The sequence below is a fragment of the Podarcis raffonei genome, chromosome 10, assembly GCF_027172205.1.
Source record: "Podarcis raffonei isolate rPodRaf1 chromosome 10, rPodRaf1.pri, whole genome shotgun sequence".
NCBI lineage: Eukaryota > Metazoa > Chordata > Lepidosauria > Squamata > Lacertidae > Podarcis > Podarcis raffonei.
This window is the reverse complement of record NC_070611.1, coordinates 45,937,352-46,008,574: the sequence shown is the minus strand read 5'-3', so window position 1 is coordinate 46,008,574 and position 71,223 is coordinate 45,937,352. Positions and strand designations below refer to the sequence as shown.

Genomic DNA, 71,223 nt, shown 5'->3' with positions numbered 1-71,223 from the left:
TTCTGCAAGTTGCTACCATGTGATGTCCAGATGCTTTCAAAGTGGTAAACACAAGAGGAGTCCCATGTCTTTATGCTGTTAAAGAGGATGCATCCTTAACTATGGATGAACTGTAAGTGCCAGTGTGATTCTATTCACAAGCTCAGATTGTGGGATGTTAAGCAGCAGGGAAAGTACCAGCAAAGGATATTCTTGCTGGCCTCCAGCCCACAATGAGCCAGCCGCATTCAACCACCCTCCAGCACAGGATTCTGGGAAGCATCAAATGATAATTCATCCTGAATCTATATGCTCAACGCAGATTCCTACATGTGCCAGTGGGTGGGTGTGATCAGCTCAGCCCATATTCTCAAAACAGTCTTCCACACAGATTGCAGATTACAATTCTGAAACTGAATCAGGGACAATCTTGCATTCTTGAAATTACATAGAGAAGATCCAGTACATTTACATTTCCTTTGCAATTAAAATTTTCTGGGAGGAAAAGAGTCTCAAAGACAAAAAAAAAAAACAACCCGAAGAATTTTTTGGTGGTGGTTGTGGTGGTGATGATCCTGGAGGTTTATTCTTGTCGTCCAATAAAAACCCAATAGTTGAAAACAGTGGAAAGGGAGGGATGATAAATCCGTTCGGAAAACGGTGAAATGACACAGCAGAGGGGGGCGTTACGGGGAAAAGCAGAAGCCTGACTGGTGGCTGGTGGAGAAAAAGGATACCTTCGGTGGCTCTTCTAGGGAAATTATTTGGGGGCTGGGGAGACGGAACATTCGCTGTTTTACGAGCGAATAGCAAAGGGGCGGGAGGGCCACGCCAGAGTCACGTAGCCCGAAGGAGAGGCCCGGTCGTGGGAAGGGGGCGCTGCGAAGGAGAACGGCGTGGGGCGACGGAGGGGGGGGCTGCGTGGTTCGTGTGGGACAGGAGAAGGAGGGCGCGGTTCTCCCGCCAGCCTCCGCCGTGGGGCAGAGGAGGAGCGTGAGGCGAGCCAAGGCCAGGCTCTCCCAGCAACCGGGGCAGCCCCGCTTCGTGCTTCCCAGAGGGGCGGTTCCCTGCCCCATACATGGAGGGACATTCCCCCCCTCAGCGGGCGGGGCGAGGAGCTGCCGGCACGCTCCCTCCCGAAGCCTCCCTAGCACTCACCTGGTCACGACTCCATCCCAGCTGCCCGCACTTGGCCGCCTTCCCCTTCCGCAGCCTCCCACAGAAAACTTCCCCGAGCGCGCAAAAAAAAGAGCCCCGGCCCTCACCGCCGCCGGCTCAGCTCCTCTCAGCCGCGGAAGCTCCCGCCCACCAGAACGCAGAGCTACGGGACGAGCAGGCGGCGCGGCCAATCCGAAGGCGCGGAGACGACTGAATGACGCCAGCGCCCGTCAACGGGTGTCGAGTAACTCCGGGTGCTAACGGGCGAGAGGCGGGGTGGGGAAAGGGGCAGGCGGGGCAGAGAAAGGTGACTGAAGAAGGAAGCAGCCAATTAGAGGATAGGAATTATGTCATCGGCAGAAGGTGAGGCTGGCGTGCTCGAGCGCCGCGGAGGAGCCGCGAGGAAGGAGGGGGAGGAGCCCTTAAAGGGACAGTGCGCCAGCCTGGGCACGTAGCGGGCTGCTACTCCTTTGCAGAGGCTTAAAATATCTGCCCCCCCACCCCACATAGGCCCGCCTGTCTCTGACCGTTAATAAATAAATCTTTCACAGGAGCATCGGAAGCACGTTGCTGAAAAGACAGAACTAAAGCATTCCCACGCACATTTACTTAGGAAGGAGCCCCTATTAAACTCAGGGGACTTCCTTCCAAATAAACATGCAAATCGTATATTTAAAAACGATTTAACTTGCCAGTAAAAGGTTTGGAGAAAAAAACATACTGGGAGCATTTTTAAAAACATTCTATCAAGCATGCGAAATTTCTGAAACTTCAACCGCTGCTCAGTAGTAGGGCAGGTGCTTCGCAGGTAAAAAGCCACAGGTTCCATCCCTGCCTGACACCTCCAGACAGGGCTGGGGCAAACTCGATCCAGGAATGCCAAAAGGACTGAACAAGGTGGGGCCAAACTGACTTGATGTAAGACTGCTTCCCATGTTGAGGAGGAATCTAGCAAAAGGAACAGTTTCTACAGCTGCAAAGAAAATGTTTTTTGTGTGTTTTAAGTGCAATATACAATGTGACACTAGATGGAAATGGTGAGCCTTATGAAAAATTCAATATATTTTTAAAAACATTTTTTTAAAAAAGGCATTTTCAGAACGGATTTTATATGTATCTATGACCAGATTAATTTTCCACCAGCTAAAGAGACAGTTCAGTGGCGTAGCGTGGGTTGTCAGCACCCGGGGCAAGGCAAGTAATTTGCGCCCCCTAACCCGTGGATTTGCACCCCCTAACCCTAACCCCCAGATGTTGTGCCCAGTGCGGCCGGCCCCCCCTGCACCCCCCATGCTACGCCACTGAGACAGTTTGCTTTTTGTGGGTTATGTATTTCCCAACTCCTAGAAGAAACTACCTAATTTGGCTTTGGGGTTTTTTACCTAGTAGTACATCACCTAAAACTGATCTTCAGCTTTGCTAATATAAAAAATATCTATGTTGTTGTTTACTTCTGCTCTGACCTGGAACTTAAGGCAGATCTGAGTAACTACAGGACTTTCATCCCCCCTGTTGCACTTACAAAATCCAACTGGACTGATGACTTAAAACATTTGAATTTTATTTCAATGCTGAGATAACATCCCTTACCATACCTTATGGTAGCATGCTTACTTAAGGGGTGCAGATCAGGTTAGGTTAGGAGGAGCAGTTGGTGGCTCTTGCCACCTCCAATATCTGCTGCCTACATCAGATGTAGGGGCAGACCTAGCTAGAAACATTAAGCCAATATGTTCTTGCTTCACCTTCTTCCTACCTCTCACTGTATGTAACATCCAGCCTGATGTTCAGAAAAACTCAAAAGCTTGCTCACTATTTTGTGGCACCTTGATTAGTCCAAATAAATGTAATGCATAACTGTAGATTGTCAAAGGCAGATTGTTCACAACCACAGCCCCTCTGTTCCCCAATACTAATACTATTTCGACTATCTAGCATCAGAGATTACTAAAGAAAATCAGGGTCAATTCAGGACAGCATATTGCTAAAAATATAAGCATTCATGTTACGGGGCTGTAGAAATAGAGGTGCTGCCTGCTGTTTTCTCTCTGTTTGTAGTTCCAAAACAAATTATACTTCAAGGAATACGGTTCTCCAAGTGGTCTTCTTCCTGCTTTTCCAAATGGCTGAGGCCCCTTGTACACTATAAAGAAATTTCACAGTGGAATTAAGGACATCTTTAGAAGAGGGTCGATTAGTTTTGATGCTTTCCCTAAGTGTCACATGCTTGATCTGTCTCCCACATTTTGTAATTATTAAGGCATTTTGTTTAAGCTTTAGATACATACACCACATATTGTTGATCAATGGTACTAGAATGCTTCAGTGATATTCTGCTATTCTATATGTATATTATTTGGTTCCCTAGTTTCCTCCTGTGTAGACCAGATACTTTCTCCATGCTTTATTTGCTTCTCCCGGTCTTAGGAAGTCTTCAACATTTTCTCTTTTTTTTGACTCACAAATGCTACATAAAGCACAGATTAACACCCTTGTGCTCTATTTTTACTAATCCAAAATAACCACAATACTGCAATACTGTAATGTTTTATCAATCACTTCCTAGTGCATAAGATTCCTTTTAATTCCACAATCATTTGAAAGAATGGAAAAGTTCCCCACTTAACAATACTTAAACACCTTTCTGTTTAAGGCCAACAAAGGTTAAACAGTGTAAGGAATAACATGGTTTTCATTAAATTATTCTAACTATGCAGCCTAAGACCTACTTTGAACGCCTCCATTTAAAAATACCTAAGTCTGCACATAGCATAATGTATTTACTGGCATCCTATGACCTCTAGTGGCTGTGCCATATAATAGCATTTCTATGTTAATCTACTGTATACAGATCACTGGAACAAGTTACAGCAGTGGGAAATTGTTTTTAGATATGACTATAATTAACACCATTTGAATATTAAACTCTTTCAGTTTTATTGTGCCAGAATCTGGTGTGTGTTTACAATAGACTACAAACATAACAAAAATTTCCAATTGCATTTAAAGCAGAACGAATCTAGTGGCATAACTAGTTTATTGTAACACAGCTAATCTTATTGGAATTGACACTAATTTAAAAAGCGAGTTTCTGATCTTACTAATAAATATACTAGTTTTCAGAAGCTTTAAAGCTCAATTAAAAACTCATTCTTGCCTCCCATGTGGTGCTGCCCATGGTCCCAACACAATTAGCATCTGTGCATCTATTCTCGTACCTGGAGAGCACCTTGGAAACAACCAACTCTGCTAGATGCAGAGCTGAAATGTGAAAGATACTCTTCACACAACTTTTGCCTTATTGAAATCAATTACTAAGTGCCATTATGCAGCTGAAAAACTGGGTGTCTGAAACCACTGCAACTCTATTAGCCAGTTATAGATAGATCGTCTCTGTCAGTACCCACTGAGATGCGGAGGATGAACAATTGATTTCTCAAAAATGTTGCAGTAAGTTAAATTGTAAGAAATAAAGACCAAGTCTGTGACCTGACAGTTATCACTTAAACTTTTCATGCCTTTGTTCAATTATGAATGGTCAACTTGAAGCTGACAAGGACTCGAAATCAACACAAAGCATAATAGGGTTATAAATAACAGGAAATATGTTTGTGGAAAGTTATGGCAGACAAGGGGATAATGCAAAAAAAGACCTATTACTCTTTAAGTGTTTTTGCTGGTAACAGCTAGGCTAGGGTTTCAAAACAGGAAAGTACGCAATAAGATTTCTCTGGACTCATGGTACCTCATGGTATGGAATGTCGCTCAGCTGGAAAAACTGGTGAACCAAGTCCACACACACAAAAGGACAAATGGACTCATGTAATGTAGCAAAGTTTTATTACTTACCTCAGCTGGAAGATCCAGAGAAATGGTCTGCACAGATGCAGGGACAGATTTGGAAAGATGAGCTTGGTTGATGCAAGATATGTAATGAATCTGTAGTTAATAGCTTTCTGATGTGTGTTATGTAGGCCACAAGTTGGCTGAAATAAGTGGCCCAAATCTGAATTGAGCGGCTACCTACTTTTTAATATAAATTTGTTTAAATAAAATAAAATGAAAGATAGATGAAAGTACTAGGGTAGGATTAGGGAACATAATCTGTTTGAGGAGAAAGGGATTAAATAGCAAAAGGTATTTACCCCCCTGAATTGCATTGCCACATCTTTAGATCACTTCTGCCAAGCAAAACACCCACACAGTTTGAAGTTCTCACAGTTCAACCCAACATAATCAAAGACAAAAGGGTGTCATCATAAGTAGAAAGCTGGGATGAAGAAAGCATGTGCAGATCAAACCATACCAAATAATGCAATCAATTGAGCCACATCACAGGCTAAATGAAACACACATATATGTTCAGTACATTATTACAAAATAAAGCATTTACATATAGCATCTGTCCCATTTTATTGCTGAAGAATACAGAGACAGAGTGAGGTAACTGACTCTCACACACAAAAATTGGTCTGCCCATCGCAGGCATTCATAAACTCTACCAATCTGGGCATGTGTTTATAGCACAAGGTAATGGCTTTGGCTGGCTAGTTAAGTAGAGTGATTTCGAATATCCAAATAAGTTGTTCTGTGCCATAGAACAAATGGTTGGGCCCTTCACTCGCTCCACTTACTTAGCTGGTAAATAGGAGAACAATAACCAGATGTGAAAGGTTGGAAGTGGCTGACAGAGACACATGTCTTGCCTGGTGCTGAGCCTAAGCTGGACTTCAGGGCTTCTCTGGAAACATAAAGAGGTAGCAGACTCTATGGGTTTTTTTTAATGCTGTGAGCTCCCTCATTCTCAGATTGTATACTGGGAAAGTGTTTGGAACTCCTGGGATCTCTCACTGCTCAGAGACTGGGGTAGCACGCAACACAGGTGTAAGAAGTGGGATTTGGGTTTATTAGAGGAGGAACTTGAGTGAGGTGTGCTTGAGTTAGGAGAAATGGAGGAATAGCAGAACTCCAAAACAGATGAAGCTGATGTTCCAGCAGTAGACCCAACGGTCCGAAAAGGAATCGCAGCTGCTGCTGGCAGAAATACCAAAAAGCACTACTGCGTACTTTCCAGTTTTGCACTGCTTTGAATGCAAGAAAAGACTGCCAAATTACAAGCTACAATAATATGGCTGGCACTTGGTTTTTGTTTTCTCCAACTTTCTCCTTCAAAATTCAGTTGCAGTTTTAATTCTGTGTCATATTTACACTTAAAGCCAATTTCAGCCTAACAGTATACCATTGTTTGTCATGGAATAATAAAGCATTGGCTCATGTGTTCCATTAACCTCTTCAGCAGCTTTCACTTTACATCTGAACTTTAAATTGTAGTGAAACTATGGTCTGTTAAAACAAGTCAACTTCAATATTCTGTGGCGTGAAGTTAGCTTATTTCAAACAAACAACTATTGAGATTGTTTATTGGGGTGGTTTGTTGGCTTCAGATGAAACCAGTTGCAGTTAGCAAAAAATGGAAGTAAATGTTGCTGCTCTCCTCGTGGCTCCAGCTACAAGAGAGGGAGGGGGAAAGTGTGAAAGCCCAAGGCTGAACATTACCTGTTCCTGTGTTATCATGAAGCTTGAACCAGCTCACATAGTAATAATAATACTGAGTTGAAGCTGTCATATCCAAGATGGCCTTTCTGGTGGGTTGGAGGTAAGAAAGGGATACTCCACTCTATTCAATACTGACAGAAACTAGGTTTTAGCCGATGATTCAGATTTTCAGAATCTCAGGTAAAGCATTTTTGAGACTCATGAAAACAGAGTACTAGAATATGAATAAGATGGTTTTGCAGTCTTCAGATTACTACTTGTATAAACTCCCAATTTTCCATTTCAGATCGAATATGTCACAGTGCAGAAGAGAATATAAGGAACTTTTCAATTTCTTAAACTTAAGGAATATGAATCTGATAAGACCAGTTCTAGCAGGAATCTGATAGACTTTCATCACTGGTGTATACTGAGCATGTGGAAGAACTGCCCCATGGGCCAGAATTGGCCTGCAAGGACTTTCTGTTTGCCCTGAAAGACACCTGCCATATTTTGCACTGGTGAAAGAAGTGGCTCCACTGCTAAACAAAACGAACAATGCAGATGTGGGGTGATAATAGTAATGGCAGTAGAGAGTCTCACGGAGTCCTCCATTCCCAATTTTGTGAGTGTTCAGGAATCTCTGAGTACTTCAAGGGTACTCAGAGAACAACTGAGCAGCACTGGTTAACACCTGAAACAAAGTTCCTCTCACAACTTGAAAAATATAATCTTGGGAAGTGAGCCATTTGCATAGGCCACTGAACACTCCTAATGCCCCATTGGGAAATGTGAGAGGCAATTAGGAAGGTGATCTTCTAGTGATTCTCCTGGTGAAGTGCAAATGTGACCCTCTGACCAAAAAGGTTACCAATTCTTGATATATATTAATAATTTTTACCACATTGGATGAGACATTGGGATACTAAACAAAGTTGAGCTTAAAGCAATCTATTTGCATAGACCTTAGTCTACTGTAGGCAGAAGACTCTACAGGACAGTTCTTTTAGGTCAACTGTGCAAATTAAAAGAAAGCTTATACTAAAAGAATAGTTATTTAATGAAGTCTTTTAATGGGCCAATAATCAATGAGGTTATACAATATCAAACCCGTGAAAAACACTGACAGCAAATGGAGAATGAATTATACACACTGAGTAACTAAAGCTATCCAATGAGTTTAGTAGTCTTCTTTTTCTCAACAGTGAAATTTTATTTTCCAGTTTGCTTCCTAATCAAAATAGCTGCAGAGAAAGATGGTCAAGCCACCATACAGTGACCGACAGTGCAGAGTTCCAGATTACTCTTCAAGCTTCCCCTTCAGGTACATTCTGAAGCTTTGAGAGCAAGAACACAGCGGAAGAGTCCTGTAGCCTTTGAGAGGAAGCTTCCATGGCACCCAGTTGTGTACCAGCTTGTGTCTTTCTTTCCCCGAGCTTAATGTGTTGTGGAGGCCCAGACTTCAGTTCCTAAGTGAACGTTTTAATCCCATGACTGTGAAAGTAGCAGCAGTAATTTTTTCATAGACCAGGAACATCAGTGCAGCAGTGAGGACTGTTTGAAGCAACTTTGCTTCAAGGCCTTTGTAGAGACCTACTAATCCAAAGCGCCTATCAAGAAAACAGATTTAGCATATGGTAAGAAAGTACTTTACAAATGTAGGGAAAATGGCATACAATGCCAGGACATCATAAAGTATGTCTGTTCTTGCCTCCACCACCAACTATTAAAACTACCTAGGATTGAAACGTTCTTCCTCCAAGTGCTACTGCTCCTCTTTTCAAAAAGAGTGCAGGCGGGGGGAGCATGATTTACAGGAGAAAAGTGTCCGACAGAAGAATGCTTAACCCTTCTCTCATCTGCTGCTTTCCCCCAAATCTCAAACAACTGGTAAGTGAAAAGCCCGTTTATTTTTTTAAATTGTTTATGTACTATCTGTTCTCAAAGCTTCTAGGGTGTTTTATATACCAGTATAATACAATTTATATACCAATCTAATACAGTATCAGGTGAGCCTTTCTGTTGAAGGAATTCCACCAACAGGGGGCCACCAATGAGAAGCTCTATCTGTACCTCAGATGGTGGGGGTGCCTGGAAAATAGTCTCCAAAATGACCTCTGCTCCAGAGGGGTGGGTGAACCTCCCAAACAAATTTAGCGGGAGCCCTGTTGTACAACTAGAAATCACTCTGCTCGTACAAGGATTTTCCTAGCACTACAATGAATACCTATAATTTCATCATAAGGCTGCTCCAAGTTACATTGTAGTATTATCATTATAAGCTGCCTAACATGCCTGTTGAGTGCAAATGCAGAGTAGGGGAAAATAGATAAATTAAGTGGTAAACTTAGCAGTGACTATTATATTTGGAAAATAATGACCCGGCTTGCTTAATATTTCCATCACACTAGATCAAAAAGTCTTCATAAAGAGGATTATTGATCTCGTATGACCCTTTTAGTGCTTTAAAGGTCAACTTTTTATTAAATAAAAATTATACAGCTATTTAGGGCAGATTATCAGGATGTTGATACAGTAGAGGACAATATTAAGATATATATATGGATAAAATAAAGACAAAGCTTACTTTATTCTCTGTCGAAGAAGGTAGATAACATTCTTAAGGCTGCCTAGTCTCCTGTTTTCTGGGTTCAGGTGGTGACGTCCAAACTGAAAAGGAGACAAAATGAATCAATGAGCAACTTTTCCTGCTTTATTTTCTCCTAATTTCTATTTACAATGCCTGATCTCCAATCAGTGATCCAGCCCTGTATTCAAATCGTTCTCCCATATCCAATTGTTCAGTGCTAAATAATATGTTTCTTGCTCAGGTCAGAGCAGCTTGCAGTCTCCCCTCACCCCAAAATATGTTAAATATTGACCAAACAAAGCCATACACATCAAAATTATGCATTTTCATTATGGCTGGAGTGGTAGCAGTGGTAGAATAAAGATGTCCTCTCTAAGCAAAAGAATATGGGGTTGTCAGACTCTTCCCACATACAATGTCTATGCAGAGAGCCAACTGGGAAATCTAGCCTAAGTGCTAAGTAGTTATGTATTCTAAGAAGTAGGAAAAGTTGCCCAGAGCATCCAATATGGAGAGCATATGTTATGCAGTTAGAACACAAGATGCTAAAACAGTTACAGTTGTACCTCGGGTTAAGTACTTAATTCGTTCCAGAGGTCCGTACTTAACCTGAAACTGTTCTTAACCTGAAGCACCACTTTAACTAATGGGGCCTCCTGCTGCTGCTGCGCCGCTGGAGCACGATTTCTGTTCTCATTCTGAAGCAAAGTTCTTAACCTGAAGCAGTATTTCTGGGTTAGCGGAGTCTGTAACCTGAAGCGTGTGTAACCTGAAGCGTATGTAACCCGAGGTACCACTGTACTCATTTCCCCCGAAAGAAATATGCTTTTGTTTACAATCAGAAGTGTAACCTCACATTTGCCGCAGTTTCTTGCCCATTCAGTTAGAGTGATTATGACTCAAGGAGCTTTCTAGACTTAGTTAAGAGAAGGTGTGCTCTTCAACCACAGCAATAAATTAAGAAGGAATAGATGTTTGTCAATTTGAGTTCTGGAACACTGGCCAAAGGCAACTGTATAAAGAAACAGTAAAATGAAAGTGATCTGGTGCGATGGATACCCACCCGTAAAATGGACTGTACTGTCTGCATAGGGTAAGTGAGCGTAGTAGCGATCGCTTTGGCTATTGCTCCAATAACAAATGCATCTAGCGAAGAAAGCTGTAAGTGTAAATAAAGAAAAGGTTATATGGCTGCAGAAAGAAATCTAGCAATATATGAATTTAACAAAGTGAATAAAGGAAAAGGTTTCATAGGACCAACGTCTAAAGTCAGAGTTCAACTAAATTATTTGCAGGCCTTGGAATCTCACCTGTAGTTGCCTCTTCAGAATCTTCCTCTTAAGCCCTTCATAGAACATGAACTGTATGGCAGGATTGAATACCAGGAGCAGCGAAGGAAAAGTACCATTCCACAAAGCTGAGACTCCTTCATCTCTTATTATCTGATGAAAGGCATCTAATGGGAAGGATAAAGAAGAAGCGGGAATCTTTTAAGAATATTTAAGATACAGGGATCTTAAATATTCAACAACAGTTTGCGCGCAGAGGAAGAAACAAATTGCATATTTTGCCTATCAACTTGTAATCCAGGGATGAGGAATATTTTTCTTTTCTTTTCTATTGGTCTCATTGATGTATTGGTCTCATTGAGGACCAAGATCTGACTATGACAAGGTCCTTCTGGGCTTCCCAAAAACCTACCTATCTCCCTTCCTCTGGGCTTTTCCTTTCTTCCCCCACAGACCCTGCCAAAGCTTCATTTCTTCAAAGCTATGTCATTTCACATATTCTGCTCATCCTCTTAATCCATCCCAGGCCCCAAGATGTTGCTCTAATATATTCTCACACAGTTATGGGGACTAAGTGAAATGATAAGATACTGCAGTGAGCATTTTTATCACATGCAGCAATCACTTAGTTCACCCAGAACATGTTTTGTAATGGAACGTGTTTTGTAATGTAATTATGGCAACCATACCTTCAAAAACTCTGAACACAACAACAGGCAATCCAGGAGTCCTGATTCCAATACTGATTGGCAGTTTTCCCACCAATAAAACACCACCAAGAAACCTCCCTCCCATTTCTAAGCTGTTTTGCAATTTAAACTATCAGGGCTGTATCCTGATTGTCCAGTTAGCACAAGGACTTCTGCCTGTGCTAAAGGAAAGTTCACTCCTCCTCTCCCCACACTCCTCCCCAAATCTTCTCCAGCGATTTGGGGAAAACCCCAGGACTTATTTGGGGGCCTTAGACTGCATACACAGAGAAGATGAAGTCATTGTGCTACTGGGATCACATTGTTGGAAACCAACCCCATTTCATTAAAAAAAAAGTTGGGGACAGATGACTATTAAATGTATTAATATTTATGTGGCACTTTCATTTTTAAAGGGGGAGAGACTGGATTGAACATAGGAGAACAGAAAAGAGTGATGGCTGAGTCAGTGTTGGATATGCTGGCACACATGTAATACACTATAAACTTTCTTACTGTTATATGTCTTTCCTGATTATCTAATAGCTCACTGTTTTAAAAGGGGTTGATTCTATAAACTGAACAGCAAAAGAGCTGCCTATAGCATCCATTTTGTAAATGAAAGCCTTCAGTCCACAAATCTACTAAAAAGTACCAATGCAAACTAACAGAAACGACAACAAATGCCTACCTGCAATGCCTTTGTAGTTAGTCGGCACAATGTCTTCATTTCTGAATTTGGCCCCCTGGAGTTTCAGACGTGTATTCACTACCCAGAGTGGAGTAGTCAACAATACATTCACAATACCTAAGACAACACAAACAAAAAGTTGAATAAAAAGAGCCCTAACATTTTAAAAAGCAGGTTTAATCTTCATGTACAAAAATGATCCAATGTACAAAATAATTAAGATATATAGAAAAATACAATGCCCCCCCCCAAAAAAACCCCAGAAGACACACATTCTGAAATCTTATACTGAGGATTTTGCTCTAATCTTTGCACCATACTAATAGCTGGCAGAATGCCTTGTGAGGATACACACAAATTGCTTAAGCAAGCAGGAAAAGCAAGTTTATTTTCATAACAGGTACACACCTTAGTGCTCACAAATAACTTCCCTGGATTGACGCAAGCTTCCCACACTCGTCTAGGTCATGGAATCATGTACTTCTTAATGAAGATCAGAAATGCCAAATTATTTTTTAAAAGTAATGCTTCAAGAGGCTGTGTGTCAGGTTTAGATTTTACTTATGTTTTTCTATCCACTACAAGTTACATGCGTTTGAGTAATATAAATTATAATAATAAGGTAGCATAGGTAGCATAAAAAGTGCATGCAGGGAATGTAATAAACTGGTTCAACCCCTTAAAATCTTAGCAGATTTGTAGCACAACTGATAGGATTCTATTACCTGCAACCACCCCAAGAATCAAGTCTTTTCCTGTGGTTGAATGATGTCCTTTGACCCAAACAGCTTTTAAACTGTTAAATGTATAGAAATAGACGAAGTTGGAACAACAAAGGCTGGAGATGACAGGAAACCACCCTCGATATGGTGCCAGGCTAAGGAACAAGCAATAAAAGCAAAAAGTAACTATCATGCAATCACCAAATAAGCAAGAAATAAAGCAACAGCATCTGCAGCCTAATCCAGAACCTGGAATAGTGTTTGCCTACAAAATAAAATAAGTATTTATAAGCAGGTACAACAAAGTATATTTTAACAATCAGAATCCTACACAAACTTACTTGGGAATAATTCTAAGGGAATTCAATGCTACTTACTTCTGAATAAATGTGCAAATAACTAGAGACTGATGGACAGGATGGGAAGAAACAACAGTACCAGTGTCCCAAGGTTTCCTAGCAGAAATAGTTCCTTGTCATATTATGCATGCTTCTTAAACTGACAGTTACTACAACTGTTCCTTATAATAATTAAGATTATTCAGTTCACACTGAGGGCCTTAAAGATGCCTGCATGTGTCCAGAAGCATCAGGCTGGTTGGGGGAACTGGTTCTGACAGGTGTTTCAGCCCTTTCCAAAGGATGGAACGGTATTGCAGCGGTATTTCCTACGACGGGAATAGCTGATCCCTTGTTTTTACAGTGTTTTGAATTACAATACAAATATGACATCAACTTGCTTGTACTGTACTTTCTAAGTAATTCCCATTTTTCAACCAGTCATTTTTAGGTCACAAAAGGACAAGGATTGGAATCCCTCCTCCCACTTCCAAATTACAATCTGTGGCACCAAGTTTCTAATTAGTATTTGAAAGGACTGGTTTTCAAAAGCATGCCCTTGGTTTCTACACATTTTATGTGCAACAAGAGTTACAGAGGCTATAGAAAGGCCTGCTATTAATCACTGGACTCTCCCCTTTCTAATGAAGGAGTTTGCCTTAAGATGACCCCAAAACACTTAAGCCTTTGTGACTAAAAAAGATTGCACTCTGGTTTTTTAAAGCTTTGTTGCAAAGGAGCTCATACATTTTAGTGTGAAACTCAATACCCCTCAAATATTGGGCAAATTAAGAAACTACAATATGTGAAGTAGAGGGACAAAGATGTGATGAATGCTCAACATTTGTGAATATTCACATACTGCTTGTTACAAGGTTCTATACTTACATGCCCTCTTCTTTTATTATCTCCAAGAGAACTTTGTGGGTTCTTTTAGATTTGCATTTTTCATCAACTAGAAGACAATAAGACATTGTACACAAAGGGTAAACATAACATATATTTGAATAGTAGGGCAATACATTGATTAGTGCAAGCAGAACATCACAAAATAGTGTGCAAACTTTTGAGTTCCTCAGAACTTTGTATCAGCTGATTGGCACTGAAAGTGCATCTTCAAAGGAGGTTGTTGCAATAATAATCCACAATCCACTGACTGGCAATTACAGTAACCTCCTTGGAACTTTGACAGTGATGTCACCTGACATCATTATGCTCCCAGCCACCCATCAAAAGATGGCATGTATGGGGTGGGGAAGATCCAACTGTTCATCATTGGGTTAGATAGTCAATAGAGTACATGCGAGAGGGGCAAAAAAAGTTGGTTGTTGGTGAAGTCAAGGAGGATGCATCTGGTCAGTCTCAAGACGCTTTGAAGGTGCAGTCTGAAACCTGAAGAACCTATCAGAGCTTCATCTGACTATCTGGTTTCGCGTCCTACACATCATTTCAAGACTGACCAGACATAGATTCTATAAGCCAACTTCGTTAGCTCCCTCCACTCTACTTTTACTATCTAGCCTGCTTAAAAGTTTTGAAGAAAGATTCCACACTATTATTGTTGACCTAATGAAGGCATTGTCCGAATATGGATTTTGACATTTTCTTATGGGCCCAGATGAATATCTTTGTTTCTTAGATTACTTAGTACATCTTTGCTTACCTTGAAGTCTTAGTCTAGCTGTATCCAGGGGGAAAAACACAGTCATTGCTGTCATACTACCCTAAAAAGTTTAAAAATAAAGTTAACTTTACTGTACCACATGGTTGTTGTTTTTTACAAATCTGTAATAAAGCTAGAACAATGATTAACAAATATCTGAGCAAAAAAGCCTTGAAGTATTTCTGTATTTGAATGAACTTCTTGTTAAAAACGCAGGTTTTTGCAAGATAAACAGCTGAAGTCTTTAAAAATTGACAAGGAAAAGAAAATTCCATTTGATAACTATGAGTTTTACTTTCACTTTGAATTACAGTTCTCATCATCCCTGACCACTGGTCATGCTGGCCTGGAGTTGAATGGAGCCCAAAACATCTGGAGGGCACAGCCAGCTTTCCCCTGCACTTGGTTCTGAAAGTAGCCTTAATGCAGGCAAGTGGGACACATTTGTAAATGTGTTTTCTTTATTTGTTTAGGTTAGGCTCCATATGCATGTTATGGCACTCCCAAGTTATATTCTTCAAAAATTCAGATCCTTCTCATGTGGAAAGGACTTAGGGGCAGCCCCACCCCCAACTAAACAACACCAATTTGCATTTAACACATATCAAAGCAGCAGCTGTTTGGAGCAGAAAGTACCTTAATTTCTTTATGAATTATCAAGACTTCTCAGACATGGTTAGGGAAGGGCTTGAAATTTGTGATTAAAATGTTGCTCTGAAAGCCTCGTCAGTGGGCAAATAAAACAGCTCAACTTCACTCCAATTGCTGCTCCACCTTTACAAGTCTGAACAATGTATCAGTGGGATGTGTAGATGAAGACTAGTAATGATTGACTGCACCTTCAACAAGTTACACAAACTAATTGATCCTCTCAGTACTAAGGCTGCAGGCATCAATGTAAAAGTATTAAGCTGTATATTGAGGACAAGTCGTCCCACAAAGTTTATTATTTACAAATGTATCCTAACCCAGTGATAACAGAATGTTATGGACAAAGTACAGGGGGGAAATCTGCACAGTTCGAAGAACTACAGTATCTGGTTTTCAATAAGGACTCTGGTGTCTGCTAGAATCCCGAGGATCACATTTCTCAAAGAATGTATAGCCTTTGTGGCTGTGAAGATAATTTCAAGACAAGTAGCAATTTCTGCGAGAGACTTTTTAATCGGTTAAGTAGGAAGCAGCATGCGGGAATAAATTGCCAGTTCTCACCATGGAAAGATGTAAGAAATGGGGTCCCCCATCATGGGCGTAGCCTGGATTTATTGGGGGGCAGGTTTTACGTTGGGGACAGGATTCAAAATTAGCAGGGTGCCAGGTGCATTTTGCGCCTAAAGAGTCTCCATTTGTGAGCACCTCAAAAAGTCTAGGTGCCATTTTTTGTGCCTGGCTTACACTCAAGGATTACTGAAATGTATGTGTTTTGAAGCCACGAAGTGTATGTTGAGGATAGACAATATGTTAAGGCGTTTAACAAGAATAGAGTGTTTTGAAAACTGAAATTTGGTACCAATATTTTTATTGTAAACACAAAATTAAACATGTATTAACAATTTCTGTTAAAAATGTGATATTAACAATGTGTCACTAATGTGAACTGTGTATTAGTTCATGCTTATCAAAATAATAAATAAAAAGTGTGGCCAACCCCCTCCCCCAAAATGGTGACTAGACATTCTGTTTTGGTGCCCTTAACCCAGGTCCCAAGAGCCATTTGGCTCCTAGCTTTTCTATCCCAGTTTCTAACACTGGTTGGGGAGCAGATCCAAGTTATCTGTGATGGAATTGGTCGGTTAAGTATTCTTATTTATTTACTTGATTGCGGGGCCAGCTGTCCCCCTGCCATGCCCATGTCCCTCTTGTATCTGTATTGGGATCATTGCTTTGTAAGTTGTTTATGAATCTGTGATTTTTGTATCTCACCCATTCTCCCAAAAAAGAGCACAGGACAGCAAACATAAAACAGTATGCCTACAAACTAGATAGAGCCTGCTGCTGAGTGAGCCAACAATGCTGACCAAGGAGCTATCAGGCTGGGAATGGGGGGGATATTCACATCTACCCCCAGCTTAGGCTCTAAGCACCATTCACTGAGAAGGTGACCTTGCATTGAGAGATGTGAGGAGTGCAACCCTGCTCCCTTTTATTGGGCTTGGTGGCTTGCAACACCATTAATGACAGTATTCTTTTGAAGTGGCTCAAGAAGGTGGGGGCTGGGGCACTGTACTTCAGTGATCCTGCCTCTATCTCCAGGCTATTTGCAGAAAGCAGTTGTGGGGGAATACGGTAACTTATGGAAGCTTTCTTGTGGTGTGCCCCAGGATCGCATCTTTTCCCCCATTCTATTTAACATTTATATGAACTGTCTTCAATAGTTTTGGAGTGACGTGTTACCCATATGCAGATGACACCCAGTTCTATCTCCTTGTTAACTTTGAATCAGTAGAGGTGGCCAAGGTACTAGATGGGTGTTTGGGGGCAGTGATGGGCTGAATGTGGGCCAACAAATCAAAACTGACTCCAGAAAAAACAGAGGTATTATGTGTTCCAATTCTTAAGTCCAGGAGGTGAAAAGATGACCTGCTTTTGACAGGGTTGCACTCCTATGGGAGGAGGTTTGTAACCTGGGGGTACTCCTGGATTGTCACTTCAGACCCAGGTGGCTAGGTGTGTCTACTTCCAGCTCCATCTTGTTTGCCAGCTATGGTCCCTTTTGAACAGAGATCACTTGGTCACGGCACTCCATACTCTGGTAACTTCCGCATGTTATTACTGGAATGCACTCTATGTGGGGCAGTTTTTGGCAAATGTTAAAGGCACACCTTTTTACCTTGGGCTTTGTTAGTAGAGGTGTATATTTTCAGGACCCAACCTATTATTGCAACAATATGGATAGATACAAAACACAGACTATGAAATAATATGTAGCTGGAAATGTGGACAATAAGACCCTTGGAAGGGATGGGGGGAAGTCGTGAGATTCAGAAAATTCTCATTTTATGGATATGTATCTGTAACGAATTTTCATTTGTTTTATCTGTTTTTAATTTTGAATTTTAAATTGTTGTAACCTGCCCTGATCTTGTATGAGAGATCTGTGCAGTTGACCTGAGTCAGGTTTGCCAGCTGCATCCAGCCTCAAAATTACTAGTATCAAAGAAAATATTTACCATTTAGACAGTTGTGGAACAAAAAGCTGAAAAAGCAGGGAAGATAGAAAAAAAGGATAATCCTGGCATCCCAATACAGCACAGAGTGATTGGGTATAAGCAACCTATTTCTAGGTAAAGGTAAAGGTACCCCTGCCCGTACGGGCCAGTCTTGCCAGACTCTGGGGTTGCGCACCCATCTCGCTTAAGAGGCCGGGGGCCAGCGCTGTCCGAAGACACTTCCGGGTCACGTGGCCAGCGTGACAAGCTGCATCTGGCGAGCTAGCGCAGCACACGGAAACGCTGTTTACCTTCCCACTAGTAAGCGGTCCCTATTTATCTACTTGCACCCGGGGGTGCTTTCGAACTGCTAGGTTGGCAAGCGCTGGGACCGAGCAACGGGAGCGCACCCCGCCGCGGGGATTCGAACCGCCGACCTGACGATCGGCAAGTCCTAGGCGCTGAGGCTTTACCCACAGCGCCACCCGTGTCCCAACCTATTTCTAGGTTACTACAAATATTGATCCTGTAGCTGAGACTGAAACATAAAAGACAATTCCCCAACCCATTTACACTTTCTGAACTACTGTCCCTCTTTGATTTTGCTTCTGCAGCTCAACAGTAAGTTTGGACATATGATTGTCCCCAGACAGTAATCCCAGGCAGAAAACCCTGGCAGGCGAGTATAGGCAATCTAAGTGATAGCTTAACAACAGAAAGTGCACCCGATAGGACAGTTCACCTGTAGCATCCTATTCCAGGGACGAATAGAATTACCCCATAACCACACCGTAACAGTAACGATCATAGCAATACACACACCCCAAAAACCGTGAGGTAGACGAATACAGAAGCGGTAAAACCCTCCCCATTCTCATTTAGCAGGGCACCACCGACGAAGACTATACATAACTGGGGGCACGCAAAATCATACAGTGGCCGTTTGTATTCACTCGGAGCGGCATGGACTAGTTGAGAGGCACCCACTAGGGCAGAAATTGGTGCGAGTGGGGGGGGGGATCTCTGTCCCGAATACTCATCCCAAGGCGACCAGGTGCAGTTTAGCACCTAGCCTAGTATTGCGCGAGAGGCGAGTGAGCCCAGCAGCCCCCGGAGCCCAGCCCTGGAGCCCCCACTAACGCACCACCTCCGCTGCAGTAGTCAAACTCACCACAGCCCCCGCCACAGCGTGGACCAAGCTCTCGTAAGAGAACACCACGGCCATGGTTGAACCTCCGGCGCCGCGGGAGCCAAGGAAGTGCTGGCCAAGGAAGAGCGGGCGTCTCCGTCACCGCCCCGCTCCATGACACTCGGCGTCACGTGGCTCCAGCGCCGCCGCGACGTTTCTGCCAGCTCCGCACCTATCAGGCGGCGGTTCGTAATACCTCGGCGCAGGTGGGAGGGCTCGCCCGGCAGAAGGAGCGCTATTCGCCGGCTGCCGCCCCCCCCCAAAAGGAAGAAATGGGCGTGTCCTCCTTACTCCCGGCTCAGGCGCGCGGGTTTCGGCTGACGGGGTTTACGGCTGTTTCGGTTGGCTGAAAAGGGTTCTTCCGTCAACGGCTAGCGCGCAATGAGGGGGCGGGGAATGAGTGAGGGGGACAAAGCAGCTTGAAGCAGGCTGGTTTGTGGAGGGACAGGCGCAGCCGCGTCAAAAGGGTGTACAGTGGTACCTCGGGTTACATACGCTTCAGGTTACAGACTCCGCTAACCCAGAAATAGTGCTTCAGGTTAAGAACTTTGCTTCAGGATGAGAACAGAAATTGTGCACCGGAGGCACGGCAGCAGCAGGAGGCCCCATTAGCTAAAGTGGTGCTTCGGGTTAAGAACAGTTTCAGGTTAAGTACGGACCTCCGGAACGAAGTAAGTACTTAACCTGAGGTACCACTGTACAGCGAGGGCGAGGGCAGGCCGAGAGACTTGCCCGGCAAGTCCTGTCAGGCCCGCAGGAGAGAGTGAGCACCCGCAGAAAAGAAGCCTTGGCAGGGAAAGGCAAAAACCGAGGGCGTCGCAGTTTGGCCTTTATCTATTTTAAACTTCTGAGAGATGGCCTTGGGTGTGGCTGCTCGGCCGCTTCGATTGGCACACCTACAAGTGCCACACAATACCCGATCTGCATTTGTAGGAACAAGTGGGGAAAGTTGCGCTCAAGCGGCCCATGCTTTCGGGCTTCCCATGAGCCGCTTATGTGAAAACTGGACGTTGGACCAGGTGGGCCTTTGGGCTCATTCAGCAGGCTCTTGTATTCTGATTTGCCTTAGATTTCCCCTCATCGACAACAGGATTCTAGACTGCTTCTAGACTAGCGAGATTGTAACTGCTGAGATAACTTAAAAGAAGCTGCAGAAAGAGAAGAATCTTTATTTGCATCAGCCACTAGCCATAGCACTAAAGGGATAACTCACGCCCTGGCCAGCACTTCTTTAATCTCCTACCTTTGGGCAGGAGATACAGACGTATAGTCAGCTGCACCAACAGGTTAAAGAACAGTTTTTATCCGTGGGCTGTTGGGCTGCTGAATGTGAAAAAATAATGGTGTAATTGACTTCCGACAAGCACACAGAGCACGAACAAGACTGAGTGTATGGTGGGGGGGCTCGTTTGATTTCACTGCACACAGGTAGTGTGGTGACAATAAAGGATTATTATTATTATTATTATTATTATTATTATTATTATTACTGAAGATAGAGGTAAAAACTTAACTATAGAAAATACATTTTGGGGGGTTTACATCTTATTCTAATTGCCTCCGCTAAAAACCTTGCAGTTTTTGCTGTCACCTGATCATCTTGATCTGCTAAAAGAAAAGACACAGTAGCAATGGTTGAGCAACCCAGCATGGACAATAATAGAGGGGTAATAACCCCTCCAACTTAAAACCTGGAATAGCTTCCCATGAATTTGTTTTAAGGCATATATAAGCACCACTTATGCAATAATTAACAAAAAAGATTATTCAAAACCAGTCTTTATTGTTTTTAAAGGCAACTAGAAGTATTTTCAGAACTAATTCTTAAGCAAAAATGGATTCATATTTTTTCATTCAATGAGATTATTATTGTATGAAGAAGAAAAAAACTTTCTGGAGTTTATTTTTAGAAGTGGGTTCCTAAATCTGTTCAGATTTAAACAAACAGAAAGCATACATCACTTATGGGTTCAGACAAAATTACAAGAGCACAGAACAGGAAACATTCAAAAGCCCTAGAAGAGACCAAGACGTAATTATAACAAGGTTTCCAACATTAAGAGCGGGAATCAAAATTTTAGTAGAGAGAAAATAACAGATTTAATTGTATTAGTTATCAATGAACATTTCAGCAAAGTGTCCAATGAATACACATGCTGTAATTATACTGAATATTTGCCATTCCAACAAAGGTCTTCCTTCTCTTCCTTTCAACTCAAGCTCCACAAGTATCAATGTGATAGTATGACAAACAACCCCCCACCCTATAAAAATCAGTATTTGATACTCTGAACTAGGATATATGGAAATAGGGAAGTACTCAGCTGCAAAAGATATGTAAGTTCATTAGAGCTTCCATGAAATGAGAATCCAGAACTTTACCAATCTTAAGATCTATGCTGTATATATTCATTCTGAATTATTTAAAAAATGAATACAACCAATTTGTTTTCCTCCTACAATATTAGGAAATTAAACCAAGAATAATGTTCAATAGTTACAGAAAGGCTCCTACCTTTTGAAGTTATTCAGCTGACTAATGTTAATAAAAACATTTGCCCCCTACACAACTTGACAGAGACAATTAACAAGTTAATTGGCTCAACATTGATTGTATAAGTAGTCCAGCCTCAACAGCATTTGTACCAACATATTAAAAGCCTAACCCACTGCTGCAGGGATCTGATCTGTGAAGAATCTGTTTGCAACTATTTAAGTCACCCTTGTGAATATATAAAAAAGAATATTAATTGTGTATTATTTCTTCCAGTTAAAATAAAAAATACTGATCCTCACTTATGTTAGAACTTAAGAATTGTTACAAGCTCTCACAAAGGAGTTCAGTTACTGGGAAGCAGAAACCCACACTATTACTTTAAAAAAAACAAAAACCTGCCCCTCCGAAAATAGCCCCCCACCCACCCAACACATTTTGGTACAATCTACTGGAAGATTACAATTAATAAAAATTTAAAAGAAACTGCACTACTGTTGAGTAAGACAAACTCCTGGGCAAAGGTGCTGAGAGGGGGAAATGTATTTTTTTGAAATAAAACCTGAATACAATCAAAGTGACTGCCATTTCTGAAGCATGGAGGGAGGAGGAAAAGGGATTCTACCCAGAGCACCCTAATTCTCTTCTGAGAATTATAGGTACAATGGTTTGTGTTATTGCAACATCCCCCACCTCTTGCAATGGAAGGGGATTTTAGGGTTGATTTCCAAATTTGGCTGATAGTTTGCCAATGAGATTCATGACTTTGGGGTTATTCTGGTACTTTGACATGTTTGCTGGGTTCTGTGCAACATCCTGGAAAGCTGCCATGACTTCTGGATCCTGTAAAACAAAAAGGGGGGAAATGGCTTGTACTGTTGTATGAAATTAAGTGGGTTTTCATATCCATGTTAAGGCCACATTACAATATAAAATCAACTATATGCTAGTTGTTGTTGGCATCCATCTGTCTTGAGAGACAATGGAGTGCATCTCTGGAGCTGAAGTCAAACCTCTGTGTTAGCAGCACTGAAGTGACCTCACCGGGATGCAAACCTCGGCAAGTATATATGGAGGTGCTGGGCTGTCCAGATGACAAGACCCCCATCAGCCTTGAGAACAATTATATAATTATATATAATTGTTTTAAAAATATATAAAATTAATATAAAAATATATAAAAACAATTATATAAAAATTAATATAAAATATATATAAACAATTATATAAAAATTGTATTGATAGGCTGTTTAGCCACATCAAGTGGTATTTCTTGCAGTTAAGATTCCTCTTGTTAAGAGGTGTCATTTGTTACAAAGGCCACATGTTACCCTGAGGGCATTTTTAAAGCAGAATAAAAATGACTGAAAATAAATAAATGTTGGAATAATCAACTATTTGGGGGAAGGTCCTTAGAGAACAAGCACAACTCATATGAAGAATCAGGGCTCCATAAATCTCTCAATCATCATTGTTTTACTTGTTCTATGTTCTCACCTGCATGGCTGCAAGAACTTCAGGGTCACTGAGAATTTCATTGAGACCAGGCATGCCCCCCATTCCAGGCATGCCACCAGGCATACCGCCAGGCATGCCACCAGGAAAATTACCTGAAAATGTAAAGCATAGACTTGGAGCAGGGATCAACAATCTTTCTGGACCAGAGGAGGGCACATTTTGAGAAAGTGTTATGGATGCTAGTCACAAAATGGCTACCATAGGGTGTGTGGCATAATGCAAAATGGTTGTCATGAGAGGTGTGGCATAACAAAAAAAATAGAGTGAGTACAGTCATTGCTGCTTTCTCCCCAAACCCCTGGACAATCTCATGCTTACCATGGGAAGTCAGCTATGTCCTGCTAGATCTGATTGCACACTATACTGAATACCCATGCACAAACCAGTGATGTTGCTGTCTAGTAATGGGGAGCATTCCGCAGTTCAAGGAAAAATATCCAAAGTGGTCACACACACACTTTTATGCATGTGCATGCACAGAGCACCCAAATAGACCACATATACACATAAATCTCTCTCATACACACATATGCCATGTACTCCCACTCAAACACAACTCTCTCTCCCTCTCTCTCTGTCCAAGTGCACCCATTTTTCTTTCTGAGACCACACATTCGTACTTCCTGCCCTCCCACCCTTACAGACTGCACCACATACATACCTCTGCTTCCTTCTCTGTCACACATACCTCTTCTCCATCTCCAAAGTGTATCTTAATCACACACACAAATGGAGCCCCTACATGGGGTGAACAAGCAACACGTGCCTGCTGCCAGTTCCACATAGCTGGTGGGCAACAAGCAAACAGGATGGGCCATCCCTGCCACTTCCTAACCCGCCGCTCAAACATCCTGCCAAACCAACCAGAATGCAAGGAAGCAGCCTTTCCAGCTGAAGCAACTGCTCTGCCATTAAAAATCCTCTACAGCCCGCCTCCCCCCCGCCCCAATATCAAGGGAAACCAACCCAGCTCTCACAGGCAGCATGATGCCTGCAGGTGCCAATGAAGGCCTTTGGGGGCTCCGTGGCACCTGTGGGTACAAACCCTGCAGCAAAGCATACCCTGCTTTCACATGTGTGTTACATCCTTACATATTACCATTCTTTGGAAGCCTCCTATAGCCAGGAGAGCAAGGGAACTAAAACTTTTCTTGAACAAAGGTCAAGACTTTATCCTGTGTTCCAATACCCACTCCTATACCCACTTAATCTTCCGGGTCCAAATATGGTTGCTTTCAGCTGGAGGTTACCTGTGAAATAGTTATGCTACCTCAAGGCTTTGTCTTATCATAAACAGAGGAATGTATTATCATGGCCTCTTTAGCAAATTGTATGTGAAGGATTACTGCAGCACAGCAAGTTGTACATACTCTATACGATCTTACCAATAAAGCAAAACACAAGAGAGGAGGCTGTATGGGCAAGCAATTCTGCAGTGTACATGATTTCTAAGATTTGCTATTAGCAAGTTTGTTTATCTACCACCCTTCATTAGATTTGGTTCCAGGGCGGTTCATAAAATTAAAGGATTAAGAAACAATCAACCACATAAAAAACAACCCGCAGTTTAAACACAGCAAGCAGTTAAGACCGTAAAATGCCTAAAATAGAAAAAGAATAAAAAGAGGTTCTCTGGTCCCTAAAAGCAGTGAGGTGAGCCTTTCTGGGGATGTGCCTACACAGATGGCTGCCATGTGCTTACAGATGGCATGCCATGTCCAGAAAGGCTTTCTCTTTTCTTTCAGAAAGGAGTGAGAGTGTGGGGGGGCAGGATGATATGGGTGAGGCTCTTCAGGCCTCAGTAACATCTCCCTCTTTTCCAGCCCCCAAGTCACTTTCATGGTCTCCTAGGCCACTACAGTGAGTGTTTGTTCCTATGAGTAGTTATGTGTTCCCTTCACATACAGATATTCCCTTCCAACAGCCAAACAACTTTCCCTCTTGCTTAGAAAAACCAAACTTACATAAGTAAAACTTTTCTTTTGCCCCAGTAGCAAGTTAAACAAAATGCTATGACCCAGATCCATTAAGTTACCATCTCTCTGTTGCTATTCATGCTTTGAAATGAACACATACCTGGGAAACCACCTGGGAAGCCACTAAACGGAGGTCCTCCCGTTTGTCGTCGAGCCTCTTCCTCCTGCAATCAATAAATCATGAGAAAACTTCACATGCTCTCCAACTAATCAAGCTTAGATATAGAAAGCTGAGAAGGCTATTACAACTGGATCCAAAGCCTACTATATAGACCCTACATGCTCTTAGGTTCTGCACTACTGCTTCACTCCAGGATAATGCTGAATTTCTAGGCCCCTGGAAGAGTGAGTTTTGAAAAGAAAATAGTTGTGATATTTATTTTAATGCTCAAGTTTGTTGCTGCTCCCTCAGTGTCTATAGCACTGGGCTTCAAACTACAGGTAACTCACATCTTACGCAGCAGGGGTTATGTTCTTGGCAATTGCACATATAAGCAGCGCAAAGCCATAACAACCCCTAGAAAACTGTAAAAATAAATAAATCACTGCACTCATCAGTGGGTGACAAATAAGGCTCTTAAGTCTTCCTCCTCTTCCTTGCTAAATGATGCTTTAGGGGATGATATGAGGAAATGGGGGGTTGCCAGATAGCCAGAAGAAGTGCTCGGCTGCGGTTCAGATCTAGGGGTGGATTGCATGAGCACAATTGCCACTATTGTCTCTTGAATGCATCAAACATTTCCTTGCATGGTCTCAGTGTCTGTAATCCCACAGATGATCTTGAGGCTGAGTTCCATGAGGGGGTCAAACTCTGCAATCAGATCATTTGTGTGCTTTATGACTTGGAAGAGTTGAGAAAATTTCTGCAGGTTCCAACTTGCTCTCCATCCTCATCCTCACATTCTAAACTTGATCTGACCAGTTTCTCTCTAGCTATTCAGCAGTCAATACCTGTTGGCCCTCAATTAGTTCTTCTACTTCTTCCTGGATGAGGCCAACAAAGCCACCACCACCTACTTGCCTAGCCATCTGCACAATGCCCTCCACCTCAGTGACCGTGCTTGAAAATCTCTTGAAATCATGCACACATTCCTTCCACAAGTTCCACCAGCATGCATTCACTGTTTCAGGCTTGACTGCATCCACAATGGGTGACGCAATGGGTAACGCTGAAGGACATCCAGCATACCGTGGAGTCAAGAGCTGGATCAGCATCCATTGCATTGATAATCCAGGTGATGAGCTTCGTGTGAGTAGTCTTGGAGCAGTGGATCACACCTTGATGCAGAGGCTAGATGAGGGATGTCCTATGCAGGGGGGGGGGGCGGGCTACCTTGCTGTGTGTGAAGCAGAGTCCTTCAATGCCCAGCATTGTCCATAAGCATTATCACTTTAAACCACAGTTGTTTCTCTCTGAGGAACTGTCTCACCTCTGGAAAGAAGCAGTTATGGAGGCAGTCTAGAAATGATGATGTCACCCAGGCCTTTTCATTGGATTACCAAAATACCAAAATTACCAAAATACAGGAAGTAGATTCTTCTCCTTGCCTTTTGCACAGGGGTTTTGAGACATGTACAGCAAGCACGGCTTTATTAAGCGTCCAGCTGAATAGCTACAGAGCAGCACAGCTACTCTATCCTTTCCAGCTTTGAAGCCAGGGGTTTGCTTTTCAGCTTTGGCAATGCAAGTCTGCTCAGGTATTTTCTTCCAGAGAAGTCCTGTCTCATCTAAAGTGAAGACTTGCTCTGGAAGACAGGACTTGTCCAGCAGCTACTTTGATTGTGCAGGGTATGTTTTCACATTCTCTTTGTCTGCAGATGAAGCCTGCCTTATTGCCTGGACATTCTTCAGGTTGAAACAGATCTTAAAGCTCTTAAGGCAACCTGAGTTGGCTTTAAATTCCTTGCTGATTCCCAACTGTAGTGGAAAGTTTACTGTGGCCACAGAGGCTGAGAGATTTGTGGCACGAGAAGCTGCCACCCATAGCAACATGTTTCTGGTTCTTGTCTTCCAGCCACAAGTTCAGTGCCTTCTTTGTCTTCACCAAAGCCATGTCTTGCACTTGGCTGGTCACCTTTGCAGCCAGGAATGCACTTACTGCCACTCCTCCATGGACCTCATTTTCATGCATCTTGATGGCATGGATGCTGTACTCATTCCGGCCATATTTGTGTGCCACAGCACACACAGACATGCCAGCTCTCAAGCAGCTCAGCACAGCCAACTTCTTTTCCAGTGTGGGAACCATCCTTCACTTATTCTTTCGTTTCTCAGCAGCTGATGATAATGAGGATGCCTTGTGTTTTGCGGCCATTCTGCAGCTCTAACCACCTCATCCACAATCCTCCAAGTCTCCTCCAATGTCTCTCCAAGCCCCTCCACAAGTCCTTCAGACCTCTTCCAACCACCTCTTCCAAACTCCTGTGATGTCTCTCCAACCTCCTTCAATCTCCCTCTCCAACTGCTTCTTCCACACTCCAACCTCCCCCAATGTCTCTCCAAACTTCTCCACAAGTCTCTTTGGTCTCCACCAATCAGCCACTCTAACTCTCTGCTACCTCCTCTGCCTTCTCTTCACACTCTGCAGACTCTTCAACCACACTCAAACACTTTCACAAAGACTACCGGGATCTTTTGCAGTTTCTTCCTGCTCAGCCACCCCTTTTCCACCCCGTGCATCACATTTTCATGGTATTTTTAAAAAAAAATTAAAAAGAAAATTGGTGATGTGCATAAAGCCGTGATCATGTTAAGTACGTATAATAATGTAAGATGTGAGTTACCTGTACAAAAACTAGTTATCATTTTGAAGTTCTCTGCAACGAAATACAGACTCAGTTAAAGACAGACATTCTAAAATATAGGTTAGCATTTGAAACTGTAGAAGTGCCCCTTTTTTAGCCTATTTCCATGCACATTTTTGGGAGTTATGCTGGGTTATTTTCCTGTTGTACATGCTTTATTAAGCTCTCACCCTTTGAGCTCTCTCATGTTCCTCTCGAGCTTTCTTTACTCTTTCCATCCTTTCCCTGATTTCTTTTTCTTCACGCTTTCGTTCATATTTTCTTCTGTGTTCCGCAATCTTCTGAGCCTGAAGCACAGAGGGTGGGTATTGGTCATATGAATCCAGAGCATCTTTAAAATACCATCTTAGCACTTTACCTACCTCAACTAGTTTTAATTGTTTTGGTACTCTGCCAATTCTTTTCTAGTACTGAAAATTAGATATTTAAGACACATACCTTCTCTTCAACAGGCAACTTAAGATTCAATATGTTGCTGGGTCCCACAGGATATGAAGTCAGTATTTCACAAGAGGGCAAAACTTGCAGCCTGAAGTTGCTGATGGTATGAGTGAACATAGTGAAAACAATTATCCAGGCTTTGAAAGTCTGGAAACCTATCTAGGAGTTTATACTACAACTCATGTGTAAAAATATTTTGAGAGGATTGCTTATAGTGTTCTGGCCAAGCCAAGCTAAAGGATGCAGACTGCCACTTAAAAAGTCTTAATCAATAATGGAGTGTCTTAACATTTTTCAGCCTCAGGGCCACAATGGGTTAGGATCCTCTCCTAACCCAGCATTGTGGTGGAGAGAATTGACCAACCTTCCTCTTTCTGCAGTGCTTGACCCCTTAGCAATAGAACCATGTTAACTGGTGAACAGGCACTCCTGTGGATGGAGGAGATAAGTCAATTTTCCCGAGGGGTGGTAGGTCACCAGAAATGGCTTGGCAGGCCAAGGCTAGCCTGCAAATTTGCCACCCTTGATCTAGACAACATAGCATATTTAGAAGCCAGAAATGCTAAAACCAATGTTCAAAATGTAAAATACCAGGGAGTATACTACACACTTGGCATACAAAACTTTAGGCTCTAGGGATATCACATTTTGGGTCAGTGGTATCAACTAGGCTTCTCAAAACATGATGTATTGAAAAAAACATGCCTTCAGTTGTCATCAGTATTTGGCAGCAAAAGCTCCTAGTATCCATAACACTGCTACTTAAAGAAGCCATTACACTATTTTTCATAGGTTTCAGCTTCCAGATGCTTCTCCAGATATTATAAAGGACACCTTTCTGCATCTTTTATCAAAAACTTTAAAGAGACTTTCAGTAGTAGGCTCCCAACTAGGTCAAGTCTCAACTATAGCCTAGTCAGCAGAGAATGAGACTCTTAATCTCAGGATCATGGGTTCAAGCCTGACTTTGGGCAAATGAGTCCTGCATTGAAGGCAGTTGGACTAGATGACCCTCGTGCTTCTAACTCTACAATTCTAGGATTCTAAGTCTGCCCTGGCTCAGCAGTGCTAGAAACTGGGATAGAAAAGCTAGGAGCCAAATTTTGGCAACACAGTTTAGTTATTATTTTGATACACATGAACTAATACACAAATCACATAAGTGACACATTGTTAATATCACATTTTAACAGAAATTGTTAATACATGTTTCATTTGGTGCTTACAACAAAAATATTGGTACACCACACCCTACTCTTTACTGTTAAACTCCTTATTAACATTTTGGCTATCCCTGACATATACTTCGAGGCTTCAAAGCATATACATTTCAGAAATCCTTGAGTATCATCCAGGCACAAAAAATGGCACCCAGATCTTTTGAGCTTTTTGCAAATGGAGAATCTTTGGGCGTGAAATGCGCCTGGCACCCTGCTAATTTCAATCCCTGTGGCTGAGACTAGCCTATCTTACTTGGTCCTCTGTCTTGTGAAATTATACTGTTTCAATTAGTTGCTCATGTTTTTATTATTATTCTCTGTGCTGCAGTTTCAATGAGTGGGAGGAGGGAACTGCCCTAAGGCGTCTTCACAGGAGTTGGTCCTGCCCACCTAGCAACAACAGGCATTTCCTAAACATCCCCACTCCTCTTCATGTGGCAAACAATAAAGCAGTAGACATGGAGACTGTAACAATAAGTATGGACAGAGCAGAGGCATTTCCTACAACCCTGAAATGCCTTCTCTTCTTTTCATGCATAAAAGCCATGGAGAAGGGGAGACGTATGCCATTCTTTAGGAGTTGTCAATGAAGTAAAGAGTATGTGGAAGGCTTAGGCTTGTTGAATCAAATTTTCATTCTATCTGTGGGAAATAATACAGTGGAGAGAGCAGCTCCAGATACACATTGGCAGGGAGAGGAAGCAGAAGCCAGGCTTTCACATCAAAGCTTCAGAAATGTTAAATTATACACATGATTATGAGATATCAAAATTTATGACCTACTTGATGGGTCTTCCTTTTGTACAAGGTTAAGATTTATCCCTTGCTAATGTCAATCCTAAACTTACAATAGGAAGGGCAAACATTTGGCCCTATGGACACTGCTGAACTAAGACTTCCTTCACCCCTGGCAAGAATGGCCAATGGTCAGGAAGATGGGAGTTTAGTTCAAGATCTGGAGGGCCAAAGGTCTCCACATATGATCTACAGAATGCCAGACCAGATGAAACAGTACAGTTAAATAATTATTCAGAAATATTATTTGAATATATAGGCCAGCTTGCAAAAACAAGGAGTGATTCTCTAGAGACAAGGCTGAAGCTAAGAATTTTTTGAACTGTTTGTAATCACAGCTGACAGCACTCCCATGCGGCAATGCTGCAAATCAGTAAAAAAAATAATATTGCGTTCTAGCCCATGCACTGATCTTGGATGAGCCACATTTTATGCAGCAGATGTATCTACAGTTTTCCCACTGTTCCTTTCCCACAAATATTGGGAACACATGCCCATATCATACACACACATTTCCCCTTCAGATGTTATAGGAGCTTACTCAGAGACATGCAGTGGACACATGGCAAACTTGTCTACTTCCAGCAATCGTCTGGAAGGTAGAGGATGGGACCACAGCATCCTTAGTTTTGAACTATGAGGCCATGCATAATTCCAACAGACACCAATTTCTGAAATAAGTTCTGCCTAACACCACAGAAGACAAACCATGAACAAGGCAATAAATTATTGATGTCCCAAGGTACAGCCTGAAGGCACATGAGGCCACCACTCTGTTCAAGCTAAGGAGCTCTGGGGAATCACATATACACTGTGTTCAGGTCCACAAAAAAAGAAAGCCAGGATAGAAAATGTAAGAAAATAAATATGTATTCCTGTTGTCACTCACTCTGGGCTGCACTTCCTTCAGCATGGCACTAGCATCTTCATCATAATCCAGTTTACAGGCTAATGCCAGGTCATGTGCAGACTCCTCCCAGTGACCCAACAGCCTGGCAATGACAAGATTCAAGACATTTTAAAATCAGATTTAACCCATGGCATAAAATAGGGGTGGGCATCCTTTAGCGCAACAACTTCTGAAGACCACAACTCCCACCATCCCTGAACACTGATCATGCTGGCTGGGGATTTTGGGGGTTTTGAGTCCAAAAACATCCAGAGGGCCGCATGTTCGTCATTCTTGGGCTACAAGAAAACCCATAGATATGCACAGCTTGAAAACCACACAGAAACTTTCTATTTCATTATTATGGTACAGTCATACCTCGGGTTAAAGTCGCTTTGGGTTAAATCTTTTCAGGTTGCGTCCCGTGGCAACCTGGAGGTAACGGAATGGGTTACTTCCGGGTTTCGCTGCTCGCACATGTGCAGACGCTCAAAATGACGTCACACGCATGTGCAGAAGCGGCGAATCACGACCCGCGCAGACGCAGGTTGTGTTCTGCTCAGGATGTGAATGGGGCTCCGGAACGGATCCCGTTCGCATCCAGAGGTACCACCGTACTTGTATTTTTGCAAATCCAAACTGTCCCTTAATTCCAAGTTTTACATTGAAGAAGCAAAGGAGAATCTACCATGGTAGCAGAACAGTACAAATATGTGCATTTATATATGGTTAAGATTATCTTACCTACCCTTCACAATAAGGTCTTGGGGCAGATTGCAACAATTTACAATTATAAAAACAGACACAAGTTGAATTAATAAAAAATACCAGCTACGCAACTGGATTATGTTTATGCTATACAGCAAACCAGACCGGAAAGTTTGTATCTTCATTAATCAGAGGAGTACAATGTAAAGAGAGGTTAGTTTCTTTACCTGTGGGCTTTCCCTCGCCATTTGTAAGGCTGTGCTGAATCAGGGTTAATCTGAATAGCTCTATCACAATCTCTGATGGCAGCATTTGGCTTCTGCATTTTCACAAAGACACTGTCGACAACAAGGAAATCAAATATGTTTAAGGAACTATCAGCTGCACATTTTTGGGTACTCAGAATGGAGTTCTGCTACAAGTTACATGACAGTAATGCCTAATCATATTTTTTCCCTTCCACCGTTCCAAAAACTGCAAGCTGCTTCAGTAATTTGGATACATCCTCTTCTAACACGTATGTTGAGCTTTTAATGCTAATTTTAAAAAATTCAATAATAATGTGGTTTAATGGCTTATACACTTTTCTTTTTCTAAGATTGGTATTAATGGCATCAATCACCTATTGCTTCAATTTTTATCTGACAGTGACTTCTATGAAGCAACATTAAGCAGGATCTCAACCTCCAATTTAATTTAGCTAAGTCCTTTAATAAATACACATACTTACTCTGTCTTACTCGGACAAAAATCAAAATTAGGAATATGACATCTAAATTATGTCCAAGTGTGCTAAGAAAAATAAAAATGCTTGCTTTTTCATAAAGTCATTATGTAATCTGATTTTATGTATACAGGTATGGTAGCATTAAGGACAAGGGAAAGAGAAGAGGTATATGGGAAGGAGAACATGGAACAGGGTCATTAGAAGAAAAGACAACCATGAGCACATAGCAATTTAGAAAACTGACATTTACACTTATTAGTCTACAGACCGTCTGGTAAATATTTCCACAACCACCAACAGGACTTTTCAGGTGAATAACAGCACCTCAAAATGTCAGAGACTGTATGTTGGCTTGCAAAGGAGCTTATCAAAATAGATTTAACAAAGAGGCACAAGAGGCTTAACAGTTCTTTTGCAGCCAGGTCAAGGCATATTGTCACATTTTGTACAATATGTACATTTTACTAACAATTCATTTAGCAAGAGAATTCTGGAGTTAATTAGTCTAGACTAAGCTGTATTTGAGGGACGCGGGTGGCGCTATGGGTAAAACCTCAGCGCCTAGGGCTTGCCGATCGTATGGTCGGCGGTTCGAATCCCCGCGGCGGGGTGAGCTCCCGTCGTTCGGTCCCAGCTCCTGCCAACCTAGCAGTTCGAAAGCACCCTCAAGTGCAAGTAGATAAATAGGTACCGCTTTATAGCAGGAAGGTAAACGGCGTTTCTGTGTGCGGCTCTGGTGCCGGTTCGCCAGAGCAGCTTCGTCACGCTCGCCACATGACCCAGAAGTGTCTGCGGACAGCGCTGGCTCCCGGCCTCTAGAGTGAGATGAGTGCACAACCCTTGAGTCTGTCAAGACTGGCCCGTGCGGGCAGGGGTACCTTTACCTTTACCTTTAAGCTGTATTTGGGTATATGTAGTTTGGCATCCTCTAATGCACTCGTTTTTAAATTTAAAGTCTCACCTGGCTCGTTTGGCATACAAGATAGCCAGTTGTGGATTCAACTTGATGGCTTCTGTGAACAAATCAATGGCTTTCTGAAGTTCACCTGGAAATATAAATAAAGCTTCAATTGTACCCCCAAAGAAAACATCTACATTATATACTTGTCTTAATTGGGAGTACTGGACATATGGAATAAAGGAAATGGTACATAGGGCCATCAGTCTTGTCTCATTGGCAAGTTGCAAACATCCTCTTTTGGGACAAGGCACTCAAGTGGTTTGCAGCTGTGCAACCCCAGGTATTCGTAGGATTTTCTAGACAAATTTAACTTGGTTCCAAGTCCTGTTTTGTTGTAGAAACTGCATTGGCCACCCTATGTGATAACCAGTGCCAAGAGAAGAGGAATACGACCCTTTTGATATCCCTAGTTCTCTCAGCATCTTTTGATACCATCAACGGTGGTATCTCCATGGAATGACTATGTGAAATGTATATGGATTGCATTTAGGCAACGGAGCCCAACAACATGCGCTTCCTCCCTTGCCTCTTGGGGGTGGGGAGAGAAAAATAGTGTGTGAGAGTGAGGCAGACACACACACATACACACACCTTGGTAGGATCTGCATGGGAGGGGAGCCTGATGAGTGAGAGGCAATTTGCCTGGCCCTTCAGTTTTTTTTACCTGCAGGTCAGTGGCCCATAACATAAAGAAGATTTCTCTTTAACCTTGCTTTAATGCCTTTTACAGCTTGAAACACTGGTCCCTTAAGGACTACTTCTTCTCTGTCAAACCTACATGGGAGCTGAGATCTTCCCATGCAGGTTGACAGAGAAGCCTTTCTCAGAGTTTCACCACCATGAGCAATCAAGTGGTAGGCAATGCTTCTGACATCCTGGTTACTGAATTCCTCTCCCCAGAAAGCTTGTCTAGTCAGCAGGGGTCAGCAAACTTTTTCAGCAGGGGGCCGGTCCACCATCCCTCAGACCTTATGTGGGGCCAGACTATATTTTGAGGGGGGGTGAACGAATTCCTATGCCCCACAAATAACCCAGAGATGCATTTTAAATAAAAGCACACATTCCACTCCTGTAAAAATACCAGGCAGGCCGCACAAATAACCCAGAGATGCATTTTAAATAAAAGGACACTGATTCCCGGACCATCCGCGGGCAGAATTAAGAAGGCAATTTGAGCGGGATCCGGCCCCCGGGCCTTAGTTTGCCTACCCATAGTCTAGTGGCTATAACATCATATTTTAGGTGTCAAGACAAGATGTTTAGTCTCAAGCATTTTAAATAAAATTATTCTTTTTCTGGATCAGATGGGAAATGAAATTACAGTGGTACCTCAGGTTACATACGCTTCAGGTTACAGACTCCGCTAACCCAGAAATAGTACCTTGGGTTAAGAACTCTGCTTCAGAATAAGAACAGAAATCGTGCTCCAGCGGCACAGCGGCAGGTCCCATTAGCTAAAGTGGTGCTTCAGGTTAAGAACGGTTTCAGGTTAAGAACGGACCTCAGAACAAATTAAGTACTTAACCCGAGGTACCACTGTATTTTAAAGACAGTCATTCACTGCACTGTCTGAATCGAAGTTATGGTGAATTTGGAACATACTTTTGTTTGAATTATGTACTTATTGAAAAGAACAACTTCTGATTACTGTTCTCTTAACACTGTGGGAATTAAGAAACTCCACAATCCACCCTATAAAATAGAAGTATACTAGATTACATATTTTGTTTACCTCTAAAAAGCTTGTCAGGCAATTAATTTTCCTTATAAAGAACTCACCTTCACCTAGTGCATTAATAGCTTCCATCTTTTTTTCATTCGCCTGGTCCATCATCTCTTCCGTTACCTAAAGGAGAGAGAAACAAAGTGACTCAAATTCACACAAAGTATTTGGAAAGCATTCTTAATTCTAGAAATTTCAAAAGGTCTAGATCAGGGGTAGGCAACCTAAGGCCCATGGGCCAGATGCGGCCCAATCGCCTTCTCAATCCGGCCTGCGGACAGTCCGGGAATCAGCGTGTTTTTACATGAGTAGAATGTGTGCTTTTATTTAAAATGCATCTCTGGGTTTTTTGTGGGGCACAGGAATTCGTTCATTTCCCCCCTCCAAAATATAGTCTGGCCCACCACATGGTCTGAGGGACGGTGGACCAGCCCACAGCTGAAAAAAGTTGCTGACCCCTGGTCTAGAGTATCAATATACGACTCAACCGAATCTCAGCAGAGGGATATGTGTTTCAAAACTACATAAAGGCATTAAGAAAAATATCTATCAACAATAAATTTCATCTTTTTAAAAAGCTCCACAGACTATGAAGGAGAGTTGAAGTTGTCTTAACTTTTTATTTATTTTTCCATCCTTTAGATCAGTGACTTTTTAGTTATGGCAGAACACATCTGGTGCACAGTCTGCTGGTCTGATCCAGCTCAGCAAGCTTTTCCTGCTAGCCCACTAGCTCCCTGTCTCCATTTCGCAAGCAACAGGACTGCTTTATTTCTTCTGCCTGGCGTATTGCACATGTATGTGATACAGAAGTGTATGTGCAGACATGAGATGGCCAGATCCATCTTTCTTTTGGCCACAACAATCTTTCTAAGATATCAGTTATTTTTCTTAACATTAAAAGAATAATTTGAAATCCACATTCTGCATTGGTTTCCTATATATTAGTACAGATTGCATCATGATGGATTTGTTTAGATAGCTCTTAAATATTGTAAAGCAATTTACATGCTGTGCAATCCAGAAATGTTGATTGGTTGATGGAAAAAGCTACATGAGGTTTTACAAAGAGAGACAGTTCCAATCTCAATTAAGCTTATTACCTCAAGACTTTCATCTCCCATTTCTTGAGGTTCATCACTGTCTGGTTCAATCACTCCTTCATTATCAATTTCTGCAAACAAAACCACCACTAATTAGAAGAATCCTAGTTATTCCGCATAAGACGCTAAATAGGAAAAATGAAGCCAATACATTGCATCTACAACATGAAAACCATGCAATATAGTACTGAATAACTCACCCACATCACTCTCTTCACTCTCAGGTTCTGATGGCTTTGGCGGTTCCTCGGGCTTCTTTTCTTCTGCTTTCGCCTAATGAAAAGGATATCAAATTACTGGCATGCTCATTTAAAGCTTTGCTTAGGGTGGTATTGTAGGATGTTCAGACAATTCTAGAATAAATTATTTTCAGGGACTGAATTGGAGAACTGTTGCACTGTTTTTCTAGCTGGAAAGTTTAAAATTTAAAAGGTGAATATCTCAAAAATGTAATTATGATATTTTGGTTATTTTATTTCTGCTTGCTACAGACTGCTGGAAAATCCAGACTTTCTACTGTTTTACAATTCATCTGGGAAGATCTGGAGACATATAAGTAACACTGAAACATAGGGCAAGGGGCCCCATCAGAAAAGCAGCATATCTGACCAATGAAGTATTTGTTAGCAGAGTTTGATTATCACCGACAGCAATCAGCACCACTACTGTCAGTTGTCAGGATTCAAAGAACTATGCAACTAACTACACACCCAAGGGAACTTTAGACTTCTGCTTTCCAAAGAGCAGAAGCCTTTGCCACATGACAAACCACTTCGGAAGGCATAAAGACTTTTAAAAAGCCGACAAACATAATGGGGTGACCTCCTGTTCGGGGGATAGTGGAGGGAGGATAAAATGCATCATCTCTAGCTACCTCCCAAAAAAGTAACGTGTATGACATGTGCAAACTCTCCTGCTCTTACCTTTGCTCCATGTTAGCTGACCCACGACTAGGGCTGGGCGATATCTGGTTTTCAACATTATAATATATCAGCAGCTAAATATCGTGATATACTGATTTATCACAGTGTCTGAAATGTATCTCAGCTGCTGACAGAGATTTATATAGTGCTTTTGTCCATAAATTGTTCAATTTATCTTCTTCAATGTTCATATCCCTGTTTAATTCCCAGATTTTGTTGCAGGTAAAATTGGTTCTCAACAAGGGTTTCGTATAAAAGGGAAATTAATCATTATACTATATCTTCCCAAATGATTTTTCTGCATAGGCTAATGGCCCTTTATGTACTCAAAAATGATTATCATGGAATCAACAAAGGATGTAGTATCCAACATGCATCTTTAGGTATGCACAAAGAAAGCCTGAGTAATTACTAATGATCTTGTTGACACATGAAGGAGAGAGACACACTTGTGTCCAGGGCAGATGTCTATCAGCTCCATCTGGTAAGCCAGCCTAGACCCTACCTGCCTGCATTATGTCTTGCCAGAGCGGTGCATGCTCTGGTTATCTCCCACTTGAACTACAGGCAACTCCCCATTTGTGATTTATAAGAGAGCATCAATACTATTGCACAAAGTTGAGATGCAGGTCAATTTTTTTAGATCAAATTGCACCCTACATTAGGAATTGTATGTACAAACATAAAAGCCATAATCCTAACAAGCGCCTCTCTCTTACCTCATGTGTTCCTTCCGCAGCTCCTTCTGCAGCTCCTTCCTGAGAAGTGTTGCATGGAGCTGGTGGTATTTTACCTCCCATACTTTTCAAAAAAAGAAAAAGATTGGTGAGATACAGAGTTTGACAACATTTGGTTTAAGATAAATGAAAAGTATAAACCACTAAGTAACAGTTATCAATGAATATTTATTCATGACTAAAGAATAACTGAACAGAAATTCTATTACCTTAAAATTAGTCCCATTTGCTTTTCTGAATTGCTACTCAGGAATGCTTCAGCACAATTTTATGTTATTAGGGTAGAACAACTGAAACCCCTTTAAGCATAGCAATGTCAATTAACTAGCATTTGCTGCCTTCTAATCCAGGAAATTTGGAAAGAAAGAAAAAGCTGTGGAAGGTTAAGCATTTCTAGATTTAACCTGTACTTCCACATGCCGCAGTATGATTCCACAACACTAAGGAAATTACCCTGAACAAAACACTCCATTTTTACCCATACTTTCAAGTCAGAACTGTGATATGTACAAAGGTTACAAGCAATAACACTAGAAAAAATATATCTGTAAAGAGGTGGAATGTAGATTATCCCCAGCAACTTTCCTAGAGCAAGGGGTGCAGGTGCTCAGCTTGTTCTACACTGTTCTGTACCTCTGATTCCCAAAGCATGTGCTTTGCACCACAACTGATTTCCCTAAAACTGGTTGATCCAACACATGACTTGAGGGCTACAAGGAGCCTTTGAGACTTTTTCTGAGGGCCCACAACATCATCTTGGTACCCCCCCCCCCGCACTGCTTTCCCAAAACTGGGTAAACAAGGTGTGAGGCTTTGGGAAGGAGGCGTCAGGGCTGGGAAGGGCTCAAATTCTGGGCTCCCCCCACAGCACAACAATGCAGGGTGTGGCCTGCGGGTTCCGTGTCAAGTACTCTTGCAGCCCACTTGGTCTGAAAGGTTGGACCTCCCTGCCCTAGAATGTACATCAAAAGGTGGTGTGGAAATCACACTTCCTGTTTCAATAAATTAATGGTGAGCTTTCCAGAAACATTTACAGTATCTGTGAAACACTTCTGAGATGAAAGGAGCATCTCTGACACACTCCTCAAGGAATAATATGAAATGTTAAATCTAACTGAAATAAAATTAAGCCAGAAGAGTAACCACCAAATAAGAACTACTAATATTCTCTGGCCACCCTATTTGTTTTACAGTTTCACTGCTCACTTTGTTAGGAAGACTTTACCATTCAAAAACTAACTGATACTTTTATAACCCAATCGTTGTATGAGTTAGGCATACCTGAGTCCACTGATTACAATGCATGCAAAGCCTCCTAATGCTACAAGACTGTGTTATTAAACAACTATTTGATTCAAAATAAAAAGCATTTCACACACAAAGAGATTTCAAATGAACAAGCTCTACCACTCCAGCAGAAAACCTGAAATCTTACTACCTAATAGATAGAGCTACAGGTTACCTTAGAGTAAACACAGCCATGTTTGTTTCTACACTCCTCCAAAGCATAGCTCTTTCAGCCACAACTCTTTCTACACCCCTCCCTCCACAGAATGAAGTGCAAGCTTTTGCACTGTCATGGGACAATACTTTAAGTTCTGCAGAAGCCAAAGCTAGACTGCTTTTCTTCACAGAATCATCAACATTATTACTTGAGGGGGTTTTCCTGGGCTATGAAACAGGACTCCATAATGGTTTTTAATTCATTTAGCTAGAATGTGGTTGGCTGCATAAATGGCGCTCTTGGCAATGTAACACTGATTGCTTTCAAGCAGGATCTGAAATCATGGAGGGGATATTAGAGAACCATCTGGAAAATTTTAACAGCCAATTTTACTATTGTACAGATTTCAATAAGTAATCCAGTTAAATGTTTTTAACCATGCTTACAACAATATGAAAGCAGCTCTATCTACCTTAGTTTTACATAAATTGAATACTAAATCTAAAAACAGTTACATATTGCTATGAGTTGGTGGGGAGAAAGTAGGCTCTATGTGAGATCCTTCTAATCTAACCCCTGGATCTAGCAAGTGTTAAAATATAAGCCAGGCTAGCTTCCTGTGTTGAGGTGAAAGTCTGGGTGATGAGGCATTAAGAGAAGGGGTTCTGTGTGAGAAGGCAAACGGCTGGGGGGGGTCCCCTCCCCCAGCTCTGTTAGTTAAAAGGACAAAGCTGGAGTTTAGAGCTGAGTTGCAATGATGTGACCTAGAAGTAAAGCTGCAAGCTGGTGAGAGAGTCAGAGCAAGGTTTGATTTCTGTTTGAATCCCCTCCATTGTAGGTTCAGGTTGCATATATGTGTAAACAAACCATATATCATAAAAACATATAAAAAAATTGTCCGGTAGCACCTTAGAGACCAACTATGTTTGTTCTTGGTATAAGCTTTTGTGTGCATGCACACTTCTTCAGATGCATGCACATGAAAGCTTACACCAAGAACAAACTTAGTTGGTCTCGTAAGGTGCTACCAGACAATTTTTTTATTTTTTTTTATATGTTTCGACTGTCAGACCAACACAGCTACCTACCTGAATCATATATCATAAATACACTAAAGTATCAGCTGTGCTTCACTCCAGAAGGAAACAAAACCCTGGGTAAGCTCTTGGAACCCCTGGAATCTCGCCCTGCTCCAAGACTGGAGTGGCATGCAACAATATATTTGCACAATCCAAGGTGCATTGTGGCTTGTGTTACACACACTTCCACAAAAAGTCGTTTGATAAATACAGTCGGTATTTTTTAAAGATGAAATAACACTCCTAAGCAACTCAGTTTCAGGCTACTCCAAAATGCATGCTTTTTTCAACAAAGAAGGAACTTCCAGGTGGAAAGAAAAGCATAGGCAAAAATGTGCTTGGCGTGTAGATTATGATGTTTGTTTTTCACTAAATGTGCTCTGGTGCAGTAACTGGGGACAATATTCCAGCATCAAAATACATATAAGATAGATAAAGAAAGTGCAACACCTGAGTAATTATCATAATGATCTGAAAGCTTTCTCTTATCCTTTCCTCAGGCACGAAACAACGTTTTCTGTGCAGCAGAAATGTTCGTACACCGATGGGATTAAAGAGCACATGTTAATTGTAACAGCCTGAAACCCTTTCCTTGCCGAGAAGGGGGGGGGGGAGTGGAGTAACTGGACGCGAGAAGAACAGGTTTCCAATGACACGGCTAGGCCTTCCGTCCAGAAATCCGGCCATCCGTCCCTCAAACAGCCTCGGATTCCAGGGAAAGGACTGAAGACTCAAACCAAAGCAGGCACCTTTCGCAAGGCAAATAAATTATTCCGAAGAATTCCCCACCTTCCCAGCCCCATACAAGTCCCTGCAACTCCTACAGCTCCGCGCTTTTCAAGCCCGACCTCTCTCTTATGATCGAGGCCTGATCCAGGGTTCGCCGCCCACCAGACACCCCCTCCCGCCAAAAACAAAAACCCAGCAGCAGCCCCCCCACAAGCCTTAACGTCCGAAAACGGAGCACACTTTCATCACCTGAAAACGGGGGTGATGGGGAGAGAGAGGGGAAGAAACGGGGATACGGAGGACCCCACTCTACCCCCACCTCCACCTTCTCCAGCGCCGCCCCATGAGGGGCTTCCCCCCCCCCCCGACTTACCCCTCCACCCAGTCGCGGAAGAAGCGCAGGTCGTCGCTGTGCAGGATGGCCGGGTTCTCCTTGCAGAGTTTGACGAAGGCCCGCAGCTCGCTCACCTTCCGCAGGTCCATGGCTCGCCCGCTTCCCTCCCGCGCTGCTACTGCGGTGGTTGCTGCCGCCGCTTGAGCTTCCCTCCAAGCGGAGTAACGAAAGTTCCCAGCCTCCCTCTTCCCTCTCGCTCGGGGGCCCCGCTGCCTGTCACGCGCAATTCAGTTCGGCGCCACGCGCACGCGCTCCCCGCCCCTCCTGCCCCGCCCCCCTGTCAGCTTTCCCTCGCTCGCTCGAGGCTGCCGCTCCCGCTTGCGCTGGCCGCCTTCCCCCTTTGCCCACGCCCGAGAGGCTCCTCCCCCTGTGCCCTCGCGACCCACCCGCCGTGGCCCTTCGAGCGACGCTCGCGCGGGGCGGACCGGAATTTTCCAGAAATGAAACCCGAGTCGTCCAAGACGTTTGCCTCTTTCCGTTGTCCCCGCCCGCCCCCGCCATTCCCACTTGCATAGCAACACCGAGTTATTTCACTCGCCAGATGGCAATAACTGAACCTAAACGGGCTCTCTGCGCGCGAGTATGGGTCTCCCCGTGTTTGTTTTTACAAGCAGGCGTTTTACTTAGTCGCCTAAATAAAAAATTTCCTAGTGAGCACCCGGAAGGAAGGAAGTGGGATGCAATCTCCGGTCGAAATGGGCGTAATGACGCCATCAAGCTTCGACTCAAAGCAGAGGAGGTCCTCTCAACTTGCCTGTGGTCTATTTGAGCTTAGTTTAGGCTGGCATGCTAGTGAGTGGGGACTTGGGAAAGAGAGGAAGAGGGACGCCGGTTTCCCCTCAGAGATCGCCCTGTAGTGGTGGGTGCTGTCCTTGCAGGTTCAGCCATGGTGTTGTTCCTAGCACAGAGACTTATGCAGCCTGTAAGGGGCATGTGCAGCTTTTCAGGTCAGAGACTTTCTTTCCTTCTAAAGATGAGCTTCCTTCGTTCTGGGGAGGGTGGAAGTTTCTTATGCTAGGCACTCGGTTCCCACTGTGTGTGCACTTTAGTTTCCATTATGGACAACGGAAACCAGTTTATGTAACTGGGTTATTAATCCAGTTAAAATACATTTCTATGATGAGACACAAAATCTTCAGAAGGTCATATTGGGTTAATCGGAATACTTCATATAAAGACAAAAGACAAAGGTTCTCGGGTGTTTAGGGTCGCTAAAACTACATCAACTTCTGAATTCAGAAATGAGGTGGTAAAAAGAGCATGGTTTTCAGACAATGCAGTTCATTAAAATCTCAAGATAGGACCAAAATATTATGTAGTAGAAATTCTCATTTAATTTGAAATTCGTTACCTTAATTCATTTCTGGCCATGAATTAGCTGAGTTATATACTCATTTAAGTCTCATTGTTCTTAGCTGGAGAAATGTGTTTTAACTCTTCCACACAGAGATTAGTGGACTTGTGTTTTGAAGTATGGCTGGATTTTAGTTCTATGTCTTTTGTGTAGTTTGTGAAACTACCTGGTATAGTTTCTCTTATACTTGCATTTGTTCAAAGCTCTTTATTTTGGCCCTTCTATTTGTACATTTCTGATATATTTGTGCAATTCTATAAAAGCAAATAAAAATATCCATTGTTTCAAAGTCTTTTGTTTATCTTACTAATTTTGAATTGTTGAACTGGAAAAAAAATAATAAGGTTAAGCTTCCTTGTCAACCTTTGAAACAATCTGTTACACGTTACAGATTAAAAGGACATACATTAAAGGTTTTTAACTGAGAAACTGAATGCTAAAGGTAACCTAGTTCTTTTATATTTTTCATATTATACTGTATGTCACCTTCCAAAATGTGTACAAAATGAAGATTTATATGATAGGAAAACCTTTATGATCACACTGAGTTTTAAAGAAACTCAAAGGAAAATTAAATTTATTTTTAAAAACTTGTTATGCTTGAATTGCTAGTTTATGGTGTAAAATAGAGAATCCAAACTCTCTGGGTAGCTGGATTCTATGCAATACAAGATACACTTAACTTTATTGACATCAGCAGGCTTAGGCATGCCCAACTCTGCATAAGATCAGGCTGCAATCCTCTACAAACACTTACGGAAGAATTAAGTTCCATTGAATTCAGTGGGACCTCTGAGAATGCAATGACTGGATTGGGTGTTAAGTTTGTAGTCCTGAGCACCCTTTCTAGGAAGAAAGTTCTACAGAGCTCAGTAGTATTTGCACCTGGGGATGCTGCTGCAAAATGCAAGCGGTGAGGGAGGTTGTATTCCTCTGCATGTTTACCTGATGGTAGACCCTTTAAATTCTGTTGGATTTATTTCTATATGAAAATGTGGGCAGCTTATTCATACAGTACTTATATTGGAATATGTCCTATTGAGTTTCTCATGCAAAGTATAAAGCTGAAAAGTTGCATTCCTGAGCAGATTTATGAGGGGTAATAATTGGGTAATTCCTTCTAGTAGACAGTCATCACTCTAGTTTCCATTTACTTCAGTGAGTATATAGTCCAATCTTATGCATATTTACTTGGAAGCACCTATTGTGTGCAACTGGGCTTGCTCCTAAGGAAGTGTGTATAGGAGACCCTGAACCTATGCTGAGACTGGGTTCCACAGCTGCAACCCTATGCAGAGTTTGGCACCCCCAACCCAACTTAATTCAATGGTTTTTATGCACAGGATTTCAACCTCAGCTACTACTGATTTTCTCTAGATTGTATTCTTGGTCTGTAATGACGTCTATTAGCAATTTTTATGTACCCACCTAGTTGCCCACTCTTGTGAATGTTAGCAGTTTATTCAAATGTAGTATTTTGGCACTTGAATGAAATACTTTGATACCCTCCCCCCTCAAATAAGTCTGATTCTCAATATTTTCAGTATATTCCAAGTGCATATGAATAAAATCTATATTGATAAGAGTGCATTAATAATTGGACAGGTGGTAAAATGTTTTTGTGTCATGTGGTACTCCCTACTCAGTTCCAAGGAAGAGAAACATAAGCATTACAAGGTCTACCAGGGCAGAGGAGAGTTAGGACAGTGTCCTTACAAAACAAATACTGCTAAAAATACTGTGTTGCGCAGGAAGAGATAAAAGGAATACCAGAATGGAACTTGCAATACAGTCACATTCTTACACACACACACACACACACACACACACACACACTTTAATCTCATTGTATAGTTTTGGAAGGATGGTTAGTTAATAGAAACATCACTACAATATTTTAGTTATATTGTAGAACAGGTGTGGGGAACCTGTGCCCTCCCCAGAAGTCATTGGATTGCAGCTCCCAGCATCCTTGATCATGGACCATACAGACTTGGGCTGATGGTAGCTGGAGAGTGTTTGGATAACCACAGGTTTTCTACCCCTCTAGTAGAAGAGTATCAGTTAACCTTACCCTGGTAAATGGAGGGTAAGCGCCACAGCTAAGGTATTTGCAACCTTTGTGATGGAAATAAATACTGAGGACAGACCAAAAAAATCTTAAAACTGATGTCCTTTCTGAAAGTTAAAGAGAATTTGTGCAATTCTGTTCTGTCACATTTGTAAGTAAATTGAAGATTTAAATCTTTTTGAATCTGCCATCCATAGCTACTTTTTGGAGTTGTACTTGTGAATTCAGTGGGGCTTACATTTATAGGTTTGCACTGCAGGTTATTCCATGTGGATTTGCCTTAGAAGAAAGGTGAAAAGAACAGTGCTTAAGAATGGCAAGTGTGTGACTTGACTGTATTACACCTAGAAAGGTCTTTCAGCTTGACACAATGCAGCTGTTTTCTTTTAGACTGCAAGTTTTGTTTCTTTCGGAATTTGTCCATCCAGCCTGTTGAGCAAAGGAAGATTCCAAACCGGTACCTAGGTCAACCTAGCCCTTTCACACATCCACATCTTCTGAAACCAGGTAAGGATCATTTCAGTACAGTCCTAAGCATATTTACTCAGAGGTAAGAAACACTGTATTCAGTGGGACTTACTCCCTGCCATGTTTGCATAGGATAGCAGCCACGGACACTAGTTTCTAAGCTGTGTCATTATATTCTTTTTATTTTTCATGAAGAGGAGGAAAATTGTACATCCTTAGTGGAATTCACCTTCAGAAAGTATTTCCTAAAATTCCAAAGAGGTATCATCCCTGTGTATGCATTTCTCAATCAGTTCAGACTCATTGCTTAAAATAATAGAGCATCCCAATATGAGATAAAACTGAGATAAATACAGCAAAAGTTTTAAGTATAGAACAATGAAATGGGGGAATGGAAAGTGTACATTTCTGTGAGCAAAGGCAACATGTAAACCAAGCAGGTATGGCAAACAAATATTTCCATGAGAGCAGCAGCAGGGAAAAAATTACACATACAGTGGTACCTCGGGTTACAGTCGCTTCAGGTTACAGACTCCGCTAACCCAGAAATAGTACCTCGGGTTAAGAACTTTGCTTCAGGATGAGAACAGAAATCATGCTCCGGTGGCGTGGCGGCAGGAGGAGGCCCCATTAGCTAAAGTGGTGCTTCAGGTTAAGAACAGTTTCAGGTTAAGAACGGATCTCCGGAATGAATTAAGTTCTTAACCCAAGGTACTACTGTAGTTCTTATGATTGACAGAACTTACCTCCTTCCCTAAGAACTTTTCTTAACACCAGTTCCATATTTTCCTACCTTCAGAGTTGCAGCAGGTGGGCAGAATGTCAGGTCCTTATCATAGCACTGAAAATCTGGAATACCTTCCCATGTCAGTCTGGGCCCATATTTATGGGTCTTCAAGTGGACAGGGAAGACAGTTTTGTTTCCAATAGGCCTTTAGGTCATTTTACTGATGTGCTTCTGACAGAAGAGTGGAATAAAAAAGTTTGTAAATAAAAAAAAAAACTCTGTCTGCTTGATTGGCATTTGTAAATTAGGCCTGGGACTGTCATTTAATTGTACAGTCATACCTTGGAAGTCAAACAGAATCCGTTCTGGAAGTCCATTCGACTTCCAGAACGTTCAAAAACCAAAGTGCGGCTTCAGAAGCTGTGGGAGCCCCAACGGACGTTTGGCTTCCAAAAATCATTCAAAAACTGGAACACTCACTTCCAGGTTTCGATCATTGGGGAGCCGATTTGTTCGGGAGCCAAGGCGTTCAAGATCCAAGGTACGACTGTATAGCTAGCAATCAATGTTCCAGAAAAGGAATCATTCACCCACACTTGAAACTCATGGTTATTCAACCATGCTTTCTTCCAAAAGTGACAATCCTTTTCCTTTATCTCAAACACCTTTATTTTCCATTTGTATTCTGTGATTTGCCTCTCTCTCCAAACATGTATCCTGTTGTCATTCATGTTTAAGTCCCACTGAGTTCAATCAAATTAGTATCGGAATGCACTGTGTGGTTATTTGTGTATTATTTTATACCCTGCCTTTCTACTTGTAAGTTAAAATTACATTACTATGGGCTGGTTCACATGTCATTTTAAGTATGGTTTAAAGCTGAACATATTCTTGCATGTGACTAAAATAACATCCAGTTTATTCTCTTCTCCACTCTTGCTGCTGCTGCTACACTGCCAGAATCTAAGCTATGCTTTGGCTTTGCATTGTGTCTGAACCCAAGCTCATGCTGTGTATGGAAAGAGACAAACCATAAACCCAGGTTCAGATATGATGTGAAGCCAAAGCATGGCTTAGCTCCAAGTAGCATGGCAGTGGCCATGGTGAGGAAGGAGCGAAGCGTCCACAGTTATGGTCCCATATTTAGCACGTTGCAAGTATACTAAAGCTTAATTGTGGTTTCAAGTGGTCTGCAAACTGGGACAAAATATTACTGGATTACTATAAAACTGAACCCTTATTCTTCCATTCCATTATAAGAGGCCCCAATGGAACATGTAGTCCAGCAATATGCTTCCCACAGCAACTGTCCAAATGTTTCCAGGAAGCCTCCAAACACAACATGAAGAAAACAACCCTTCCCTACTGTTTTCCTACAGGAACTGGAATTCACTGGCATGTTGTCTCTGAGTGTACTATTCAGTTTGCACTGTACTTTCTTCATTATGGGTTTGATCCAGTGGAGGCACCTGTTAGTGGAAGTGGGAGGCATAATTTTCACCAGTTCTACCTCTTGCCTGCACCACCTCCCATGCTATTCCGGAGGGTCCTTCAGCAGAGGTGCAAAGGCTGGAACGAGCAGAGGTTGCCTCCACCCCCTTTCATTAGCAGGTGTTGGGAGTGACGTTTCTAGGAGTAGAATGCCACTCATGGGATCATTAGAGGCAACCCAGACTATTGTAAAGGAAAAAATTCTGAATGCAAGGTAGCCATATGAAACAGGTAGCATAAACATTTAGGCAAAGACCCTTTCTCAACCTGTGGGTCCCCAGATGTTGTTGAACTACAACTCCCATCACCCCTAGCTAGCAAGGCCAGAGCTCAGGGATGATGGGAGTTGTAGTCCAACAACGTCTGGGAACTCACAGGTTGAGAACCTCATATAACTGCTTGCAGCATTAGCCGCCTATCAATTTCACTGCGACTTCCTTCCATGTAAGCTTGCTTAGGGATTGTAGCCTAAGGGTGCAGTTCTCACATAAAACGTCCCACTTAACTTCATTAACATGTACGAGTGCAGGATTGTAGTCATAGATTATGCCAAGAGTGTACCTCATTTGCAATCAGCAGCTCTTGTTTCTTCAGTCCAGTTGTGTTAAAAAGACTCTGTACTTTGCATTCTTTGCAGATAAAATGTGGTTGACAGATTAAATCTGCAGTTCCGAGAGAGAGAATTTTTCCTTGGAGCTATTAGGTACATAGCTTATAATACTAAAAATAGTACAATGATTGTTCACTGTTAGAAACTTGATAATTTTTGGAGAAATTTTCGCTGGGCAATCTAATATCTCTTCTGACTTCACCTGAAAGGTTGCAGCCAGCACTACCATTGCCTGTTCAATATCCAGAAGCTGAAAAAGTGTAGTATGTCAATTGGGTTAAAGTGTACCTATTTTCTTCCTCCATCATCACCTATTCTCCAATCTAAAAATTAATATCCTTATGTTAGTTTGTGGAATGCCTTGAGAATTAATGTTAGTTAATTTCAAATGGAGCTTTTTTTTCTTACACATGACTGTGAAATACGCTGAGAATGTTTACACATTGGAGCAGGGCAGGGGTAGCCAACCTGTAGCCCTCCAGATGTTGCTGGACTGTAATTCTCATCACCCCAGCCATTGGTTATTCTGGCTGATGCTGATGGGAGCTGGAGTCCAGCAAGTTTCCCACCTTGGAGTAGGGAAAAGAATAGTGATGAGGAGAAAAGGGGGTGTGAGGTGGAAAGGAGAGTCAATTGAGAGGAGCAATGACATGCTAGAGGAGGAGAATTTGCTGCTTAGCAGCATAGCGCAGAAAATTAACGGCATGAAGAGGTGTTTTTGAAACAAGAATAGCTATTTTGATTTCTGTTCACAGGAGAAGTAACACCGGGGTTGTCGCAAGTGGAGTATGCTCTCCGTAGGCACAAGTTGATGGCTCAGATACACAGCGAGGTGCCAGGCATGGACCACACAGTGATTCTGCTATCCAATCCTACCTACTACATGAGCAATGATATTCCATACACCTTCCACCAGGACACTAACTTCCTGTATTTGTGCGGGTTCCAGGAGCCTGACAGCATCTTGGTGCTACAGACTGTGCCTGGCAAACCTTTGCCATCCCACAAAGCTCTATTGTTTGTCCCACGGCGGGATCCAAGTAGGGAGCTATGGGATGGACCACGGTCTGGCACAGATGGGGCAGTGGCTCTCACGGGCGTGGATGAAGCATATACCATAGAAGAGTTTAGGCACCTGGTGGCTAAATTGAAAGGTAAGAAGAAGAAGAAACATATAGGAGATGTGGATTGGTAGGAGTTTCGGCAGGGTGTACAAAGCCTTTGGGCAGGTTGCTCACAGGTGGAGAGCATAGTGGAAACATGCAAAGGAATTTTGTGCTCCCAGCTACCTGGTTGTAATTCCCCCCCACCCCTTTAAAAATATTTGAGAAAAATTACATAATTAACATTTTAGATTCTCCTGCGGTTGTTGGGTGGCCTGTGGCTCAGGGATCTTTACTAATAGAGTAGAAAAATCACAGAAGTCTTCAGTACCGTGGCAAACATTTGCATTGTCCCTTCAGGATCCCTTTATTTGAATAATGACTATTAGGGAAGAATAATGTGTCTACTTGACAGGCTTGCTTCTTTCTGACATAAATCATCCAAAGGCCTGGTTTTCCATAAGATTAGATGACATATTTACATTGAGGGAAGTGGATATCCTATTTACACAGACAATTTTCTGCTGTGAAATATCTATAATTGTATCCTGCATTTTAGATCCTACATTGAGCCGGGGTGTGTGTGTGTGTGTGTGTGTGTGTGTGTGTGTGTGTGAGATGACCTCCAAGGTACCTTCCAACTCTATGATTTTCTCAGCTTATAGTTAGCTGGAAGCCTCATACCCAGCATTGCTCAGGAATTATAAGTATTAAAATCAGTGCAGGTTTGAAAGGTTCAGTCTGCTACCTTGATTCAAAATTGTATTCAAACAGAGATGAAAACCTGCTGTTTGATCCCAGGAACCATCATGTAAAGCTTGGTGAAGGTACCTTAAGTGATGTCCTCAGATGCATGGAGAACAGGCAAACTTTCCAAAATATATAGTCGTACAATTTTGTTTCTAAGTGGATGGTGCATTAGAATAAAAAGAATAGTTTCAGCAATAGTTCTTGCTAATTCCTTTCAGGCAGATTTTCAAAGTACTGATTTCCCCTAAGATATATATGGCTAATTAAACTAACATGTGTTTATATTCTGTTTCACAGATGAATCTAGCATGGTTTGGTATGATTTTGCTAAACCTGTGCATCCACAACTCCATTCTGATTACTTGCTACACCTGGCAGAAGTCAAAGCTAGAAGCAAGAATCGTATCCGAGCAATCAGGCACTTAGTGCAAAACCTACGACTGGTTAAATCTGCTGCAGAGATTGAGAGAATGAAGATTGCTGGCAAGGTGACATCACAGGTACGGGACAAGGCAGTTGTGCCTAACAGGATGTTAACAGAAAATCTGGCATGGTGCAGAAACACTTTTCAAAGGGGAGATGGGATGTGGACATACTTGGGTTGCTTCTGGCTGGATGGTTCTGGGGACTGTTCTTTTATAAGTGGGTAATCCCAAGGAAAATACAGTGTGGTGTAGTGGTTAAGAGCGGTAGTCTCGTAATCTGGGGAACTGGGTTCGCGTCTCCGCTCTTCCACATTCAGCTGCTGGGTGACCTTGGGCAAGTCACACTTCTGTGAAGTCTCTCAACCTCACTCACCTCACAGAGTGTTTGTTGTGGGGGAGGAAGGGAAAGGAGAATGTTAGCCACTTTGAGACTCCTTAAAGGGAGTGAAAGGCGGGATATCAAATCCAAACTACTCTTCTTCTTCTTCTTCTTCTTCTTCTTCTTCTTCTTCTTCTTCTTCTTCTTCAATTTTATGGGAAGGCATTTGTATACCAAGTTTTCCAATACGGCAAGACCTTTATTGGCTAACACAACAATTAATTTCATACAAAGTAATTCAACAAAACACCAATCAGGTGGGAACCAAATGTACTTGATCTTCTTCGTTATTCCTGTACTTAGTTTCACAATCTGAGCCAATTCCATCTTGGGTTGTGTATCTAGTGACATCCTGTGGTTGGTCTTAGAATGCAGTGTTTTGAAATAAACTTTGAGGGGCATTTTTAAGAAGCAGAACTGGCCTTTACAAATCCATAATAATCCATTATGGAAATGATTTCTGATGTTGTGGGATAAGATCAATTTCAAATTAAATTTGAAAACATGCTGTTTGACTATAGATTTTTATAACGATATATTTAATGATAGTAATTCCTGGTTCGCCTTTTCCAAATAGGAATATTGCTAAGAATAAAAAAGAGCCTTTCGGGATCAGACCAAAAGCCCATCTATTCTAGCACCCTATTCTCACAGTTGCCAGTCAGGTGCCTATAGGACGCATTCAAACAGGACATCAATGCAACAGTCCTCCCACTTTTGTTTACCTAGCAACTAGTATTCAGAGGCATGGCACCTCAAACACTGCAGGTGGTACACAGCCAGCACAGCTATCAGCAATTGGTCGTGTTATTCTCCATGAATTCTTTCAACCCCTTTTAAAGCTATCCAAATTGGTGTTCATAATTATGTATTGTAGTGGTAGATTCCATTTCTCTGTCCAGACTCTTCCAACAATCAGATTTCTTCTCTAGAACAGTGTTTACCAGCCTATGGGCTGGGACCCACAAGTGGGTACCAAAGCCTGTGAAAGTGGATCAGGGGCTTTATAAGTAAATCCAACACGATTATTGCTCTTAATCTTACAACTTTTTGTTTTGTTGGCATATACTGTGTTGCTGTGTTGACGCTTGTTACCATAAATATTCATGTTGCTTTAGATAAGCTTTGCAACTTTATTTACTCATTAAGGGCATTATTTTATTGCATTGTAAAAGAAAACAATGGTTTGGTGTCAAGTGACTGAGGATACAGGCTTAATTTGGGCATCACATTAAGCCATGATTATGTAAGATTAATGAAGGTTAAGCATGAATTTTCAAGTAAAGAATCACTACTTTAGATTAGAAAGCAAATCAGTATCAGAAACCATGGCTTGTGCTAACTGTGGCTTGGTTTGAATTGAATTGAGTAGTTATGGCTCTGCTTCCAGAGGCTGCTGTACCATAAAGGCAGAAGTGACTGGTCTGGACAGATTGCCTTGAGATCTTGGCGCATGCAATGTGTTTTTCTCCCATGTTTGGCTACCTTGTTTAACTGGGTGTTAGATGTGGAGGACATACCTGACTAATGGTGGTTTTCCCAAAGCCAAGAAGAGATCCCAAGCATTTGGAATCTTGCCACCATATTTCCCTCCTCACCAGGATTAGAATGTATTTACAGCAGTCCTGACAGATATACATCCAGACCCAGGTGAGCTTTATACCATGGAGGCAAGCTAACAACTGTGTGAGAAACTGAAAGATGCTGTACATAATTGACCCGGCTTTGTTTCAGACTTTCATGAACAAACCTCTGTCAGCTTTTGAGGGTAATGACAGAAACAGGGGTATGGTTTTGAAAATTTTTACAATCCTAATACAGTGGTACCTCGGGTTACATAGGCTTCAGGTTACAGACTCCGCTAACCCAGAAATAGTGCTTCAGGTTAAGAACTTTGCTTCAGGACGAGAACAGAAATCGTGCTCCGGCGGCGCAGCAGCAGCAGGAGGCCCCATTAGCTAAAGTGGTGCTACAGGTTAAGAACAGTTTCAGGTTAAGAACGGACCTCCAGAACGAATTAAGTACTTAACCCGAGGTACCACTGTACAAATATCTCCCTCTTTTGTGGTGCAAAAGCTAGCATGGGAAATGGGTGTGGGGATTTGGGGTCAGGTCATTGTCATAAAATGTGGCATGTGAAGTCTCTTACCCGCATCAGTCTCTGCTGATATTTAGGACAACTTTCTTAAGCTCATACATTGGTGGTTTTATGTACCAGTTCAAGTGGCCATATTCAGAGAAGTGGTAATGCTCCATGTTGGCTGTGAAATGCTGTGAAAGAGGCATTTGACAGCCTCTTTCACAGCAGTAAAAGCCTTCTGGGAATAGCTGTAGAGATGAATGTCATCACAGGCCATAGATCGGTTTTGGGTCCTAAGTTATGCTTATTCTATATTTCACTTTTTGACAGGCGTTTGTTGAGACAATGTTTGCAAGCAAATCTCCAGTGGATGAAGCATTTCTGTATGCTAAGGTATGTGCTTTGTAGTATCCGAGAAAGCATCATAATTCTTCATGCAGTTGGGATTGATTGATTGATTGAATTCAGGGTGGTTCACAAGATAAAAATACAGGATAAAAGCACAGATAAATAGAAGAAAAACAAAACAATAACATCCCCCCTCTTAGTATTGCATTGACCTCTTAGGCAGAAGTTCTATGCACACATACTTCATAGGGGACACTGCTGGTGCTGTGGTCTAAACCACTGAGCCTCTTGGGCTTGCCAATCAGAAGGTTGGTGGTTCAAATCTGTGCGACGGGGTGAGCTCCTGTTACTCTATCCCAGCTTCTGCCAACCTAGCAGTTCGAAAGCATGCCAGTATGAGTAGATAAATAGTTACCACTGTGGCGGGAAGGTAAGCGGCATTTCTGTGCACTCTGGTTTCCATCTTGGTGTTCTGTTGTGCCAAAAGCAGTTTAGTCATGCTTGGCCACATGACCCAGAAAGCTGTCTGCGGACAAATTTATGCTCCCTCGGCCTGAAACAAAAAGAGCGCCTCACCCCTTTGACTGGACTTAACTGTCCAGGGGTCCTTTACCTTTACCCTACCTTATACTTCAGAATAAGTCCTATTGGCCTCACTAGGACTTGCTTCTGAGTAGACATGTGGAGGATTGCACTGTTAGTTTTCCTTCTAAAACAACAATGAGAGCTTAATATAGGCCTTTGCTCTGCCACAACTCATTATGCATCTTTCCCTAAACTTAATTCCTTTCAAAAGGATAACAGACATGGGAGTGAGGCTTCAGAGAAGTTTAGGAAAAACCTGACAAACCTTAAGAGGTGTTTACAATTTTGCATTTGTTAGTCAAACAACAAACATTTTTATTTCATATGCACTCATATGAGGGTTTTATACCTTCATATCCAAGAATGTGTATTTCTTTCACACGAGCATAATGACTTGAATATTTCTATATTGTGCATTGTACTGAGCTATAAGTCTTCCTTCCCTGCCTAAGAAATGAATTGGCTAGGATATGGATTGAGCCTGCCACAGAGAATGTGCTTAATGGAATTAGAAGTGCCTCCTGGTTTTCCACATTTCTTTCAATCAGTTCATCCAATGAGCCCAAATCAGAAGCATCAAGAAGATAAATACAACAAATGGGAGAATTGCCTGAGGCAAAGGGAGTTGTGTAAATCTGTAATTGATTTAGCCACTTAAAAACTACCAGTGAATTCAAGCCCAGCATTGTATCCTCTACACCTCATTGGTTTGTTGTCCGTTGCACAAGCACAAAAGGTCTCGGATGTGTACTGTGCAATCCTGAGCCAGAATTGATGGGTTTTCTTATTTCCAACTTAATTATTCCAGTTCGAATTTGAGTGCCGGGCTCGTGGTGCTGATATTTTGGCTTATCCTCCTGTGGTTGCAGGTGGCAACAGATCCAACACCTTGCATTATGTGAAAAACAACCAGCTCATCAAGGTAACCAAACGGATTCTGACACTTCTTACTGCAACCTACTGATAACTTCATCTCTCTGAAGCCTTGCAAAACTATTTGGAGTTTTATTCTGACCCACGTTTGCTGTTTTGTGCACCCCTCAGAGTTGTGGCCTCTGCTTCCTGGGTGTGTGTCCACGCCATCTCTTACCATAGTTAGCTTAACATGGAGGAGAGGGTGTGGTCAGGAGTATGCCTCAGCAAAGCCTGAGCTACGGAGTGACTCTGCAGTGCTTTTTCCTTGTTAGGTTTGCATATCTGACTTGAATCCGAGAAGCTGTAACATTTATCTTGGGTGTTGTCCTCACAGAGGTCACGTGGACTGGTTCCAAAACTACTGTTGTTTGGCAAATCTTCCCATTAAGATCTTTGGTTTGACAACTGAACCTTCACTGTTCAATGATAGTAATTGCCTTCAGAGGGTGTCTGCACATAAAGCGTTGTGTGTGTGTGTGTTTGTGTGTGTGTGTGTCTTAGTAAAGGAGGCTTGCATTCTGCAAGCAAAGAAAGGAGTGATGAAATCTCGGAAGTTGTCAAAACCAGATTTATTTGGCCCAATACATTTTGAAATGTGCAGAATGTCAGAAGCACTCCAAACATACCACTGTGTGCTCAGTGAGCAAATAGTGTTTTGGTCAGATAAGCCTTGTTTCATAAGCAATATTTCATTCCCTGTCTTTTTTCTGTTAATTGTGATTTCTCTCCAATTTTTTTGCATTCAGCAAGCATCAGTTTTACCTGCCTGCTTACTGGAAGCACCCCTTTCCCAAATGCAAAGAGAGATAGTGGAACTCCTGGTGCCCAACATTCCACCCCATGTGCAGATTGGCTTATTCTGTGTTGGCATATCTGGTCTCTTTTATGCTTTAAACTTCATGTCTCATGTTTTAACCATAAGAGGCAAACATGCCAGGTTTTCACACTTTTCAAAAATAGCTATGTGCTGAATTTTGATATGGTGGCTGAGTGATTTATTTATGTTGAAGAGTGATTTACAAACAGTTCCATGTATGACAGGAGTGGGGCACCTGTGGCCCAACAGATGTTGCAGGGCTACATACAACTCTCATCAGCCGGTCCAGTCCATCAGGGGTGATGGCAGCTGTAATGTAGCATCTTCTCGAGAGCCGAAGGTTCCCCATCCCTGCTATGTGACCACATGTATACTAAACTTAACCTTTCTTGCTAGTGTGGGAGCAGATTGATTTTGGAGGTACAATTTGAGTCCCCCATTCTGAATGAGAGCTATACAAACATCAGTTTCAGATTATTCTAGTAATCAGCATACAGTCATACCTCGGGTTGAAGTAGCTTCAGGTTAAGCATTTTCGGGTTGCGCTCTGCGGCGACCCGCAAGTAACGGAGCGCGTTACTTCCGGGTTTCGCTGCTCGCGCATGCGCAGGTGCTCAAAATGACGTCATGTGCGGAAGTGGCGAATCGCGACCCGCGCAGACGTGGGTTGTGTTCGCTTCAGGATGCGAACGGGGCTCTGGAACAGATCCCGTTCACATCTAGAGGTACCACTGTACCGTGGAAGTGTCCTGCAAATCCAATGTGTCTACACTGTGCTAGAGTCTAGCTACAGCCTAACCCATCCAGATGTTGTAGGACTGCATCTCTCATCATCTACGACCATTGACCTTGCTAGGTGAGGCTGATGGGAGTTGTAGCCCAAAACGCTTGCAGGGCACCAGGTTAAGGGAAGGCTGTTACATTATTTCCTACTGTGTACCAGTGTCGTCGGTTGATTTGTGAAGGGTAGAAGAAAGATGCTGGAGGCAACGAAAATGTGTTTGAAGGCAAAGAGAGTCCTCCAGGGAGCAGAGCCAATTTCCAAGTCAGTGTAGAAAATATCTATCTTAGTGAATATTTTCAAACAGTCATCTTCTGTATCACCCTTTCTTCAACTCTGGTAATTGACTAGATACCTATTCGGATGTCATAAGCTTGGGAGGGTCCCATGTTTGCTGTAAGTTATTGTGGCTCGTATTGCATGAATCAACCCGACTGAACGGTCTGGCTGATGCCATTAACCATCAGGGTTGCTGGCATAGAAATAATAACACTGTCTGGCCCAGTTACACGGCTATTACTTGTATATATTAACCACCAACAAGACCTGGAGCTGACTGTGGCTCAGATCATCAGCTTCTTATAGCAAAATTCAAGCTTAAACTGAAGAAAGTAGGAAAAACCACTGGGCCGGTAAGATACAATCTAAGTCAAATCCCTTATGAATACACAGTGGAAGTGAGGAACAGGTTTAAGGATTTAGATTTGCTGGACAGAGTGCCTGAAGAACTATGGATGGAGGCTCGTAACATTGTACAGGAGGCAGCAACGAAAACCATCCCAATGAAAAGGAAATACAAGAAAGCAAAGTGGCTGTCCAATGAGGCCTTACAAATAGCGGAGGAGAGAAGGCAAGCAAAATGCGAGGGAGATAGTGAAAGATACAGGAAATTGAATGCAGATTTCCAAAGAATAGCAAGGAGAGACAAGAAGGCCTTCTTGAACGAGCAGTGCAAACAAATAGAGGAAAACAACAGAATGGGAAGAACCAGAGATCTGTTCAAGAAAATTGGAGATATGAAAGGAACATTTCGTACAAAGATTACCATAATAAAGGACAAAAGTGGTAAGGACCTAACAGAAGCAGAAGACATCAAGAAGAGGTGGCAAGAATACACAGAGGAATTATACCAGAAAGATATGGATGTCTCGTACACCCCAGGTAGTGTGGTTGCTGACCTTGAGCCAGACATCCTGGAAAGTGAAGTCAAATGGGCCTTAGAAAGCACTGCAAATAACAAGGCCAGTGGAAGTGATGGTATTCCAGCTGAACTATTTAAAATTTAAAAGATGATGCTGTTAAGGTGCTACACTCAATATGCCAGCAAATTTGGAAAACTCAGCAGTGGCCAGAAGATTGGAGAAGATCAGTCTACATCCCAGTCCCAAAGAAGGGCAGTGCCAAAGAGTGCTCCAACTACCGCACAATTGCACTCATTTCACACGCTAGCAAGGTTATGCTTAAAATTCTACAAGGAAGGCTCAAGCAGTACGTGGACCGAGAACTCCCAGAAGTGCAAGCTGGATTTAGAAGAGGCAGAGGAACCAGAGACCAAATTGCAAACATGCGCTGGATTATGGAGAAAGCTAGAGAGTTCCAGAAAGACATCTACTTCTGCTTCATTGACTATGCAAAAGCCTTTGACTGTGTCGACCACAGCAAACTATGGCAAGTTCTTAAAGAAATGGGAGTGCCTGATCACCTCATCTGTCTCCTGAGAAATCTCTATGTGGGACAAGAAGCTACAGTTAGAACTGGATATGGAACAACTGATTGGTTCAAAATTGGGAAAGGCGTACGACAAGGCTGTATTTTGTCTCCCTGCTTATTTAATTTATACGCAGAATACATCATGCGAAAGGCTGGGCTGGATGAATCCCAAGCTGGAATTAAGATTGCCGGAAGAAATATCAACAACCTCAGATATGCAGATGACACAACCTTGATGGCAGAAAGTGAGGAGGAATTAAAGAACCTTTTAATGAGGGTGAAAGAGGAGAGTGCAAAATATGGTCTGAAGCTCAACATCAAAAAAACGAAGATCATGGCCACTGGTCCCATCACCTCCTGGCAAATAGAAGGGGAAGAAATGGAGGCAGTGAGAGATTTTACTTTCTTGGGCTCCATGATCACTGCAGATGGTGACAGCAGCCACGAAATTAAAAGACGCCTGCTTCTTGGGAGAAGGGCAATGACAGGCCTAGACAGCATCTTGAGAAGTAGAGACGTCACCTTGCCAACAAAGGTCCGTATAGTTAAAGCCATGGTTTTCCCAGTAGTGATGTATGGAAGTGAGAGCTGGACCATAAAGAAGGCTGATCGCCGAAGAATTGATGCTTTTGAATTATGGTGCTGGAGAAGACTCTTGAGAGTCCCATGGACTGCAAGAAGATCAAATGCATCCATTCTTAATGAAATCAGCCCTGAGTGCTCACTGGAAGGACAGATCGTGAAGCTGAGGCTCCAGTACTTTGGCCACCTCATGAGAAGAGAAGACTCCCTGGAGAAGACACTGATGCTGGGAAAGATGGAGGGCACAAGGAGAAGGGGGCGACAGAGGATGAGATGGTTGGATAGTGTTTTCGAGGTTACCAGCATGAGTTTGACCAAGCTGCGGGAGGTAGTGGAGGACAGAGGTGCCTGGCGTGCTCTGGTCCATGGGGTCACGAAGAGTCGGACACGACTAAACAACAACAACAACAACATTAACCACCATGATGGCAAAGCCTCAAACTCAAGTGGTTTTGCAGCAGCGCCTGTCCTTGAGGGGCGTGTGATCATTGGCCCATTGAAGAGAGCAGTGAAGAAAGAGCAGGACTAAGACATCTTAAAACGAGGACTACACAGTCCTGTTCCTGAATGGTTTATTGAGATACACATTACTAAAGTAAAACCAGCTCTACTCTGTCCCAGGGTACTTCTGCCTACCCTGTATCTAGAGACAGGGACTCCCTCTCGAGAAAGCCAAGCAGGGAACTTCTGGGACATTCTCATACATCTGCATCAAACATGATGCTCCTTGTGGGGGGAATAATAAGGGACTATATTTCTGCACACAAAAACTGAACAGATGTAATGCATGTTCTCGTATCTGGATAGTCCCTACAGAATTCCCCTAACACTGTTTCCCCCTTCTTAGTTTGAATGCAGTGTCACAGAGTCCAGGTCTTGATTATTCAGTCATTTAAGAAAAGTATTTCTTCAGAAGTAGATGTTCTCTTCCTTCCTTTCCTTACAAAGAAACTGGTGAATGGGGCCACATGATGCCTGCCAGTTCCCAAAATTATGATGCTTTTTAACAGGTGACTAATAATTGCTGGGGGAAAGGGAGGCTTTTGACTAAGGAAGGGATTTCACTGTTCTGATTACTTGGAGGGAGATTGGGGGAATATAGGAATGATAATGAACAGCTGAAACGCACAAGCACAGGGAGGCCCTCTTGTCGCAGGGCAGCAGGTGGACTCTTTCTAGAGTAGCATATTACTGGTGAGACTCAGTTCTTAAAACAAGGTCTTTTATCTCCACCGTTCCCTTCTGGAACTTAAGAACACTGATCACAGCTGCCCTGAAATGGATTTCGAGGTTTATCGGAACAACAGAATCTTTTGTACGCATTCTATCCAGTTGAGCTGAACTGTCACAGAGATCACAATAAGGTTTTAATATGCTTCCAGCATGTTATAAAATAATATTATATCAATCCTATTAAAATAAGTTAATGGTGTGGTTTTTTAAAGACAGTGAGTGTGATGATTACGTCTGTCCCATTCAAGTCTCAGCAGGCAGGCCTTATACTGCAAGCCGTCTGTGATTTTAATAAGAACCCATCAAAATAAGGTGACCATTTACATTTAGAGGGACTTACATAAGGTAGAGAGCATGAAGTCAGCATCTATGACAAAGATTTTAGTTACTTCAGCTAAATCATGGGCAATGCAAAACATTTCAAACATATTCATTTACCATTAGGACACAGATGGGGAACCTGTGGCCCTCCATGTATGGTTCAACTGTCGCTCCCATAATCTCCAGATAGCATGGCCAATGCTCAAAGGAAGGTCATAGGTCTGCATTCCTGCATTACCTGCAGTTGGCTTCATGGGTCATTGGAACAATCTGTAATTGTGCATAAACAGCTTTTCCTCTTTTGTATAGCTAAGAATCGCCCATCTGTCTAATCTGTTGGCTGGTAGAGTTCTGTGCAACTCAGAACTTTTCTTTAAAGCACTGCACTAGGAGAAGCTGATCTGATTAGAAGATGCTTATTTTGTATCTCATACTGTCTTGAGCAAACATGCCACCAACTTTAAAAAATTTCTTTGGCCTAACCTAGGCAGACAGGATGTTCAGGAAAGGGCAGGACTACAGCTGGAAAACAGCTTCCAACACCCTGGTCTTCTGTCTGATGAAAAAGTAGTAGTAGTTTATCCCACCCAGTATTATGCATAAATTCAAGTTCAAAGAGTTCTCTCTTATTTTCTGCCTCTGGTTGCGTGAATTGCTTTTTCTTCTGCCCCAGGATGGAGAAATGGTTTTACTGGATGGGGGATGCGAATACTCTGGTTATGTAAGCGACATCACCCGCACTTGGCCCATCAATGGCAGGTAGGTTCTGTTCCCAGCAGGAGAATACCGCACTGTTTTTGAGGTCACGAGAGAGCTGCAGCTTGCAGCCTCCTGAGCATGCCTGCATCTTATCTGTTGGGGAGTTTTGGGAGGGTGTTGGGGAAATGAATCCAGGTACAATTTCAATAAACCTGTGATAGCTTTGCTCTGCTGAGTTTCCTGAAAAGTGTCTCTGCTTCACCACTGTCCTTTCTCTAGTTCGTTGTGCATCAGGGGCTTTTCTCCCCTGCTTATACTTTCATGTTCTTGCTCAGTGCACAACGATCAGCCTGCTTCACAAACCTCAGCATGAGGCTAATGGCTTATGGTTGTGATGATGCAGAACTACCCCACTCATTCAGATATTTCACATGGTTCTGTTCCACTTCAGAATGCAGGTGGGGCTTCTGTTTGGATAGTTAGTTTGCATTCATATTTTGTGCATACTTTGTATGTTCTATCTGGAAAACAAAGTAAAGGTTACTTTTAAAAAAGACCACAGACAGGGCACTCATTCCCCTTCCTGTGTGGAAAGCCAGCATTTTAAGCCTTGTCTTCTCCTTAACATGCCAAATTTTGATGCTTAGAGCGTATTTGATAAGAGGCGAGTATTTGAACATGCACTTCTCCCCCTGCATTCTGATGTGGAACAGTTTCGGTAGGGTCACATCACATCATTATTTTGTAGCCTGGACAGGCTTTCCTTCCTCTGCTTGGAGTGGTTTGCATTTGTCTCTCATTCTCAGGTTCACCAGTCCCCAAGCAGAATTGTACCAGGCTGTACTGGAAGTCCAGAAGTCCTGCCTGAGACTGTGTTCTCCAGGCGTGAGCCTAGAGAACATTTACAGTCTCATGCTGACCCTCACTGGACAGAAGCTGAAAGATTTGGGGATCCTACAGAAAAGCACCACCGAGAACCACCTCTTCAAGGTACTTTGAGTAGATAATGATGTAAGGAAGCAATCTGCTGCCTTTCTCCATAAAAAAAAGCAAACAGGCACTTCAAAACTGGCCATTGCAATTTTGAAGTGCCAACTTCCTGCCAATGTGGGTGTTTCTGAGATTTCTGGTATTGTTGCAGGTCCAGAAAGGATGTGTCTTGTAAAACCAAAGGTTGGTAGCAGTACCTTTCTCGTGCAGCAGATGGCAGAACATTCAGCTAACTCAGGCATGCAATAGTTTAATTCCTGACAAGTGTCAGTTGAGTAGGGTGGGACTGTTCTAACTTGTCTGTGATATCATTAAACAGAACTGCCACAGGGGGCAGGCGAGGAGAGGGAAATGCTTCATTTTGTGGTGGTGGTGAGAGTTACGGGAGGTATGCTCACAGAGCGATTTTGTTCTCATAAAAAGTAGGAATCCGACTATTCTGGAAGTGTCTATTAACGAGTCACTTTGATTCTGCTTCGCTGGGTAATGCTGCACACAACAGGTGTGTTTTCTTGCTTTGTTCTTTGATGGACAGATACAAGCACAAATAGTATTTCAGCACAGGTTATTTCCCTCTTTTGATTGCCACTCCCTGGAATTATCTGAGGGAGATCAGATGTTCACTTCTATAGGACGCTTTTAAAAAAAGTAAAATTCAATTCACTTTCTATGATACGTCGAAAGATGTTGCAAATTAGAGAGACCCTGTTCAAAGTACAAGCCAGTCCTGTGACTTGGATCAGGCTGAATATATCCTTTTATAAATGCACACAGAGGATGAGCCATAAGTCAGCTGCATTCACATACTCCCTGGGTCAATCCCTGGCATTGTTAGGTAGAAAAGAACCTGGAGAGTCACTGCAGCTCAGTGACAACAATACTGAGCTGGGACTGCTTTCAGTTTATGAAGGTGAGGCTGAGAATTTGATGTATTAAGAACTTCTTGATATTTCTTTTTTGTGGCAGCCAAACACATTGTAGCTAGACATTGGAGGTACATTAAATTCCTTTGACAAATGGTAAAAACAGATTAGACCCTAGCCTTGATGGAGAAGTTAACAGAAAAATGTAAAGCGCTTAGAACTCAAACCACTAGTGAAGACCTTTATTCCACATGACATTCTTTTTTGTTTACTGTGCAAAACAATTATTGTCAGCCACCTGAGAACATGTTGACTATCGTGGAGGAAGATTTTGGGTTGAGGGGGGGAAATTACAGTATTTTATTTTTAAAAATTTATATTTCACTTGATTGTAACAAAATATCTTAAGTGGTGTAAAAGAGATATTAAAACTAAATAAAAACAAGTAATGAAAGACATTTAAAAACAATGAAATGCAAATGAAAAAGAGATTAAAATGCATCAACATCTACATGTCTGGTTTGGCTTGGCTAAACAAAAATGTTCTAAGCTGGTGGCAAATAGAATACAGTGGTACCTTGGGTTACTGACACTTCAGGTTACAGACGCTTCAGGTTACAGACCCCGCTAACCCAGAAATAGTATCTCGGGTTAAGAACTTTGCTTCAGGGTGAGAACAGAAATCGCGTAGCGGCAGCGGGAGGCCCCATTAGCTAAAGTTGTACCTCAGGTTAAGAACAGTTTCAGGTTAAGAATGGACCTCCAGAATGAATTAAGTTCTTAACCTGAGGTACCACTGTACAGTGAAAGTGCTTGCGTGATATCAGTGTGCAGAGAGTTCCAAAGTATACGTGCTACAGTTTGGTTGGAAATCAGACATAGCAACTTTGTGGCAATACTTCTGAATTTGTCCTAGTTTTCTTTTGTTTATACGAAAAAGCAATTAAAATGTACAAAAGCAAACCCTGGGGACAACCTGCTAGAGAAAGGCACTTGTCTGCTCAAGATGGACAGCAGTCGGTGTGTGTCCTCTTATTCCCCTTCACTAGGAGGAGGTAAGTACTAGGAGCAATTCCAACCACTGCCTATGTTGGCTAGTGGAAGAAGGTGAAGATCTTGTTTCTACACATTGCCCAGTTAAAAAGAGCATTTTGTGAATTAGCTGTTGGAAAATCTGAATTATTGTGGTGAGACAGACAAGTGATCCTTTTAGCTGCAGTACTCCTGCCTTCCAGTGGTAGTCAGGGAGATGTTTCAGGGAGCTTCATGAGCACAGTTTAAGTGCACCTAAGAGGTCAGAGAAAAACTGTATCTCAAAATGGAGGTTGCATTTTTGGCTATGGAAGCTGATTCCTACTGATAGGTCTGCAATTTAATGCAAAACATTTGAAGGTCACTGAGCTAGTTGTAGTCACAACAATAAGTTCCTTATATTGTTTGTGTTAGAGGCTTCCTTTTTATCTTCAACCAGCTGCCTGTGAATTTGAACGTTAGGACCAAAACATTTTTGTTTTGTGTGAGAGGCTCAGGAACAAGAAGGCAAATGAGAGGGATCAAATGATGCTAGTTGTACAGAAGCAAGAACTATGAATTAGTTGCATACTTCCCTTTCAATGTATGTTTCCACTCTCAGCACTGAAGAAATGTGTGCATCCCTTCACATTTTGCTTGCTTTAGGAACATGTCATTGTCTTGTAGGCTGTTCGGAAATACTGCCCTCACCATGTAGGACATTATCTGGGAATGGATGTTCACGACACCCCCGATGTATCTCGATCGATCCCCCTCCAGCCAGGCATGGTGATCACCATTGAGCCAGGTAAAAATACACCTTCTCAACAATGCTGGAATAAAGTTTGCAGGACTGTGTGTGCATGTATAGACACTTGTGTATACAAATGCCTACACCTATAAACATACATGTATGTGCATGTATACCATAGGTTCACAGAATTGCCATTCGGTTGGCATATATGGTATTTTCTCCTAACTTGCCATCCTGAGAATCCTAGTTCTCACATTTCTAAAGTTCTTACATTTCTAGCTTTCACAGCAACGATGAAAAGCTAGGAGACGTGTAGGCGGCATCTGGTAAAACCTAGGACAATAACCTGAAGGCTGAGCAAAACTTGAGCTTCTAGGGGCACTGACATTATACTAAACACAACAACTTACATTTTTCCAAAATGCTCTGAGCACATAAAATAGGGTATTATTTCAGTAGAACTTGCAATACTTGCAAGGTTGGGCCAGGTTAGTTCATTAACTTCTGTTAAGGAAAGAGATTCCACAAGCTTTATTCTACTGTGGATGTATCTTAGCTGTGTCTTCTACAAGAAGAAAACACTAGATGCACTTAATGAGGAAACCCCCAGAAAAACCTCTGCATTGGTACGGCTCAGAATCATGGTTGTATATTTAGGATCACTGTCTAAGTTCAGAGTTGCTGCTGGCATTTCATATTCACCTGCATGGTAGCGCAACATGTTGCTGGTTTTTTTCCAGCAAGAACAATACAAAGCTGCTTTTAGTTTGAGATCATCTTCCATCAGCAAAAGAGGTTCAGTTGGTGGGAATGGGGGACAGAGCCTTTTCTGTGGCAGGTCCCATTATAAAATTACCTTCCTTAGGGAAGTTAGACTGGCTCATCCCTGATGACTGTTAGGCAGGAGATTTTGAATAGTTTTTAATTGGAGGTTGTGGGTTTTAATTCTACCCTTTTTGGTTTTCAATGCTCTGCTTTAATTCTATTACTGTTTAGTTTTCTGAATTTGGTTCTGTAAACTGCCTTGGCAGCCCTCATTAATAAAAATACCTTTATTAGAAACCAAGATTACTGACCTAGCTGAATAGCCACAGCATGCTACACTGGTGTGACACAGAATAAGCAGTGGCAGATTTCACCTTGCCTAAAGTGTGGGTCAGGATAGGGCTCACAGGAGCATCTCAAGGCCTATCTATCTTCTCAAGGCAAGCAGCTACTCAAGCCAATGGAGAACTGATTTCAGTGTGATGCCTCATTAAAAGGCAAATGTATGAATGGGGGCTAAGAATGGGGAGGTTCTTCCTACTGCATAAACTCTCCATCAGGGGTTCCCAAACTGTGGTCCATGAGCCTGCTTCATTCAAGTGGTCTGCGACATGTCTATAAAAATTCAATAAGAAATCATACAGCACCTTGCCTAGTGAATTGAAATTGCTACAACAAACAGAAAAAACATTAAGTGACCTGCCAAGACGCTTGGCAATTTGCAAGTGGTCTGAGAGGGGAAAAAAAGTTTGGGGACCACTGCTCTACACCTTTTCCTCTGTGATTTAAACATGTTGCACATACATTTCAGTGGATTTGGTGGCTAAGTGCTCTTCTTCTGACAGCCTTTTGCATATTTGAAAACTATCAGCAAATGTTTTCTTTTTACACTACACGACTGGTCCACACTGTATAGCAGGCATCTGCAGAGACATGAATAACTAACCAATAGACTATGTCACCCACCTCCATCTTGTACCAACGAATGCAATATGCAGAGTTGTGTGTCCTTGTATTGTACCACTACTGGACAAAGCTATTTCTCACAATCTTCTTGCTTGTTTAGAGTCTTTTCTCTAGTGTGAGCCCACATAGCCCTCCTCAGTCCTGTCATATATTTGTATCAGGGTTGAAGATGAGTGCAATTGCGTTTCTTTATTAATACCGGAGAGGACTGGACAGTTGATTCCTTAATCTAAGAAAATGAAGCCTTTACAGTCATACCTTGGAAGTCAAACGGAATCCATTCTGGAAGTCCGTTCGACTTCCAAACATTTGGAAACCAAGGCGCAGCTTCCAATTGGTTTCTGATTGCGCAGGCGTACTGGAAACAATAGCAGAAGCCACGCCGGATGTTCAGCTTCCAAAAAACCATTTGGAAACCTGAATACTCACTTCCAGTTTTCGATTGTTCAGGAGCTGGAACGTTTGACTCCCGAGGTGTTCGGAAGTTGAGGTACGACTGTATTCATGTATCCTGCCTTCTAAATTGTGTTAGTTTTTTTGAAATATTAAGTGGTTTATAAATGTTTTAAAATAAATCATTAGTGACATGCTGCATATTTGTGACGTAGTTTTTAACCCAGGCCCTTTAGTTTTGGATTGCCATATTTATTTCCAGGCATCTACATCCCCGAGGATGATGTGAGTGCCCCTGAAAGATTTCGTGGCATTGGTATACGCATAGAAGATGATGTTGTAGTGACAGAGAACACACCATTAATCCTGTCTGCAGACTGCCCAAAGGAGATCTATGACATTGAGCAGGTTTGTGACTGCCGCCCTTGACTGTCCTTCACTGCCTTTGACACCTTGCTCAGGTACAGATCAAGAAATATGCTCTCCCAAACATTATGTAGTCCTTTATAGACTTTATAGTGTATTTATAGGATTTTTAGAGTGGTGCCGCTGGAAAAATGTTACCTGCAGGGAAATGTGTGTAAATATTCTTGGACAGCATGAACAAAGTATTTAAGTGGGGAAAATGTAGTTCCATGACAAGTTGTTGACTTTGATGCAAATGTTAAAGCAAATCAGGCACAGAAGCTGGATTTCACATCCCACCATCTGGACTATTTATTGCCCCTGTGCAAATCTTGTTGTCACTTACAGTGATATATTGAATTGTGGCATGGTTGTTCCTTAGTTTCTCAGATTGGGTTGTGGGGGCAGAGCTGGATTTCGGCTTCTGATGAGATTTGCCTTTGTTTTAATTTCAAAAGCAGGAAAAGAGTGTTCTTTCCTTTTTCTCCCTTGCAAAAGGTGGTCTTTTGAAGGCAGCAGCGCAAATGCTCCAGCTGATGAATAAAAAACCGAGAGACAAAACCTTAACATTTAAGTAACATTTCTTTCTTTGAAGGCAAAAGAAGAGCTTTAGCTTTAGGAAGTGGTGTCAAAGTCATTCTGTGAATAACAACTCACAACCCAATCCAATGAAAATGTGGTGTGCCTAAGAGCATTGATATAGTGAGCTTAAGCAGACCTAACTTTTAAATCAGTCAATACAAGGCATACAAATGAGAGTTTTAGGTGTATAAGCTAATTTGGTGGGCTTGCATGTAGTTTCACTGAGGAAGCTTGCCATGGGGTTTGGGTTACTTTTTTCTATACGTTTTCTGCCTCTTTTTCCTTGGTTCTTTGAAGAGTCACTGGCAAGGACATTCTGGAACTGTTTGTATTTAGGGGTAGATAACCAAGTACATAATATGTGCATTTTGCATTCAGTATCTTAGAACCTAACTTTCCTTCCCTGAAAAGGGCAGAATTCATTCATGTTCACAGAATGAGATTTTCTGACTCCTTCTATTTATAGCCCACTGAATCCTCCAAAAATCTTCTCTTTAGGGTTGTGGGACTATTGGGAATGTTGTGGGTCATGATGCAGAGAGCTGCATTGGGAGTGGGGAATTTGCGGAAATCTCATCACCACCTTTAGAATATAAGCCATGTTTAAGTTTCCTTGGCCAAATACAGAGAGATGGTGACCAGGCAATGATAAATTCTCCACTTCCCTATTTTTTCCCTGAGAAATGCAGCAATTTAAATGTGACTGCATCATTCTGAACTAATGCAAGGTATCAGTATTTTGTAAGTGGGTATTCATACCCAATGTAAGGCAGGATGCGATCCTTAGATAAATGTGATTTTTTTTAAAGTTGTCTTGCCTGCACAAGATCAAAAAATGAAAACTAATGTGAATGAGATTAAAGCAAAGTTTTGTTTTAGTTAGATCAACAGAAATATTTTACATTTGAATGTAAAGGAGAAAATGTTACAGAATTATCCAGCAACCAGACTTTGTCTGTGTAGCACTTTTTGGATCTCTGAATGAGATATTTTATATTTGTAAAGAGTATTATTATAATATATATATTTATATATAATGTACAGAATATTTTATTCTGATATGAACCAAAAAAAAATTCTCTATCAGTAAAAGGTGTCGTTTAAAAACATTGCTTTAAAACTCTGATTATGTGATTGCCAGTCAGAAGGCATTCTGCCCATCAGTGCTCATCTTCTTGTGATAGCACTACTGAAATTGGGACTTTCTAGTTTTCTACCAACAGCAGAAGGTATGTCCTTCTTTTTTAAATATTCTAGACTTAAATGACTATGTACAGCTATGTATTATTTTTTGAAAAGGACAACAGCATCTAAATTTAAGCATTAGGTTTTGTAAAAGAAAGGACCTAGGATGTACAATTTTTAGCTGCTCCTCTGTGAGGCTGCAGCACAGAAGACACATGCAAGAAGGCACACTTCAGGAATCTTATATGCTTCTGTTCCAGCCTGATGCTAGGCTGATCCTCCCTTAGGTAAAGGCAGCTCATGTTCCTTTTGCCATGATGACTTGTTCAACACCTGCCTGCTGACATGTTTACATTTCACTGGTTGCTGTCCACCTGTGGTGGTTGTGGGGCAGGTAGCAGTGAGGGGAAAAGTGAGCTTTACCCCCCTTTGAGAACTGGTGGTATAAAGAACTTGTAAAGAAGGTTGCTTGGCTGTGTCTCTTTTTGGCCCTTTTGGCATTAACCAGCTGGAGGATGAAGTTGGAAGTGTGTGTCTACACTACAGAACATCAGCAGTTAGGTAGGGGGTGGGAAATCTTGGTGATAAGGCATTAAGAGGCCCTTTATAAAAATGATAAATTGGCTGGGCAAAATGTGAGGATATTGCCTAGTAGGGATAAAATAATTTCTACAGAGAAAAAAGATATATCTGGGATCTACATTTTTCCTCTTAGTTCTCTTTGCCCAAAATATTGTATTACTCCTCTTTTGTTGCAAGGCCTTATACACAAGTTACTTTATCTATTGATACACTGACTAGAAAGCTAGACTAAACAGTTTAATTGTATTTGCTGCAGTTTTTACAGAACTGTGGTCAAAAGCTTGAAGTGGTGTTTTCTGTTTGTTGAAGGAAGTATTTAGCAAACTTTAGCCCTCTTATTGGACATTTTCATTTACCAATCTCTATTTCTACTATACTCATTGTTTTAAAAGCTGTAAGACATAATACAGATATAAAGTACTTACATTCTATTTTGTATGTAATGTTTGTAGAATGAATACAGCTTTCATGTAACTTAAATACTGTTACTTTTTGTCAAATACTAGCTGAAGTCCTTACAGCTTAAAAGATATGTGCTACCAAATAAAAAAATGTTGTAATATTATATTGACTTTGTCAGTTTCTTCTAAAATGTGACACAGCAGCAGTCAGGTCTCTAGTTATTAATTCATTTACATGCAATTAGTCTTAAGCTACACTTGTGCATTATACTGTAATTTTTTATTTTTTTATTTTTTTAAATATATTTATTAAAGTTTTCAAATTTAATACAAATAAAAAGCAAAAAAGTTTAAAAACACATAAAGTTCACAATGCTTATTTTTCAATAACATATTTCCCTGACCTCCTCATACCTCCCCTTCTTGTATTCCAATTCAAATTGTTAATTCAGCAAATCCTTATCCTTAATTTTTAACCTATTTCTATACTTAATTTAACATATTATTATTTTACTTTGCAGGTAAGTGTGTTGTGTACCCTAAAACTATGTACGTTTTAGACATGTTTTTGGTACCTTGAAAACAGCATCTTAAGTGTAAACACATGGCAAAGGAGAGTTCAAAAGCAACTGTAGGAAGGGTTTGTTAGTACAGTCGTACCTTGGAGGTTGAACAGAAGTCTATTCGACTTCCAAAACGTTTGGAAACCAAGGCATGGTTTCTGATTGGCTGCAAGAAGCTCCTGCAACCAATCAGAAGCTGTGCCGGACGTTCGGGTTCCAAAGAACGTTCGCAAACCAGAACATTCACTTCTGGGTCTGCGGCGTTCAGGAGCCAAAACGTTTGACTCGCAAGGCATTCAGGATCCAAGCTATGACTACAAGTTAGAATTCAAAATTCTCAACGAGTTTATACTGTACACTAAACAGCTTGCAATTTACAAAGAAAAGAGTTGGAAAAGAGAATATGAGTCTTAAACAATATTCTTAAATGTTTTATTTCTAGTACAGTGGTACTTCGGGTTAAGTACTTAATTCATTCCGGAGGTCCGTACTTAACCTGAAACTGATCTTAACCTGAAGCACCACTTTAGCTAATGGGGCCTCCTGCTGCCACCACGCCGCCGGTACACAATTTCTGTTCTCATCCTGAAGCAAAATTCTTAACCTGAAGTACTATTTCTGGGTTAGCGGAGTCTGTAACCTGAAGCCTATGTAAC

General features: G+C 41.9%; 3 protein-coding genes across 7 annotated transcripts; 1 reads left to right on the top strand and 2 right to left on the bottom strand.

The window, feature by feature from the left end:
• Positions 1-6,353: 6,353 nt before the first annotated feature.
• SLC25A17 (solute carrier family 25 member 17) lies at positions 6,354-19,167 on the bottom strand. 2 transcript variants are annotated; one of them, XM_053407330.1, is made up of 9 exons: positions 18,975-19,167; positions 14,655-14,715; positions 13,880-13,946; positions 12,657-12,808; positions 11,932-12,048; positions 10,573-10,718; positions 10,326-10,421; positions 9,260-9,342; positions 6,354-6,644 (listed from the first exon to the last, which is right to left on the bottom strand). In XM_053407330.1, the coding sequence occupies exons 1-9, from the start codon at positions 19,026-19,028 to the stop codon at positions 6,578-6,580; spliced, it is 843 nt and encodes a 280-aa protein (XP_053263305.1). In that variant the 5' UTR covers positions 19,029-19,167; the 3' UTR covers positions 6,354-6,577. The 2 variants fall into 2 exon arrangements, with proteins under 2 accessions (XP_053263305.1, XP_053263304.1); XM_053407329.1 differs by lacking the exon at positions 6,354-6,644 and adding an exon at positions 7,723-8,282 and having other exon boundaries at positions 18,975-19,164.
• A 1,588-nt stretch (positions 19,168-20,755) lies between these two features.
• On the bottom strand, positions 20,756-41,797 carry ST13 (ST13 Hsp70 interacting protein). The gene is made up of 12 exons (XM_053407328.1): positions 41,638-41,797; positions 37,995-38,076; positions 36,553-36,625; positions 36,353-36,423; positions 35,306-35,372; positions 33,527-33,611; positions 32,066-32,176; positions 31,131-31,233; positions 27,956-28,072; positions 25,081-25,144; positions 22,984-23,096; positions 20,756-22,329 (listed from the first exon to the last, which is right to left on the bottom strand). The coding sequence occupies exons 1-12, from the start codon at positions 41,745-41,747 to the stop codon at positions 22,201-22,203; spliced, it is 1,125 nt and encodes a 374-aa protein (XP_053263303.1). The 5' UTR covers positions 41,748-41,797; the 3' UTR covers positions 20,756-22,200.
• Positions 41,798-42,396: 599 nt separating this feature from the next.
• Positions 42,397-70,166, top strand: XPNPEP3 (X-prolyl aminopeptidase 3). 4 transcript variants are annotated; one of them, XM_053407327.1, is made up of 12 exons: positions 42,399-42,605; positions 43,404-43,454; positions 45,474-45,590; positions 48,407-48,472; positions 49,135-49,533; positions 50,530-50,732; positions 53,447-53,509; positions 54,858-54,971; positions 61,082-61,167; positions 61,914-62,097; positions 64,659-64,779; positions 67,112-70,166. In XM_053407327.1, exons 5-12 carry the CDS (start codon positions 49,191-49,193, stop codon positions 67,276-67,278), a joined length of 1,281 nt encoding a protein of 426 aa, XP_053263302.1. In that variant the 5' UTR covers positions 42,399-42,605; positions 43,404-43,454; positions 45,474-45,590; positions 48,407-48,472; positions 49,135-49,190; the 3' UTR covers positions 67,279-70,166. The 4 variants fall into 4 exon arrangements, with proteins under 4 accessions (XP_053263300.1, XP_053263302.1, XP_053263301.1 ...); XM_053407326.1 differs by lacking the exon at positions 48,407-48,472; XM_053407323.1 differs by lacking the exons at positions 43,404-43,454; positions 48,407-48,472.
• Positions 70,167-71,223: the final 1,057 nt, after the last annotated feature.

Excerpts from the sequence above, each read along its gene's own strand:
- XPNPEP3 (XM_053407323.1), top strand. The coding sequence starts at position 42,545 with ATGGTGTTGTTCCTAGCACAGAGACTTATGCAGCCTGTAAGGGGCATG. Across the intron at positions 42,606-45,473 it reads GGGCATGTGCAGCTTTTCAG|ACTGCAAGTTTTGTTTCTTT; the intron begins GTCAGAGACTTT and ends GTTTTCTTTTAG. Across the intron at positions 54,972-61,081 it reads AAAACAACCAGCTCATCAAG|GATGGAGAAATGGTTTTACT; the intron begins GTAACCAAACGG and ends CTTCTGCCCCAG.
- SLC25A17 (XM_053407329.1), bottom strand. The coding sequence starts at position 19,028 with ATGGCCGTGGTGTTCTCTTACGAGAGCTTGGTCCACGCTGTGGCGGGG. Across the intron at positions 13,947-14,654 it reads AGCTAGACTAAGACTTCAAG|TTGATGAAAAATGCAAATCT; the intron begins GTAAGCAAAGAT and ends ATTGTCTTCTAG. Across the intron at positions 12,049-12,656 it reads GATTCTTGGGGTGGTTGCAG|GTATTGTGAATGTATTGTTG; the intron begins GTAATAGAATCC and ends GTGTTGTCTTAG.
- ST13 (XM_053407328.1), bottom strand. The coding sequence starts at position 41,747 with ATGGACCTGCGGAAGGTGAGCGAGCTGCGGGCCTTCGTCAAACTCTGC. Across the intron at positions 36,424-36,552 it reads GAGTGAAGAGAGTGATGTGG|AAATTGATAATGAAGGAGTG; the intron begins GTGAGTTATTCA and ends TTTTGTTTGCAG. Across the intron at positions 32,177-33,526 it reads TTGTATGCCAAACGAGCCAG|TGTCTTTGTGAAAATGCAGA; the intron begins GTGAGACTTTAA and ends TGTTGTCGACAG.